The following is a 62,762-nucleotide window of genomic DNA, read 5'->3' on the forward strand; positions in this document are numbered from 1 at the left end:
CATTATGAGCCCACGAACAGATGCTGATATAAAACGGACAGCTTTTCTAACATACGCATTAGTTAATTGAAATAAGGAAACTACTTCAACTAACTTAGTTACTTAGGTATCTAACATGCTGCTATCTGAATATTTGAATTGAAAGCCTTTATCAGCTGATACAGATAAAGCTCTGCCACACACTATAAGATGAACTTCAAATGAGCAAATATGGCTTGTAGACTGTAGACCTCACAAGAGTGATGAGACTAAGTTTCATAGTTTGAACTGCTTCATCAACAATATGTCAGCCCTGAGAATGACAAGGCCAACGTGACGAAAAGACGTCCGCATCTAAGCATGGAGATGAGCTGGCCTTGTTGCTTGGGGGCTGCAGATTTTTGACTGTATGACAAGAATTTTGTATTCTTTGAAGTACAAGTGTGCTATTCCTTCTTTTACATTAAAGTGTGGTTTCCTTTCTTGTTCCTGGAATGTCCTTCAGTCATCAATTCAGGCCCCTAACTAGAAAATCTAAGATTTTCCACTTGAAAATCTGAGCTGGATTTCAATTTTCAAGCTTTGCATGATTTGCCTCCCGAATTCTGATCTCTTAGCTCTAATTATGCTTGAGATCACAGCTGCTAAGCAATCTGAGCTGCTGCGAAGATGTTGAAATTGGCATTCTTAACCCAGAAACTATTGTAAAAACAGACAAACTCATCAAGTTTCCTTTGCTGGTTGGTTTCAAGTTGTTTAAGAGCAATATAAAACAAGCAGTTGTTGGCAAATGTTGTTTGTATAGAGTGTCATGGAATAATGAATAATAATGAACTGATACAAACTGACAAATGCAACCATTTTATTGTAAAATTCCACAGCTATGTGCAGGTTCCTTATGAAAAGGACTTTTCTCATAACATTTATAATATATTTTATTGACTATCAGAAATGATTAGTGCCCCTTTTTATGCAATAATCAAATATACATACAGCAGATGGCAAACAACTAACATACTGTATGGATGAAAATCATATGAGATTTATTTTCTCTCAGATACCTTTTACTCAGCCCTGTATTTCCAGTGCTTCTTATTTTGTTGTCTGCAGTCTGACAAAATACATAACAATAGAAAATATCTACATGTGCTGTTTATGTACTGTATATATCTCATTTATGGGTCCCAAAACAAATAAAAACAATTCACACTGTCAAAAGTAAGAATTGCAAATGTTCATGTCAACGCAGGCAAAAGATTAGAGAAGATGAATGAGGCCCAATTCTTCAAAACATTTTTCCCTTTGTGTTTTTTCAGTTTTTTTTGAGAGAATAAACATTCAGCATGCACGCTACAGTACCCCCCGCACAGCTTTATACCTCTGCATTTACAGTAGAGTGCACAGACTGAACACAAATTTAAAAAATAATAAATAAACAAACAGATAAAATGACAGAAGAGATACAATTCCAGGGCATCCTCAAATACTTTATGCACTGTCAACTCCAAAGCAGCAGAGGAGGTTCACAAAATATATTTGATATTCTCTATTGCATGTGTGTCAGTTTGGCACATTTTAAGATGTAATCACCCTGTTACAGTTTTCAACTACTTAACACGGATTGTGACCAGTCTACATTGCTACTGACACTCTTACGCTCCTAAAGATGTTAGAAATAGCATATGTGTACACTGAAGACAGGTTCAGACTACAATGTGGCAGCTTTGGAACACAGCAGGACCACCATTAAATACAAACTGGAGAGAACTCTGGAAATAGGAGATCATCCGGTAAATGTATGTTTGTTTCTTCACTGATGCGTCATTCATGGTAAAAGTCAAGACCGAAGCAAACCCTTGTGGTCATGGGAAAAGTGAAAATAATTAATAGTCATCAGACACGTAAATGTTCTTCTTCTGGTGGCTTAGGAACCTTTTTTTTTGTGCATTTTCAAGAAATTCATTCACGTGAAGTCTTGTACTCAGAAGCTGCGCAACAGGTAATGTTGCAGGTCACTCAACATATGTAACAGTTTGACAGGCCTTTGTGAGAGTAGTGTACATTTATCACAACATAGAAAACACAAGATAAATATGCTTAAGTTTCACTGACATGTTAAATTAAGATGTATCTTTGATATAAATGACAACATTCTGTGGTTTTTTTCAGGGGCTATATGAGCTTAAAATGCATTTATTTTAATAAATTAAATAAATACCATCAACAGATAAATAAATAAATAAATAACCCATAACCCCCCCGAGTATTCTGCATGGTCAGTCCAGCATAATACGATAAGTATATTATAGTGTATATAATGATATACTGTAACAATGATAAGATTACAAAAAATATTTACCCTTTAAAAAAAAAATGCCAAGGGCTTGACAAGTGTTTTCTTCCATTTATAATTTCTGTACATAAACAATGTGTTTATCACCCATTCTTTGTGAGTTTACACATACTGCAGCACAGACAGTTGCATACTGGTGTCTATCAAAACTGATCTGTCAGAAGTTCTAATTCACGTGTATTACATGCTGTCATCTACAACATTTTCAGTTGAGATGAATTTGCTGTCCTCACACATTCAAGTAAAATTTAAAACAAGTATAGACAGACAGAACAACAACGGACCTCTGCAGAGCGTTGCAAATCAGTTTCCTCGCCCCTGCACGGGATGAGTTACATCCTCAATGTGATTCTTTTCAAAACGACAGGAGGTGAGACACTTGGTAATGTGGCTTATGCATCTGTTCTTGGCACAAGCAGATGCTTTTTCACATGATAATCTAAAATATATCTATTTTTGGTGAAACTGATTTGTTTTGCTTCTTGTTTAGAAGAACGAGATGTAGGATTAGCTCTGCTTAACTGCAGATACTTTTAAATACCTTTCAGCTATCTGTACTGGCATTTGCACTGACGTGTAGTGTGGCTTCACCTCCTCGATTAGAAAGTGAAGCTCAGCCTCTGGTTGTGCAGCTGCAATTATAAATTTGGTTCTGTAGTTTTCATAACACCTCATTTTTTCAGTCCAGTTTGCTTGTAAAAGCTTGCATAACCAAAATACAATAGCTATTTATTATTAGGTAAATGTGTGTTTTTAAGAGCAAATGGAGGCCATGAAGGGTCAGTACCTACTATGCTGTAAGCTAATGTTTGCGAGAAAACAATTTAATCAGTTGTCTGGCCTGAAATACTGTGAATCTCGCCCACCTGTGTACAAAGATGACTCCTCAACTTAAAAGGAAGTACTGGGCCCATTTTAACATTTAATTTTCCAGTTTTCCTAGAAAAAGTCTAATTAACACCTGAATGATAATCAAGAGTGCTTTTTTTTTAAATTAGTTTCCAGAGCCAACAGTAGAAGACCATAAAATATGTTGGTTTTTGGCCTGAAAGGTGCATGCAATAAATGTAAACCACAATGTAATAATAAAATATATACAGTGTCTGTACAGTTGAACGTTGCTCATAAACAGCATCATCATACTCTGACCTCACATGAAAAATGCAATGTGTAGTTGTACTAATACGCCCTGAAGAAACTGGAAATAAATGTCTATTGTCAAAATGAATGTCAGTATCATGATTTAAAGTCGCTCATTTAAAGTGCTTCAGATTTTGTGTTTTAGGAAGTGTAGAAGAAAATGTAACAATAAATAAATAAATATAGTTAATGCAGTTTAGATAATTAAGAGTTGAAAGTTACACTCTTTTTTAAAACTTCAGTTTAAAATGTATTTGTTCTCTCTGCTATGGTGGTTTATGTTTTTTAAGTTGAATCACATCCACTCATTTGTCACTGCTTTAACTTGATTTAAACACAATCATCAATCAGATGATGTCCTCATTCTATCTTTCAGTAAGTTGTTTGCATTGTGTTTGGGTTTTTGTTACTAATTGTACAACTACTTGACATGTTTGATAAGATCTAAATTACAACTTACTTTCATTCCTTATTGTTGAAAGATTGGGACTGATCTAAATATAAGTACAACAGGCAAAACTCTCTTTGAGAAGACTTCAGTTTCCTCTGAAAATTCCAAAATGACATAAAATTGAAACTTAGAAATATGTTCATCTCTCACACAATCAAGTTTTTTTTACAACACAACTATAAACCTCCTCACACCAGTTAAATGTAATGCTACAACATTTGCAGTGTTCATCAAAGTTATCTGAAAAAGTAACTAAAATTTAAAGGGATTTAAACAACAGAAACGTAAGAAAAGCAAATAAAATTTTTGGGTATTTCAGTGGGTCCCCTCCTTTGAAATGTCACTTGCTGGCGCAGAGCATATGTTGAATGTGATGGACTGTAGGATAAGGCTGAATATACACCTGCACCTAGAGATAGAGATAGGAGACCCAGTAGACCAGGTTGAAGAGACCAAATGCAGTGGGGAAGAAGATGCGTGCATACGAGTCTATCTTGGCGACGCGGATGTGCAACCTGCCATGCCGCCAGGCTCCAGAGCGGCAGTCTTCGAAACAGCAGAAGAAGCTGGTGCAGTCCTTGCCATCTAGACACTCATAACCGTACTCCTCGTCTCGCTCCTGCATGTGCGTGGCATTGTTCATCTGAATGGCGGTGGCTGAGCGGGGACGGATGTCCACTGTTGGTGTCTGCTTTTGACAGGATAACATGACACAGTCAGCCACAATAACACTGTAATGAAAACCTTACTGACTTAACAGTGGACCCAGTTTGAGCCACTACTTTTATCTCACATTTCATCTATAGTCATTAATCGACGGGATGTAATTTTGCAACATGAATTTGCCAGTGGACCCATTTTAACGTAAGAAAATTCAAGCAGACCCCTAGACTGTAATTAGTTAGGCTTATAAAAGGTCAATTCCTGTAAAACATTAGATGGAAATTATACCTTTTGGGTGGGGTATAGCTTGTAACTGAGATAATCATAATACTCTCATCACAAATTTCTTATTCTTATTCATCACAACAGCTTATTCTGCTTATTCTACATTCAGAAATGCCATGAAATGAAAAGGCCAGTGACTGAACAACATGTCCAGAATAATTTGAACCAGAATGGATATTTCTAAGTGACTTATCTGAATTTCACTTATAAGATAACGCTTATGATGCATCATAAAGCCAAGCTTAGGGAGGGGCGTGTGTTGACAGATGTGCAGCACACAGCTCAATACTTCTCCAGCCCACCATTTCTGTCCCTAAATGGGTTAAAGCTCTTTTTCAAGCTGCGCTCACCACTGGAGGGCACATGCCTTTCATTTGTGAAGATTCTTAAAATAGGACAGTGACATCAGTGACTCTGCAGCCCTGTCATTCTAAAGGGAGACAATTAGTATTCAAATAGACTGTTTTCATCAGCTTTTTATCTTGAAATGCCACCTTTGCACAAATTAGAATTCTGGCTGTTTTGCAGATTAAAAACCCCCTCCCCCCAAACTCCTTCCTCCCAAACTCTCCTTTTGGCATAAATGGATGGTTCTTTGACCTTGCTGATAAACTAGGTTGTCAAGCTCATCATTAAAAAAAGACGTTGAATGCACCCAAAGGACAAGGTCTAGAAAGTGCTAGTGATTAACATTCAGATCATTCCTTATGAATTTTTGGTCATAATGTAGAACTGTATTGGCGCTCAAACTATGATGTCCGACATGTAGTTGTACTTCATGTTGTGCGAATACACGTTACTTTAAGTTCTTGTTTGTAACAAACACCACAGAACAGAAGTTTGTTCATCCGCCTTCTGAATAGTTTGAAGATCATTTGTTCTATCTACATATAATAATAATAATAATAATTCAGAGAATAGGTCATTGCAGTTTTAGTTTGAAACATGTCATCTGCTGTAAGCATGCATCCTTAAACAAGCTTAAACTGCTGTTAAACATAATATTAATTCCCTTCAACTTCACATCTTACCCAGCACTAGTGCACAAACCTATTGTCCCTTTGAAAACGATACATAACCACAACAAAACAACATATGGGTTAGTTTGGGCATTTTTTTGTCCTTATTAACGGACCATATGTTAAGTTAATGAGGGGATGAGCAGAGCAGGTTATGCCTCAGTTCTCAAAGGGGATTGGTTGCACTAAAGGAAGCGCAGTGGAAGCTTAAGCTGAAGGAGCATTGACAGCATCCCACCGCATGGGCTAGTCAAGCTGGTGCTAGCAGAATGTAAATAAACAAAAACCAAAGAACCAGCACAGCGGCATTGGCAGCTTTAACTGGCTGAAAGTCGACAACTGCTCGTGGAAGAAAAAACAAGGATTTATTTAGGGTCATCAGTACCTATTTCTATAATCAAGGTGAATATCTGAAGTTTCCAAAAGTTGCCAAAATTATGGTGAATTCTGAACCATAAATCTGGATATATATCAAAGCTGAAAATTCAATATATAAGACTTCCTCTGAAATACTAATGTTGATCATCATATCAAAAGCAGATTTTGTGTTGGATAAATTTAGATCTTTGCTAGCTTTGACTCACTCTGTGCTTTTTTGCTTTTTATAGATTACAATGTCTTAATTATCTGGAAGGACCTCCAAATTCTATTAGATTTTACTCAGTGCATGGGTTGTCTGTTTCAGTCTGTTAAAGCTCTGCTGACTCTGTAGGAAGCGTCAGGTCAAGAAGCCCAACAAACACACGGGTATAGATTTACTGACACAAAAAGGAAAAGAGGAGGAAGCTGTTGTAGCGGCTGCTTGTTCACTGTGGTAACAACAACAAAGAGTGAAACAGGACAGAGGGAGCCAGAATGAGTCCACACTGGGCCTGGACTATTACATTCCTCTGGACATGGGATGTGTGGGATGCCTATTAGAATTTTAAAAAACTGCATAAGTATGTCTGGCTGGCTGCCTCCGCACTGTGCACTGCAGAGCGCCACGTTTAATGTAATCTCTGATAGCCATTTAGTAACTGAGGAGGAGTACAGTAAGAATGCAGGTAGATAATGAGGTAAAAGAGAGAAGCGTATCTGCTGTTGAGCAGAGAGAAAAGCAGTGAGGTGCTGGGGGCTCAGAGAGCCAAAATGCAGCAGACACATGCAGTCAGACACAGGCAATATACCTTTGAGGAAAAGAGCCGGAGGAGCTTTTGTCCAGACAGGAGAAAAAGAAAATGTGGAATTGAAAGAGAGTCACAAAACAAAAAACAAAGAACAGATGCAAACAAAGAAAGTTAAAATCAATTGTCAGAAAAACAAAGGACACAAAGATAATGTGTGTGAATTACAACCACTGTACTTTCTATGTCAAAATGGAAAGAGGAAATACACTGTAGAGAGACAAACATGTTACAAACGGACGCAGGGGAAATGCATGTTGGGATATGTCTATCTCACATGCTTCTTACGCCAGCATCACCTCAGGAAAAACATTACTGCAAAACTGGAAAGATTAAGTACAAACAGTCCAACTCAAAATCCACATCCTTCATGTATGTGTGACATAACATTTTTATTTGTGTTACTTATGCATCTTCAGCTAAGACTTACAGCGAATGGAACAATTCACAACAGTATTTTAAATGAAATTTAAATAAATTTAAGTCCAAAACCGTATTCCAAAGACATGTTTTACTTTTCTGTGACAGGCCTGTCTTGTTTGCATATACTTTCCTATCTCAACATTTTGGTCAACCTTTGCAGAGAACCTGGAAAAGCTCAATTGAAATGGCAAACTGGCATTTCACCCAGACCATTTATTTTTAATTTATCCACACGAGAGTTACATCTTGCTAAAACGTGTTTGCCTACTTTCCCCACCATGTTCCAGCTCAATACCCTTCTTCATCTAAACATTGGTTTTCTGTAACCTATACTTACCTACTTATTTATATCATACCTTTTCAACTGTTCTATAACTTGGTTTAATTATCTGAAGCCCGTTTTCACTAAGGAAATCACAGGTAGATCTGAGCTAATTTTAATTAAAAAAGGATTTCTAGAACCACAAGCTGATTAGATAGCAGCCACACTCTTGGTGAACAGGGTACGTAGTAAATGCGAGGATATTTGGTGAGAGCTCATGACCCTTAAACTGAGCTGCTATGATCTCTTGAGGGATTTAGGATTCATGTGAGTCCAACCCTTCTGTCATGTGAGGCTATTATAAAATACAACTGTAACAGATGTGTGATGGATGTAAAAAGGTTTGAGCTGTATGCCTCACTCATCTAGTAATTCCAGGTGCTGCCCCTTCAAAAGATGCTTCCTTGGGAATATTACTTGTAGATACTGCATAGCTTGTTTTTTCCACAGCTCAGTCCACATACCTCTGTAACACAATGGGGGATGGGAAGGAGCATTTGTGGGGATTATCACCCCTCAGCAAGAATATTCCTGGTTCGGATTCTGGCTGGATTCTTAAAATGTTTCTTAGGTTAAATGGTGATTCTGAACTTGACCTTAGGAGTGAGTGTGACTGAATAATAGTTTGTCTTGGTTGTCTCTGTGTTGGCATTGTGATGGACTGTCAACCCGTCCAGGGTGTACCCATTGGCAGCTGGTATAGGCTCCATCCTCCCTGTGACCCTGAATTGGATCAAGCAGGTATAGAAAATGGATGGATTGATGATTACTTTGTCATTAGATTCTTAAACTGAAGAAACCCTTTTTAGGAAAAATCTAAAACCTCAAACAATAATTAGGAACAATAAAAAATGTGTTTGTTTATGTGGGGGAGGGGACTCACCGGGTTTTTCTTCTTCTTGTCCTTTTTGGCACTGGGCTTCCTGTTGCTGACAAAGTAGTGCAGTGTGCCATACTCTATGAGTGCGGCGAAGACAAAGATGAAGCAGACAGACACAAACAGGTCCATGGCGGTCACATATGATACTTTTGGGAGAGATTTTCTGGCAATGGTACTCAGTGTGGTCATGGTCAGCACAGTAGTGATGCCTGGTAAAGAAATCAGAAAATGGGAAAAATTTAATTTGTATAAGAATAGGTTAAAAAAAAAAAACTTTTACCTGGACCTCCGTGGTCCATATTACCTGAACATTCTAAACTTTTATTGCTTCTGAAAAAGCTTTCAGTTGTTATATATTGGAAGAGTACGCTAATACTGTCTTACATACGTCCTTTTAACCTTATCGGCAAAACAAGGATGTCTGTGTTCTCATCTCCTATGTTATTCACTCATGCAAACGCCTCAGCTTCACAATTAGTGTGTGCTTAAATGCAGCAAGCTGGCGTTGCAGAATCAGTTGAGTTTCAACAGCACCGTTGGTAAGCATGGAGAGTTCTGTGATGTTGACTTGATGTGTTGAAGCACACAGTTACAAACTCCCCTCACCACCTCAGAGAAATATTAGTGGCAGATCAAATTTGATCCCCCATACTTGGCACATGACACCGATGCACAGCAAAGTTGCACCGGTCCTGGCTTGAAAGGCATGTGTGAGAAGGTTTATAGAGTCTAGTCCATTATAGTGTATTATAGCAGGGATAAAAAAAGATCATGTGTTGCAGTACCTAATATGTTGATAAATGTTTCATGGAATTAAACAGGATGTTAAAGAGTCTTGAGTAAAGTTTTGAAGAAATGATAATAAATAATTGCAATTGTTGCTGATAGTATATCTCTACACAGTCTCAGTTGCAAAAAATCAAAAAAGTTTAAAAACTGGCATAGAGCTTTTCAGTAATTTGCAGAGAATTTGTACTAGCTTCTCTTTTCGATTCTTTATGTATTTTCATATTTTTTACATTGTAATGAACATACTCATGTACATTTTTTAAAACTTTTACATCTTTTACAAACAGGAACACAAAAGCTGTTCAGATGACAAGGAAAAATAATCATTCTGCCACAGTTTGATAAGAGAAAAGGCACACAATACTTACCTGATATTATGATGCTACAAAGTGTTTACAAGAGGGAGAATGAAAATATGTGCATGTGGTGCATGAGTAAAGTTATAAATGTTGTAGGATTTACTTGAAATTTAATAGCTGAAACAAATCAGCTACAAAACAAAAAATCAAAACAGTTTAAAATCATGTCAACAACAAAACAAAGAAGTAATAAATAAGAGACATTTAATCTTTGTATCGTACTAACAGTATAGTGTCAGGGTACTTAGTTGCGTAACTGATACATTTTAATGAACTGATTTTTTTGGCTTTGGTTAATTGCAAACTCTTAACAGTTGGGTGGCCATGAGGGGATGGTGAGCAGCTGTTCTGCTGTCCCCTTCATCCACATATTTTACAGCTGAACTGCCATTGACCACAACACTGACATACTGCATTCTTATATCTACCATCTGGTAACCCTTTTTTGGAACAGTTTTTACTCACTCTGTTTGTCTCTAACAATAATGTAGATGGATGGAGACGGATGGCACATGACGAGTAAATGTGTAAGTACTAAAATACAGCAGATTACCAACAACAACATTACAACCCCCAAACACCAACAAAAACAAGCAAGACTGCCTTCCTCCTTTAAACGCACCATATGTTTAAGGAGACTCACTTTGTATGTTGTAGAAAAGTCATGTCAAAATATGTTAATTGAATGATATTAGTCTGTATCAAGATTACCGCTGTTGTACTGTAAGTGAAATGATATATGCCTAGATAGCACTGAAGGATTAAGAATTATGCAATATACAATAATCTGCTTCCTAACCACTAGACTGCAAATACTTCCTGTATCATATTTCAAAGAGGAAATTAAGACATTGACTCTTAGTACAATTTTAGCAGGGAATTAATAGTGTTATTACCGCGGCTGCAATCATGTTTGGCACTGCAGAGACTGAAGAAAATAAACAAGCTATTTTTAAAGAGATTAATGAAAGACAGTGTGATGATGGGGGCAAGGTAGGGTGAGGGTGTCTACTTGCAGGGACTGCTTGGCATGGAGTTATTCTCTCTAATAATCACAACACATGAACTTGAGGTCAGATTTTAGAGCCTCAAGAAACCAAAGGGAGTGCTGACAAAGGAAAGCATATGCAACTGAATGATGAAAGAACCTCTGAGAATTTCAAGGGCAAGTTTAAAAGCTGACAAATTTCCCTGAAATTCTCACTTTCCACCTCTTTTTTTCACCATGTGTCCCTTTTTTACATCCCGTGAAGAGGCCACCTGCATTAATATTGTGCTGAAGAAGCATCTCAGCACCTTCCCTGCTGTATTGCATAATTAATGTCTCATTAAGGCACGCATACAAACATATGTGCCAGGAAGCGCTCATCTCCTCAAGATGCACTAGATTCCTAAGCAGCTGCCCTGTCTCAGAGGGGAAAAGGGGGAGGAGAGAGAAGTTTGAAGAAGAGAAGGAAAGGAGAGAAAACAACAGGAATGAGGAAGCTAAAACAGGTTGCTTTATAATATGAGGTGGTGTACAAGTAATACAGGGCTCTTGATGTGCTTTATGGCCCGGTATGGCCTAAATGAACCTCACAACATCAACGGTGTGTTTGGATTGGAAAGAAACACATCAAAAAAGATTCAAGCCGAGATTTTGACAGAGCTAGGCGAGTTTTCACTGGATAGAAGTATCAGAGGCCTTGAAAAAAGTGAATACAAGTAAATTAATAAAAAAAATACTTTAAACTGATACCAGTATGTCTTAAAGTATCAGCTGTAGAATTAACTTGGTTTGATACCTAATGATGTCCTTGCAGGGACTGCATCCTTGTTGATCCAGAAAGAGACCCAAGAGAGAACAACAATAAGAGTGCATGGGATGTAGGTCTGAATGGTGAAGTAGCCCATCCTCCTGCTCAGGTCAAAGAAGACGGTCAGCACCACATAGTCACCTGGACAGAGACAAAGAGGAGAAAAAAAAGATGTGTGTGAGGGCGTGGAATGGATAATGACAAATCGGGGATATAAAGTACACATGTGACAGCAAATTCACTGTGTTATGTGTTGTAAAAAGTAGAGAAATGACTCTGAGATCAGTCTTAAAAGACCTTATTATCAGATTCTGAAACCATTTCACACGATCTGCTACGGTCAAAGATGGCTGTCAACAAAGAAACACCGAGCAGAGATAAAACAAACTGTTAAATCTTCAGTACATGACATTATGTAACCAGAATCCTTACTGCATGGTAGCCCAAGGCAACCTGAGATTTAAAATGAAAGCGAGTGATTCAGTGAGCTGGAGCTGAACTTGCTTGGATGCACACACAAACCCTTGTCTCCTGCCAGTAGTTAGCTGGAACATGAGCACAAGCAGCCAGCTGATGATGATCCATCCCTGCACTGGCTGGCTGACCCAAGCAGATGTTGGGTGTTAAGAGGTTGAGGTTAGCTCAGCCCAGTAAGACCTGACCCTGACAATATGGATCATTTGCCCCGCCTGTTTAAACTGCATCATAAGCACGAATGCCAAGCACACTGGCACCCTTAAATACACGCGTGTGCACTGTTGCACACATTTTTGTCAATGCATTTTTTTACATCTTGCAAGGAAAGTGAACTGAATTAAACAGAGAGACAGACGTGTTTAAAGGAAATAACCTTATCACACACTCACACTTCAGTGCTCTCATTGCCAGCTTGACAGTGTAACTGCTTGCCAATAGTTACTGTCCTTTTAAGCTGTCTACCGATGTACCTGTCTGTCTCAGTGTGCTTAGTGTCAGTTCACTGCTGGCCTGCAGCTAAGTCAGATGTCTGCTAATTGATTAACATCAGACAATTAACGGTGTCAGAAACCTCCCCTGGCCTCTCACTATGCCTCGTAACCTTCGGGCACAACAATTGTACCATCTCTCCTCTGTATGTTGAAATAGTTTCTGCAGTTGGGGTATGAGCATTTGGCCAAAACTTTTCCTCCAGGAAAACAGCACACAGATCTTATTGAAGAACAGCCACGTGTACTGTATGTGTGTATTTGTGTGGGAGACATAAAAACAGAAGACAGTGTTTGTTTTGTCAGAAATTATGCGCACACTGTGTAAGGCGTTCTTCGAAATGTCTGTGCCCGGTCCAAGTCTTTGTTATTCCTCCCAGCTTGCACCCCTTTTTCATTCACCACCAACAGCATCATAAACAAAAAAAAGAAAAAGAAAAACAGGTGTTCATATCAACATGTGCGTTTTCCGCTGATGCAGGCAGGTGCATGGGATATTACAGTGCACTGCCGTGTGTAGGAGCACAGCAGACACATGAAGGCTGCTCTCAGGAGTCCCGCAACCCACTATTTTGTTTTTATTAACACAACATTAGCTGAGGCCCAACACTGAGACCCCTGACACCTGAGAAACTGCATATGAATACACTAATTCCAGCTCGGTCAGCAGCACAAAGCCACCTTCACATTTCCTCAGACTCGTAACAATAATGGACTTTCCACCACAGGGGTGATGCCAGTTCGCGTAAGACTCGCCTGCCTACGTTTCTCTTCATCTATTTGCCAGTTCCATTGCAGGCCATTTTCCAAGAAGACACTTTGAGGGGATGTTATCAACTAATGCCCTCCATCCTGTCAGGAAAATGCATGTGTATCAGATTGCATGCCATTACAGCCCAGTTGTAATACATCAGTTTGTTAATGACTTCCTGATCCCACTCAAAACAAAATGGTTTCCTCGCTGGCTTAAATGTTTGGCAGAGATTTCACAACATGACCATTTGGGGAGCAAATTGGTTTGTGCTCCAGATAAACAGTCCCAACACAATTAGTAGACCGTGTGAACACATTAAATTACACAGATTTGCTTTATGTGGAGATGATTTTACAGAGTAAAGTGTACAACAACAGTGTGATTGGGCTAGCTGTAGATATAGCAGCGTGTCAGTGTGCATTACTATCACAGCAGTCAAATATTTCAAATCCCATACATAAATGCTTTAAATCATCATCATATCATATAATTTCATCTCCAGGCAATTCATAAAATTGTCCCAGTGTCACCATTTCTTACACAGATAATCTTACATGGGGTTTTTCCCTTGTTGACAAACTATGCCTTGTTGTAACCTGCAAACATGCACTCAAACTTTTTTACAACCATGAAGAGGTAAGGAACAAAACTTTGAACAAATCCAAGTAGAAATAAATAATATCATAGTAAATATTAACACAACTTACCAATGAAGAAGTCAAAAAACAAACAGCAATCAAATGCAGGAACAAATACAGAGAAAAGAACTGACTGAAACAACCTGACAACTGACAAGGAGAAGGACTCAGCTATAACTATCGTAGACAGGAGACTCCTCTGCTGTCTTTATTTTTGATCTCAGCAAAACATCTTAAAGGATATGTCTGTAGGAGTAAGGAGGGAAGGAGGTTGTCAGAGAAACTTTAAACCAGGACTCACAAGTGTACCTTTGTGGACATGTTTTTGGCATCTCTGATGTACAAAAGTGACATGATGCATTGTTTCATGCTTTATGCTGAATAAAAAGTAAATACGTTGTCATGAATAATGTTAACACTCATCCAAAAGAGATCATAGAATACAGCAGTAAGCTGTAACAAAAAAAAAAAAAACAGCGGATGATTCACCTGTATCACATGTCATGTTTAATTGACCTAGGGTTAACATGATGCCCCACAGGCAAGGATGTCTGTTTTTGTTAAATGCCTGTTGCCTGCTTGTCTCCTCCTTGCCTCCTCCACTTGCATCACAGGTAGTGGAGAAAGTGAGGAGGTGCAAACAATTTTACAAGTTGGAAAACACAAATAGGAATGTGGAAAAAATGAGGAGACAAAAGAACAAGAAAAAAAACTGGGGAGCCATGACACTGCTTTGAATTCAACTTACAATTTTTCCTGTTTTGACATTTAGACACTTTGTACATGTTCAACCTGCAGGCAATGCTCTTCGCTCTTTTACGCCTGTGAGAGTGAGACAAAAAGTCCTCAAGAGTGCAGCTGGGTTGTCAAGCATACAATTCTTTGTGCCCTTACTCGAGCCCTCAAAGCTTATCTTCAACTCATGTCTACAGGTAGTCAGTTTTAGTTTCTTTGTAATAATTCACATCACATGCTGATTTCACCAGTAACAAGAACCCACAGCTCTCTATAGAGGGAAGCTATGTGGCTGTTGGTGCGTTTCTTTATCTCAATTTATTAGAATGACAAAAACTTCCAATTTTGTCAATCTTATTGCCATAATTACTAAGCAATCAATTCAACCCAGTCCTTTCTTTCTATAATTCATGACAGAAGAATGCTGATGTTAGCTGTGTGAAAAATAAACTATGCGGACAACAACTGAAAACCATTGTTTGTATTAAGATACGGGTTGAAGCATTTTTATTAGGATCACACATTTTCTTGGCTAAAGTGATTTACTATGACTTGATGTAATCTACAGAAAGCAATAAAAACGCGGTGGACATGATCATCCATCAGAAAACAGTGTTGCATGACTATTTAAAGCTGCAGTGACAGCACATTAAAAAGAATAAGACACACACACAGCCAAAAGAAGGAGACAGAAAACATTCTTCCAGCAGGAGTCCTCTGCTGTTGTAACACTACACCAAACAGGTATATTTATGATCAGAATTATTAAAAAATTGTTATTGGAATGGCATTATGAGTGCTGAACCTGCAAGAAGGGCTGCTGATCTAAGTTTGGCTGTACAAAATGCAAAGTAGCCACACAGGAGTTCACAACTGGGAAACATGGAAACTCAGGAGTTCTGACCAGGAGACTAAAAGTCATATGAAAGTGTCATTCCGCTGGCAGCCAGGCTGAAAATTGCTGTGGATATGGATGGGCAGGGGAGACCTGGGGCACATGCTGGCCATCCAGTGAAGGTAGACAAGCTAGATACATTGCAGAGCTGCTGACAGGCTGTCTTACTGAGCTCCTCTCCCGTCTGGGATCATGTATATGAGAGGCGACAGTGGCTGTTATTGTGTATATATTTGTGTGTGTGTGTGTTTTTTTGTGACCAAAAAAAAAAAAAAAGATTTGCTAACAGCTTGTTTTCAGGGTCAACAACACTAACAGAATATAACTCACCACTTTCTCTGGCGTTACCACAGGCTGTGTGTGAGTGATTAACCAGTCGCCAGTGCTTTATATTTTGCCCCCACAGGCTATTGCAGCTATTCCTACCAAATGGTGGTTGACAAGATGACATCACAGGGAAAAAAAAAGAAAAGAGGAGCAGAATTGTCACGGTGAGTAACTGCGGCAACCCAGCAGCATGATTAAAAACCAAACAGCAGTCTACAGAGTTTGATTGCCTTGTTGTTAACATTGTGTTTTCTGTGACGGGGACAGATGATTATCCTTCTTTCTGAAAGACTAATAGCTGTCACACTACTGAGAGCAAGGCTGTTTGTAGGGTTATGACAGTAAGAAGGTGAACAAACAGTGTATAGCAATATTTCTAAGCTGGGACACTACAATGGCAGGGCTTCTTTTTCTATTTTATAAATGATTAATCTAAACACAAAGTAATTAAGATTATATACCTAAATTCAAAGAAGGACCTCTTTATAACAAAAACAAGCCCCTCAAGCTGGATGAAAATGCAGTTGCAACATTGTAGGCCTGTTTCAATTATGCTTTTTTCTAACATGTTAACACACTTATTTATAATTAATCAAATCCCCACAAAGTAATTACCACACAATCACTGGAGGAGCTGCCTGTCCTGCCCACATGTATTTTTTTTGAAAAAAAAATATTGCATCTGCCCACCTCAAAAATCTTGATTAATTTCTATCTTCACCTAAATTGTCTAATTTCTCTCTAAAGTAACCAGAATTTTAGTAGAAAGTTTATTTCCACCTTGTGCAACTGAAAACACGACCAAGACATTCACAAACCACTTCTCTCTTAGTTTCCCTTTCTTTTTTTCCTTCCAGCTTACATTGTCTACAAAAGCTTCATTATTTCTTATTCACACACAGAGAAGAGATGCGGTTCATACCCATTAGATGAGCTAGAAGTTCTAAAATTAAACCACCGCGCTTCTCTCTTCCCATGTTTAATATATCCCCTCTTTTTATCCCGGGTCTTATCTCCTGCTGTAATCGTTTGGCCAGGTGACAGGACTAATCCTCACTATACAGCGACAACACTGATGACTTGACTTATTCGTCCCATTTGTGCTTCTTCGAAACAATGAGATAAGCTGCAATTCAATATAAACCCAAGTAATCTGGGGAAAGTGTGATGTCGTAGCACAGATGTTTTTCTATTTATTTCTGCCTTATAGATTATGAGTTACAGCAGAAACAACAATGCTGGTGACAAAAGTAAAAATATAGAGGAGTTTAACTTTTGAATTAGGCTATTAAGAGTACATCCAGGTAAATAGGTTTTCATTCATAAAACACAGAACGTTTCCTCTTTGTTCTTTGCATCTGCACTACTTGTTTTGAGTACTCAGATACTGCATTTTACCCTAATTGGGCAAAAAAAAGACACTTTGGAAACAAGGATGTTGACTTGGTAGGCATCATTCCCTGATTCCTCATGTCCCTATTATGTGACCCTTTTCCTGAGGAAAATAGAGACAGCAATGACAACGAGAAGTACAGTGAACATTAAATAAATACTGCTTTTTTAAAACTCTGCCACTGCCTAAATTTAGCAAATGCTAAAGTTATTCTGATTTACAAAAGCATAGGCACAGTTTGTTAAAATTCCTCTCTTAAAGCAAACTAAAACATGTCATGATATCTGATTCCTAATAGACATAAAGCTATAGGTGAAAGGAAAGCTAAAGATGACACGTTTCTTTTAACGTTTCAAACAAAGCTTCAGTTACATCTCTTATAGACTGAAAAAGGAGGAAAAGAAAGGAGGTTTGTATTAGCAACCTCCATTTTGGGATATATAACCTTGTAAACATTTATTGTCACCACTCTCCTCTAGCAAAAACTTTTATTTCAGTGGCAATCCTGACATTTCTTGTGTGCAGTATTACACACAGAATTACATTACGAATTTGAGGAGTCTTTAGAAATGAAAATCTTTTGCAAAGTCATTCTCTTCCAATCATTTTTTTTACATACAGTAACCTTGCTTCTTGAATTAATTTGCATTTAATTTTATCTTTAGTATATTTTTCAGTGAAAATGGTCCACTCTGGCACTTGATGAAACACAAATCAAAATAATATGATGTTACAATCGAAGGTTGCAGAGATGTTAACTTCCTGAAATTCTGCAGCCTTTATTTCACCAAACATTTTTGTTAATTGTGTCGACCACTGAATCTTCATGTAGGTTTTTTTTCTCATTTTCATTTTGATTCATGCTAACTCTTCAACAGTCCTATGAGCATTTGTCTCTACAACCGTTTTTTGCGAGTCCGTATCTCAACTGGACTTCCACCATTTCAGATGACTGATATTTTTTACATCGTTTAATCATTTTGGAAACTGAAAATGCCTAGCTTTTTATGGCTCTTTCCTGCATCGTGATATAAGTTATTTTAATCTTCAGAATGCTAAGCAGCAGCTTAAAGGAGCCCATGGGTCCAGCTGAATTGTATACTTTGCTTCGGAGGATTTCCTAATTGAATGACATGACCTGGAAGTATCCATGGTAAGTGCTGTTTGAATTCTCTAAATGCTAAGGAAAGGAGCTTCTGTTATTACCCACAAACACAGTAAACACTGGAGAATCATTTATAAAAGAACAGAGATCATTCGGTCCCACACTTCCAAAAGGGCGCTCGATTGTATTTTCATCCAGTTGTTAAACCTTGGATTTTTCTGGATAAATATGAGGACAGAAGGGTGAATGGGAAGCCTGTGGCAACACTATATTTCACTTTTGCACCTTTTTCTTTCCTTTTATAATTACTGATCTTAAATGTTAAGTCATATTCTATGTTATTATACCAGTAGGATTTGAATGACATAAGAATATGGAATAAGTTGATAAAATTGCATTAGAAGAGGTTTCACTTTGTGGAATATTTATTGAAAATCTGTAGCTGCTATGCTGCAGACCCACATCACAGCTTAGTTTAAGTGTGGTTCGATTTTATTTACATCACAAAAGGTCTAATTCTACGTCTTTACAAATTGACACCTTCTTTTTTTCCAATATTAGTAAAAGATGGTGGAAGGAAATTCTTTTGACAATTCAACCACAGCCCATGGCTGCTGATGGTTGGGAAGTGGAGTATTTATAAAGCCAGACTGCCTGGCCTTTACAGTCAGTCACTTTAAACAAACATAACCTTATCCCTAATAAGCTAAAATGTATGTGAACATTTTTGCATAGTGCATCTCCATTATTTATTATCCTCCCCTTGTAAAATGAATGAGCCAAAAACCTTTACCTCAGAAAACAAACTTAGCCTATACTTTATACGTAATCTCATATAACTGTAAAGGAACATCGAAAAAGGCTTTGCTGTTCAGGAAAAAACAAAAACAAAAAAATTGTGAAAGTTTACTTGTCTTTTGTTGTTAAGACAAATCGGATCTAAATCGGATCGACAAACTCAGCCAAACAGTTTCCGACGAGTTCCCATTTAATTGCCTAATGGCTTTGTGCCATTACAGACTTTGAATGGCTGGTTCTAAGCATTGAAATTTAATTAATTCTATTCAATATGCTGACTGTATTGCTAAAAAATGATTGTGATTATAAAGCATTTTAAAGTCTTTTATTAGTAAGTGAAGTATGTCTTATTAACAAATACGCACAGGTTCATACAGCACATGATTACAGTTATCTAGCATGTATATCAAGAATGCTTCCTCTCACACATATTAATCGAAGGTTACACATTTGGGTGAAGGAAGGTTAATCCTCTTAGTAAACAGAGTCTATGCTTCAGTAAAATGAAATGCCCCATGATAAACCTTTGATGCATTAGACTATCTATTAGACTATCTATGACAGTATTAGCGTCATATGTACAGATGACAAATGGTGTACTATATTCAAGGCTGTTCTAATAATAATATATTATGTCAACTATTACATGAAAACATTGGTGTAGAAGAGTTACTGTGGCATCAGAGAAGAGGCTAAATAGTAAGTCCTTCTGTAGAATATAGTAATGTCCTATGATAATACTTCATGGTAGAATATTTATTCTGTTTTCATTGGATTTCTGATTTTCATCCCCTCATGATATTCATTACCCAACCAGACATGTAGTAGTCCACAAAAACTCTTTCCTTATGCCTAATTACCCTGAACGCTGAGTTGCAGGCTAATAAGCTGACTGCTATGAATATCCATGGCTCTAGCATGAGCCTTCATAAAAGTTTATTGAGAAATGAGGGCTTGGCTTGGAGCAATTGCTCCACAGAGTAGCATCAACTGTTAAGTGCTTTACGGTTCTATACCAGCTCTGTTCATCTCAACGGGTGGCAAGATAAGCCCATGAAACTTTTTAATAGTAGCGCATGCACATCTACCAATACATAAACAAGTTTTGTTTTTCTAACTGCATGAACAGTGCTACTAGACTTATATTATGTTGTTTTTAATGGTGGGATGTAGACTAAATCGATTTACAAGATTTCAAATGAAAACAGGCACAGTGTGGGAAATACTGCTCCAAAACTGATGAATTAGCTATGTACCACAAATGCAATACTACTATAAGTAATGGCATTCAAAGAAAATATAATTATAAACCAGTCCCAATTTCAAATGTGGGGAAAGAATTAGTAATAGTAACAACAGGAACAGTAAAGCCAGTTGTATTTTCAGCAGAAGAAACACATTGCTGAAAGCATAAGAAAAAAACAACTGCAACCTAGAAGCATTTCATTAGAAAAACAGGAACTTACAAAGTCACTAATTTATACCTACTTGACTTTTTCCTGCAAGATTACTTTAATTTTGTTGTCCATGCATTCGGGTGTCCTAGTTACCACTATGAGCATCATGTTGCAACCGAAGATGTACTTTGGAAAACTGTCACTAAAGGAGCTTAAAAAGAAGAACCAGTAACTGTTATATCAAAAAAACAAAAGTATAAGTAGGGTGATGTGAAGCACTTATCAGTACTCATGAGACCTGCAGTAGACAGAGGCCTCAGTACTCTTACTTTGGAGAATCAGAAAGAATTTATGATGGTTGCATAAAGCTAACCTTTGTTCAGACCACGACCAACAGAGGAGTATTCACCACACATGGACCATGTCATGCAATGTTACAAAATGGGCCACATTACACACATTGCAACTAATGTGGGGTAAAAATCCCCAATATAGCAGCAGAGGTTTGAGTTATTTCTAGATTGTGAACCTTTGCGTTACTGGTGTCCCCAGATCTGAGTACCTGTTTGCTTTGCTCGCTCATCAGCATCCTCCTCGCTTCTTTTCGCTTTGTGAGCACGGTCAGTCCAAGCTAAGAAACTAACTTAACCCTACTTAAGAAATAAAAAGATTGAAAATCAGAATATTTCTTTCCTTTAAGTTATTAGGTTATGATTTCAGTAAGTTGCAGATAATCTGGTTTCACGGTTTGTCCTTGTAAAGGAGATAACAGAATACCAAGTAGACTGACAAGCTAGCATATCTCAAAATATTCACGTTCTCTAAATTTGCTCCCGATAGATACACAACAAAAACAATCTCATATAAAAGGCCTATCAGCATTCCCTGGTTTCAGGTGTTAATTACTATGTTAATAGACTGAAAAATAATGGTGTGTGCGTGTGTTGGGGGGGGGGGGGATATGTGAATATTTTTAGTATGTACGTGGCAGGTTAAGGTATACATGTCTATGGAAAGGGGAAATGGAGAAGAGTGCAAATTGGTATTTAAGTGCGCCAAAGAAAGATTTTGCCTGAGTCAGAGCATTTTGCCTCCCACTAATGCCCATCACAGCTATAACCCAGAAGCTATGGGATACCTTGCTGAGAGCTAGAGAGGGAGATTAGAGAAAACATCTATTACACCAGTAGAATCACACCATGGCTAATGGATTGTTTCAGCACTTCTTCACCTTTAAGAAGTGCTAAACCTCTAAGGTGGGGTGACAGTCATCTCATAAAAACCTGCATCATATTTTTACTGTGGTTAAATTACTGTTTTTATGTATGGTTTAAAGTCAAGAGTAGTTTTTAGTGAGTTATTAACTTAAAAAAATAGAAATTCCTTATTTTCTGTCATGTTCGCTTAAATACTTTGTTATGTAGGTATTTGAAGGGAAATTAGAGAACTAAATACTATAGAAGAAAGTAGGTAAATTAAAATGTATTTTGACTGAATATTACTGTTTTAGCTATATTAAAATGATAATAGGGGAAGTAAAGAAAAAGAGTGTTATCCTAAAAGGTTATATCAGTTGTATATTGACTATATCATAATATTAAGTTGCAAAAATCACATATTCAGCCATTTAAAATCAGAACAAGCGTAGAGATGAAACGAAATGTAGAGATGAAACTCATAGATAAAGATGCTAATGTATCCAGGCAAAAGCTGGACAGCCTTTTATCCCCCCTAACTCAAATGTACATGTAACCATGCTAATTGTTGCACATGAACATGTTAAAATATTCTTAACACGTTCATAAGTAGCGTTCATATTCTTTTAAAATTCTGAAGAGAACAAAGCTGTTTTCAGCCGGCGAACATGAAGTGAGCACAGCTGTCTCTCTCACCACTGAAGGATGTTCCTGTTGACAATGAATGGGTCATGCTAATTCGTGCACGTTCCGCGAGAGCTTGCTCTGGTGGAAGCCATAGTCCTCGCAATAATTTTTGCACCAGTCACAGTTATAAATAGTGTATATTCCACTAATCCAACAGCATTAGGATAATTACAGACTTGTTTAGTTATAAAAACATGCAAAACTACAGTGCACAGCAACATTCCCACAGAAGACAGCAGAAACTTTAAAAACAAAAATGAACAAATAATGAAGGTTTCAGAAGAGAGATAAAAATTATTGAAAAAAGAGGAATGCCAGCTGAATCCAAATAATGGAATAGATGACTTTGCATGACAGAGAGCCACAGGGGAGTACCTGTAATGTAAGTTAAGTTGAACTTTTGTTTTGGCCTTAGTGCAAACAGCTGCACATTCACTGCCTCTCACCCGTGTCCTGCACTGTTTATGTTTATGTTTATGTATTTAGCAGACGCTTTTATCCAAAGTGACTTACAAATGAAGGTATAATAGCTATATAAAAAGCTAACAATAAAAGTGATTTACAAATGAAGATAGAAGGAACCCACTAGTCCGACTCTGTCAGAGGGGACAGAGTAGAGATAGGGTGCAGGCATAGAAGGAAGTGCAGAAAGATAAAGTGCAAAGATAGAGGGGGTAGGGAAATGCAGGGTAAGTGCTAGGATAGGAGGTGCTCTCTGAAGAGCTGGGTTTTCAAGAGTTTCTTGAAGATAGACAGGGACGCCCCTGTTCTGGTAGCGCTCGGTAGGTCATACCACCATCGTGGGACGACACATGAAAAGAGTTTGGATTGTCTTAGGCGTGGTGTAGGAGCTGCTAGACGACAATCCTGTGACGAACGGAGGGACCGAGTTGTGACATAAGAGCATTCAAGTAGATGGGAGCCGTTCCATTAAGCACTTTGTAGGCTAACATCAGTGACTTGAATTTGATGCGGGCGGCTAAGGGTAGCCAGTGGAGTTCAATGAACAGAGAGGTGACGTGTGCTCTTTTAGGCTGATCGAAGACCAGACGCGCCGCCGCGTTCTGGACCATCTGCAGAGGTGCACTGCCACTAAGCGGGATTTTATCTGACGTTGTGCTCCTACTGCTGAAGTTACCTTAAGTAAGTATGATGTTCATTGTGACACTGAAGCGTTTGTCACTGGGCCTCTGTTTGATCATTTTCACACATGACTGAAATCATGTTAGTCAGCAAAGTAGGCTATGCACTAAAAACAATCCTTCACTTTTTATCACTGTTTGCCTTTGAGTAGCTTGATGGTTATGAATGAAATGGATAAATGCAGAACTATGCCTGAATCTGCTCAGATGACTGTGGGGCCATCTACATGCACTCCATAGCACTCCATGACACTAAGTACTGTCCATATAAGGAGGAGGCCATAAAAATGAGACACAGACGTGAACTACATCACTTTGGAAATGTAAACAATGTAAAATTTTCATAATTTTAAATGGTCAACTGTATACATTAACTTGTTCAGTTTTATTCAATCTGAACTGAACTTTGATGTAATTCTTGTCAAATGTGAACTTGCACAACATTGATGCAAATTGTTTGCAGCTGTATTAAGATTGATATTGTATATCTAACCATTACTGATCTGCTATCAATACCATTAAACAATTATTAGTAGAGCAACTGACAACCTGACTACTACCACAAAAAAAAAAAAGTTGCTCAACAAAAGCTAAATTCACGGGCTAAGCTTAGTCAGCTGACCTTCAAATAAGTGTGAAGTAAGTGTTGATTTTTTTTGGGGGGGAAATAACAAAGAAAATTAAATAGCCAAGGATTTATTTTTATTAGTTCAGATGCAGCCTAAACTGATGGGAATTAGTCCTTTCTGGGGATGCATTTGCTCTGATGTGAACTTTTTCTTTGTTTTTTGTTTTTCTTCTTCTATAATTCACCCTGTAACAGAGGCAAAGTAAAACTACCAAAAATTAACATAACTAAAGGTAACTGACTGGAATTAAAATTGCTTTGTTTCAGTAACAAGAGTGAATATCATATGTAACTTCTATCCTTGTCAGTTAGACTGGCATTTTCAACACTACCCTGTAAGAAAATGTAACACAAGCATAATCATGTCACTTTTCATGACATAAACCTCACAGCAAACATTTGTATTTACATTTACATATTATTTGATCTCATAGTGCTGGCTCTCACTTTTTGTAAATCATTCTGAGGATTAAGTTAATTTATGCATTGGAAAGTAAAATAACTTCACACAATATGCTGGAGCTCACAAATGTTATTTGATCAGGGATTCAGTATCTCAGTAACAATAAAAAATAAATATATCATTTGCGTTTTGGTTATTGCTTTTGTCTCCTTCTATCTTACCAAGCAGTGACAAACACTCCTCTCTCTGTGGCATCATTTACTGGAAGGGAATTTGATAACGTGTTCCCATTAATTTGCTTTGGATTCGTGTTGTTTAACTTGGATGTGGCATGACCATTACCATATCACCACTGGGAGATTTTACACCCCTTCTGTCCCCAAGATGATATTGCCAAATTTTTATCCTGTCTCTATTCTAAGTGGATTACACTCAAAAAATGTTGGGTTTTTTTTGTTTGGCAGGAACAAAAGGACTAACAGGAACCACACATACAGCCTTGAAACCAAGCTAAACGTTATGTACTCCTGACAGATAATTCAGATTCTTTCTTAAGATTCTGTGACAAATATCTTCTACAACCAAAAAGCCTTTACACGATATATGACCATGAAAAAAAAGGAAAAAAAAATCTGCGTAGGAAATGAATGCACAATGCTTTTGTGAGAGCACCATATTCAGGACTGAATTGTTGTTTTGCATCAGAACTGCATCAGTATTAGCTTTTCTAGTTGTCTCGTGTGTGTGTGAGCATGTTAGTATATTTGAAAAAGTATTGTTGAGATCCTTATTTGCTGCACTACCAAATATAGAACAACGGTGCACTTTGCAATGCTATATGGAGGAAATTGTAGTATATCACAGGATGACTGTGCTTACTTGAGTCCATTTATAGACATATACTGTGTGCATGCTTGTTTTTTCAGCCGCAGTGCCTCCAGATTTGCCCCATCAAAGAATCATGTAGAGACACAGCAGCTCAGTAAACGGCCACTGATGTGTCCCTGGGCTTTCTCTTCTCAGTTGAATCACATAGGCAGCTGCACACAGACAACAGGACTGCATGGCACGGCTTTTGGAAGGTCACTCTAAGAATAGCTTCCAATACAGAAAAACAGTCTCATATCCAGTGGAATGCACACACTGAAATGTGCATGCACGCAAATGGACATTAAAACATGCAATAATTCATGGACACAGGCAGAGTCCGGAGCACTCATACTGTCAACCACACACACAGATAGGCTGGCAGATGCACAGAGGGTACATTTGTGCTCAGTTAAAAGGACAGATTATTAACTACCTCGTGTCCAAACCATTCCATAGTTCACTGCTTAGGAAACTGATACTGGTTGGGAAGCAAAGAGAGAAAGACAGCAAATGGTATTGATTCCCGATTTATGCTTAGAGGGAAAAGCCTCTTGTTCATTTAAGTGATGCTTTTTTGTGCTAATTCATCCCACTAATGTAGAAGACCACAGTTAATGTCTATGCACCATTCTGACTACATCACTCAGTGGAAGAGAACAAACACTTTCATAGATAACAACAAATCCTGGTTCTCCCATCATAGTACATCTTCCTTTAACTCCATTCTTTCTATTAAGCTCCTGTATCTGTAATGTCTTAATGCATCCACACTGTTGTTGTTGGATGTTAATTGGTCACCCAAAATGCATAATCTATTGTAATGGCGCAAATAGTTTAGTCAACTTCTGTGTATGTAAAAAGTCACCACACAGACCTGATCACATGGCCTTTTTAGTGGAGCTATATCAACGCTCTAAAATGTCATATGTTTAGAATAGGCTGAATAGCTTACACAATGTTTTTTTGTTTTTGTTACAGAGCTATAAGTCCCTGAAAAAATTCCAAATCTTTCACTCACCCCTCCACACTACATCTGACCTTCATAGATATGCATATCATGGATTCTATTTCATCCTTTTTCTCCCTGCTCTCACTTGTGTTTCCTCCTTCTGCAGCTTTCCCTCACATTACGTTTGTCTACATTATAATGTTTCTAATCATCCCTGGCAGACGGGTGAGAGCATATAGCTTAACCCAGTAACCGAGGGGTTTATTTTTTGTGTTTAACATCATCAGCTGCATATCTAGTGCCTCAGATGTCCAACATTCAAATCCTCTTTAACTCTTCGCTTTTCTATATACTGACTACTTTTGTCCTTGCTTGTAATTTTTTGGGAGTAATTCTAGGCTTGCAAGTGTGTGTTTGTATATGTACAGATGATTGTTTCTGTGTTTGTAAATCGCAGGTATAGGCTTGCAGGCAGTCCAGCTCGCCCTGATGTGAAATGACATGTTTAGACACAAAGCCTTTGGATACTAAGGTAGGGAAGAGAAACCAAATAAAAACAGACATAGCCTTTATAAAAAGCTTTGACAAATAAATATATATTTTTTCTATAATGATGCACCACATATGATTATCTTTTTTTCTGTTATTTGAAACATAAGAAGTTTAGCCTTGGACAAATTGTCTTGTCTAAGAAAATGTCTTTGGTTATTTTTTTCAGTCAACCATCAGCAAATGGATCAGACAATCATTCCCCCATCTTACCTATTTTAACTAAATTTAAAAGATTCAGCATATTACTCTAAATCAAATATGAAGAATGTTTTAGAAAGAGCAACTGAAACTGACAACAGTATAAACTGCCAGGAAAAAAACATCCAGTTTCTGGCACCACTTTGTGAAAAGGATCTCTGCACTCAGAATATCAACCAATAAATGAGGAGCCGCATCCATAAAATCTCTTTGAAAGACAGCCCACTTCATTTGCATACTAAAGCAGAAATGCGTACAGAAATTCACAACGAAGACGTAAAAGGGAAACATAGATCGATGGGCTAAATGGGAAATGCACAGGAGAGAAGATGCAAAGGAGAAATGTTAGAGAAACACATGTCAATAACTAAATAAAAGGAAAATGATTAAAGACGTGCAAAGTCAAAGTCATAATCTCCATAAGTCATTGTACAATTTTTGAGCCTTCACTGTAAGGCTGCATAATATTAGGAAAACATGCGAAAGTATTGTCAGATATTGTGATGACAATATAAGTTGTGACATATATATAAATACTTTAAGAAATTACGTGAATCTTGAAGAACTGACTCTTGGTCTCACTCTTCTTTAATGATTCTTACCTTTATCTAACCCTAGTGTATGGTTCACTACCAAACAGACCTTAACCCTTAAAATCTACCCCACTTATTTGTATAAGTGTAACAGTAACGACTCCAGACCATTCAATTCCAATTATTTCCAAGACTTTAACCTTTTCCTAGGGGCAGGCTGGGACCAGGGGTCATTGGAAAGGGACTCTGCACCAGATCTCCACAGGCACACTGACATAAAGTCTGTTGAGCCCTCAGACTTGAACAGAGGGATTAGAACAAAAGGATTAGAATGGTGCTTTGACCACAGGGAGTTCCTCTCACGATGGCAACAGTCATAGGTAAGGAACAGCCTGCTGTGGTGGATGTGGACATGGTGAAGAGGAACGGGTCATTTTCCAATGCATGTAGGAGACGGCCATGCATCTTGAGAGACCCTTTACTGAAGCCCCAGGGAGACAGATGGAGGGTGGGTGGTTGGAGCTAAGAGACTAACAAGCAGCAAAGAGCAGGGTGGGATAGATTCTCAGCATGTTACATCCAGCGTCCAGCCAGCAAGCTCTGTTGCTTCATGTCCAATGTCAAGATTTAATACTATTGATTTTATTTAGCATATATTCAACATTCAGAACATATGCATTGAATCGTGAAAAAATAAATTAAATGAACATTTCAGCGGAGACGGATGCTTGCCATCCAGTTCAGTTGGTCTATCCACGCCACAAACATTGTAACACATTTACCAGTTACTGTGACAACCCTAACAGTGATAAAACATAAGTAACATAGTCCTACAATTCCAGAAGCATTCCTCAACGCATAGTGAGTACTTAAGATGACATCGTAATTGTGATGCCCTGACTGACTGTTCTTTGAGACAGATGTTGTGTTCACAAATCTTGAAGCAGGTCACCTCCCAAACTGACTGCAAAATGAGACAAGAGGTCTCACAGCCACCAGTTGAGGTTCTCTGCTCTGACAAGAGAGCAGATGGCGGTTTGTGGAAATAACAAACCAGATCAAAGGGAGATAGAATCTGAGGACCCTGCAAATTCTCCACTACTGCTCATCCTCTTACACAAATTCCCTTTTCATGTTATCACTTGAAAATTGTTCTGACCAAACCGACAAAATAAAAATTGCAAGTAGTTTTACTTTTATAATCCACCTGCAGCACTGCGATTCAAGCAATTGCTGTTGCAACGCCCATGACCCATACACAGCAAAATAATCTGTCTCTTTGTTTGCATGCGAGTGTGTACATGTCTCATTGCACTGACTTTCTGTTTAGTTGTTTCAAATAACAGAATGGCTGGATGAATGGGGTTCTTTCATTTGATGCTCAATATGATTGCATGCGATTTCCTGCATAGTTCTTATGGATAAAAACAAAAATCATTGTCATTGATGTAACTATGGAACTTAATAAGAGCTGTAAAGTCATTAGAAAAAACAACAAAGATCTGTTGGTTATTGGTGTTTTGTCACAGTTTTATCTGTCATTAGAAAAATGTATAAATAAAAAACACTATTACACCCGCAGAAAACACTCCCAAGCAATACAAAAAAACTTCAACGTTGAAATTAACTTTATATCAGAAAAAAGAGAGTTCCAACATCATGTGGCAGTTAAACTGATTTATTGTTGGCAGTAAATTTATGGTCACACCCATACAGGATAAGTTTCCTGCAATGTAGTAGTGTAGTGTAATAGTGTGGGTTTTTGGTACACAGGTGATTCAAAGTGCAGTAATGTGCTTTATAAAGAGACGATAGAAGACATAGTGATCTCCAAACAGTGGCACAAATGAGGACCCTAATGATTTGATAGCTGAAAATAGGGACTTGAACTGACTTTCATAACAAAAAGGACTGAGCTAAGGTTTAAAAGAAAACACTTTCACCTTGATGTTAGTGGGAAGCATTTTTACAAGTATATTTCCAAAGTTGAAATCTATGGCAAATAAATTCTGATGTTGACTTGTTTCTTGCTAAGCAGTCATTAGACACTTAGTGTGTGTGGCTGAAAGAAAATGAATCTCTATGACCAAAGTTAACGTTTGCAACAGGCGTTTTTGGATTCACACCAGGGACGCGCATAAAGAACGCAGACATCTCCTCAAAAATACCTTATATACCTCACCGACTTAAAAAGACCACAAACACAAATAGACACATGCATGCCGGAGAAGTTTTCACCATTCTCTACAACATCAGCACTGTTCTGGGAAGGGTGCCATTTTCTTTCCAGCAAACATCCATATTCTTGCTTCTTATCTGAATACAATCCAGTCAGTACACCATAAAAAACACTGCATTGTTGTACATTTTCCTTTGTAGTGTGAGTTAATATTGAAATCTGAAAAATTCATCCACCCGTGTCAGTGGAGAATGCAGGAATAACCGTGGACTCCGGAAAGAGATGTAGGCGAGAAAAGACAAGGCAGTGGGAGCTAAAAGTGAATAAGAAACAAAATGGATCATGTCTCTGTTTCTAAATCTTCTGTAACCCGTAGCAACAGGTACAAACCAGATTAGTCTAAGGTTCAGCAGTAAAGGAAGATGCGTGGCAGTTTTGATGGAGTCAGACAGGAAGAGTCTTAATATATTTAGTGTTTGGTATAGATTAGCATGCAGGGTTGGGCATAAGAATCACAGTGAGATCTATCTGCATGCTGATGCAAGAGAGTAAATATATCAAGCTCAACATGGAAGTTGTGTCAGGCAGCAGGAATAGCGATCCCTTTGTTGTTCAACCCCATGGTGTAGACATTGCAACAGTTCAATGTCAAAGCGGTGTAGCTGGCAAAGATATAACAAATTCATTCAACGCTTGCTGAATAAAGACAATGTCTTCTTTTTGATGGGAAAAAGAATAGGCTGCTGTCTTACCTGAGACGGTTCGAACTATCTCTGAGGTGTTCCTCAGGCCCACAAAGGAGAACTGGTAGAGCCTCCATGAGCGGATGTCCCCAACCTCTACTGAGCTCCTTTTCCACTTGTACACAATCTCCTCCCTGGGGTAGCCATCTGAATGAAGAGAGAACAGTAATATTCTCATGGAGGAGCAACAAAAAGACAATGTTTTTAAAGACTGTAACATATATCCCATTGGGGGCCACACTGTTCAAAATAAGGTTCAGTGCGTTTGATTTTAGACAAAATCATAACCACAAAGTCAGCTAACATGCAAATAAACCATTTCATGAAGGAATCATTTTATGATAAACTCCTGCTTATGATGAGTAAATATCAACTCCAGCTTCTTTCTCGCTAAAATACTAAGCTGGTTTTGAAGCAAAAAATCATATCATTGACAACAAAAAAGTGGGGTTTCAGTCATTTCATCACTTCCCCTTCATGCTCTCTGGTTGTAAGAATCACACAAGTAATCTTGCTTTCCTAAAACTGATTTGTTTAGATCAGCCATTGCATCATTGTAAGGCAAGGCAAGGCAAGGCAAGTTTATTTGTATAGCACAATTCAACGGCAAGGTGATTCAAAGTGCTTTACAGAGACATTAAAACAGAAGAAATAAAAAGCATGATTTAAAATTTAAACAAAAGAAAGAAATAAGAACAATAGATAAAATCAGAAAAAATTATATATATGAAAGATAAAATCAATAGTTACAATATGATTCCGTTTTGAAACTCAAGCTTATTCAAATGCAGCTGAAAATAGATGTGTCTTCAACCTGGACTCAAATACACTGAGTGTTTCAGCTGATCTGAGGCTTTCTGGGAGTTTGTTCCAGACATGTGGAGCATAGAAGCTGAATGCAGCTTCTCCATGTCTGGTTCTGACTCTGGGAACTGATAAAAAAACGGATCCAGATGACCTGAGGGGTCTGGAAGGTTCATAGTGGGTCAGGAGGTCACTGATGTATTTTGGTCCTTGACCATTGAGAGCTTTATAGACCAGCATCAGAACTTTAAAGTCTATCCTCTGATGGACAGGCAGCCAGTGTAAAGACTTCAGAGCCGGACTGATGTGCTCCACTTTTTTGGTCTTAGTGAGGACTCGAGCAGCTAAGTTCTGGATGAGCTGCAGTTGTCTAACTGACTTTTTAGGTAGACCCGTAAAGATGCTGTTACAATAATCAAGCCTACTAAAGATGAATGCATCTTTAGTATCTTTAGTAGAATCAAATCATGTTGGGAAGTATCACATTTCTGTGTGGTATCCAGAAAAGCTAAAGACATGATAATCATCTTTTCAGGTAGCTAAACAATCCCCTGCACAGGTTTAATAGTCTTACTCTAAGGTTCTCAAAATGCAGTATACCACAGTCTTCCGTCTGGAGGTGAGCTGTGGCTTGAATAATGCACCTGAACTTCTTTCGAGCAAACTTTAAATGATTTTATCACTTAAGTGGTTTCAGACATCCAGTAATACTGGGTCCATAGTATCAGGACATGAAAGGGTCTGCCCGCTTCCCCACATTATAGCCATCCGAGCAGGCAGTTTGCTACCTTCATCTCTTACACATCCAGGAGGAATTACTCTTTGTCCTTCTGAGCAGCCAGAACAAGAGCGCTCCCTAAAGATCAATGCCATGAATTCCCTTTTCTGTCAAAGCTGTTTTAATGATAAATACTAAAAATGCAATTTTGTGCCACTGAAGCAAACTGTGTCATGTGTGACTGTAAATTCTAAACTAAATTGTGGGGTCTGATCTTGTTCAACTACAAACAAAACCGCTGCAGAAGAGGCTGCACTCACCGCGCTATGTTGTTTTGGTGGCACGTGCTGAGATAATTTGCCGCGTGATAAGTAGCTGCACGCTGCTCTGCCTGCAACTTCTGAGACTGAGCTCATGCGTTGTACATCAAGCAATTTTCAAAGTTCTGAAAACATCCAGAGCTCTCATCAAATTTAAATGAATGCTTCTGTTCCATTTTTAGGCTTGCTAACACCCTCGGTGTCTCTTTCTTGTGCACTGGAGCTATTTGGGAAGCATGCCATTCTCCCTGGAGAACATCTCATGATGCATCTCTCTGTACATCCATAGCAGCCTCATTAGCATTTCTTAACCCCCGTACTCTCCTTTCAGGGAAGGACTGACTAATCTGGACTGTCACTTTTGAAATATATTTTTGAACTGTATTGATAATTCCAGAATAGCAATTAGCAGTGCCTTTGACTGATTTGGCAATTAAAAACATGCTAGATTTGTTTAGTGGGCATCAGTCATACTAATAATGAATTACCAATCTGATAAATTGCCATATATATGACATTTATATAGATATTTGCAGATTTGATCTAGTATTACAGAGCTCCCTAAATACCTAAACAGTCTAGTAACAGGGCAGTTGTCTGGTAAAGAATGTCATCCATTGACTCTCTGGGGTTGCTTTCTATCAGTATTAGGCATTATTTTAACTGATAAATCAATAAAAACACATGTGCAGTGCATATATATGACTTATCTGCTTTCCAGGTGTTTAGAAAATCTCTGTTGCAGCTTGAATTACTGTATTGCTCTGCTGCATAGTTATTCCATAAATAAGATCTTTGCTCATATGCTACATGTTTGTGAGTACAATGTGTGCATTTGAAATGAGTAAGAAATGGACAGGGAGGGGTAAAGCAGCAGGGTAACAGCGTATAGCCAAACTTACAGCTTGAGAACTCCAGGGGACAGGAGTGCTCATCCATTGGGAAGTTGTTCAGTTTAAGCTGGCACTCGGCATCAATGGTCAACCTGCAGAGACACAAAATTTGCATCCACTGGAATAAAGATTGCATACATGCATACCTAATCTATCCTCATCAGTGATGCCAAAAAAAAAAAATAAACTGATGTTTTTCACTGTTATTCACAGAAGCACACTTGTCTCTTTTATTTTTTACACTTGAGAAAGTTTGAAGGCAAAGTCATTAAACTTCTTCTTAATGAGAGAATGACCTTAAATGACTTCACCCAGCCATGCTCTCACTATTGTCATGTATCATTGTATTCACATTCACAGCGGCCATCCTAATTAACCAGCGCTTAAGTTCTGAGTTCCTCAACAAATTAATGAAGTGGAGGGGTAGAGTTCTGCTCAGGAGAACATCCATCACGGCTTGATGGAGTTCAGAAGACTTCACTCGCTCTCTCTCTATCTCTCTATTATCATTGGTGATGTATTGTGGTGTCACTGCAAATGTCCACTGTATTTATGATGCTGGACAAACATAATAATAAGCTCACTTAATATTTCCCCTTAATTTTGACCCGTTTGGCACGTCACACGTTTCTTTCTTCAAGAAATATGATATTTTAAGTTATGTCCTCAGTGTTGTCATCAGGCATCCAGTCATTTCACAGATGATATATCATTAATACTCCTTAATAATATTATCTTTCGTATATCAGGCACTAAAAATATCAAACCATAAACTCTAAGCCAGAGCACCCCATCAGTTTAGGGAAATGTAGTTCATGTTCTTTTGGCATTAAACAATTTATAGACTTATTATTCTGTGAAGACTGATTTTCTACACATGAATTATTACAACACTTATAATGCTTAGTGTTACATTTTCTCAGGGCCTGTTCAAAATAATCAGTACAATGAAGAGTTACGTAGAGCTGGTTTGGCTCCTCAGAATGCTTTTTATAGCACATATGTGGTTTGTTGCTACCTATGGAGTCAGAGCAGAGCAGGCAGCACCCTAGTAGCTACAAAATAAAGTCAAACTAATATTAGCAATAAAGACATAGTCACAAGTGGCGATGATCAGGGTCAGCACATCTTTAAATCCACAAAATGTTTTGTTGTTGGCAAGCAGAGATAATCCAGCAAGGAGTTTAAACCTTTGCAGTTGTACAGAGTGTGACTTTCTGATGAGGCACCGTGGGACATGATGTTCTACAGACCACCTGTAGAGCATTAGAAGCATCTTCATTTTGTGAGTTTATATATCATTAAACATTTTAGTGTGTACCTGTCCAGGGTGTACTCCGCCTTTCGCCCGATGACTGCTGGGATAGGCTCCAGCCCACCCGCTACCCGATTAACGGATCGACGGTATAGAAAATGGATGGATGGATTTTAGTGTGTTTTGATGAGACAGATACACAATGACTGTGTCACCATGAACTCACCATCATATATGAACACCTTCTGAAACATGTGATATCAATAATTCAAAGTATACCTGTATTGATTTTGGTACCGTCTGAATGGCAAGGTTTCCACTCACTAGCAAAGCGGACCTGAAGAGAATTTTTTTAAATCCACAAAATATGAATATAAATTAGACACGTCTCTGTTGACTGGCTTGAAGGGAATGAAGTGGGCTGCAAACGGTGGCAATACTGGTGATGTTACTCTTGATTCTAATGGAAAAACTGGTTTAGACATAAACAACAACAGGAGGAAAAACTGCAGTAAACGAAATGGAGAGACCTCTTCTTCAAGAATTTCTTTAATTTCCAGGAATGTAATCCACCCCCCCATGGAAATCAAGTATTCTTCAACATAGCCAATAAACATTGATCAAGTGCAAAAAACAATAGTTTTGCTCATTAGATGACTTTCACCATTTCCAATAACCTTATTGTTACTATACATGTGGGTCCAACTGCAGACTCAAACTAAAGAGACAGGTAAAGAAGAAAATAAATAGATTTTATTTCACTAAATAAATGGAGCTGCACTAGCAGGGAGTCAAGAAACATAGATCCAAAGTCTGAATCAAAATGTGGCAGGAACCAAGCTAAACTTGTCTAAAGCAATGCAAGACTGGTAATTAGAAACCAGGATCAGGTATGTGGGGAGAGCAGAAACTATGAAGCAAAACAAGAACATGAAAACAAAAGCAAAGAGCTATAAAACCAGAGGCATCCCAACAGAGGAACCACAGACCATAACACGTTTCTTAATTCACGTCTTTTAAATGCAAATCAAAAACAGCAAACCTGGCTGAAGAAAACTTAGATAGAGATGCTGATAAAGCTCAGGTCCTCTGCAGCTCACCACCCAGACACCTAATGATGCTATAACTGAAACCACATCTATGTTCAAGTGCTCCGACAAAGAAAAAAAAGTCAAATAAAAAAAAAAGTATCGTTTTTATACCTGACCTCAGGCAACCCTGACATATTACCTGAGGGTGTAGAGTATTCTTCCATCGTTCCAGATTCTAAGCATACGATTGGGTGTGGTGATCCAGTGGGCGTCAGCCTTCTTTGAGTTGCGAAAGAAAGTGTCTGGGATCCAGATCTTTCCCACCATGTTGCTGTTGAGGCGAAGAACCTTCATCGTGCTGTTGAATTTTAACCTTCTGTCATACCAGGTCTGAGCGAAAAAGATGTCGATGGTGTATTCCTGACAACATAAAACACAATGTTTTTCAACCTTAATTGTCATGTTTAACTACAGTTTATAGCTGGACTGCTTGCATCTTGTCCTGTCAGGAATGTGCTTTCCCAGCTTTAGGATAAGAACAAATCAAAAAGTGCTCAAAAAGCGCTTGTCTCTTCTCTGTGTGAGAGGAACTTAAGACAATGCTGGAACATATTTTCAAGCCCTTTTGCTTTAATAAGATGGTGTCTGTTCAAGCCAAGATGCCCTTTAGTCCTCAAAAGAGCACGACTGAAAAATACCATCTTGACGCCTTCAACCTGAAAATTAAATGTTCAGTGGGGCAATTAATATCTCTCATTGTTTGACTGAAGCATTACCAGACCTCATAACCTGCTTCTTTGGCAGTACTTTGTCCCAAGCTTAGTCTCCTATTGAGTCATTGTGAAAGCTGTGTTGGAACATACACAGTGGGCCCGTGGGAGACACAGGCACAGGAAGAGTTGGAGAGCTGAGACAAAAATGTGAGATGTGGTCTAATATGAGAGGGAATAGAGAGGCAGTGAAACAGTGGGAGCTTTGTTACATATTTTGTTATTTGGACTGGTTGAGCTCTGTGGTTCAAAGGGAAATACAGCATAAGGAAAAGAAAGAAAAACCTGAGGATTTGTGTGCAAGAGGGCATAGAGGTATTAACTTCCTGACAAAGCTTAGCACAACAATGAAGTCTAAATCCATGCCAAAGAGTTCCAAACGAGATTTGAAAAATATTTTCACAAGGCAAAATTCCCATATTTTTCTTTCACATGGGACAGACTGACAGTTCAAATCCAGTGATAGGAGAAAGCTTGAATTCCAGGATCTCCATGTGGACCCCTGTGAGCAGGTTAAACATCTACGTTTTTCTTTAATCTACTGTATATATATATATCTATATATATATAGATATATATATAGATATATATCTATATATATATAGATATAGATATAGATATAGATATATATAGATATATATAGATATATATATCTATATATATGCTCTGAGGTGATTCAAGGATAACGCTTCTTTCAATTCAAACTGTTGCTCATATCTGCGAGCAGCTAGAAAAGCTCAGCTCTGATGGCGACAAAGCATAAATGTATCATTCTTTTTCTTCATCAAACATTGACTGCCTTCTCTCTGTTAGTCTGCAACACTCGCGACTTGTAACATTGTAATCTCTCAAAGATTCCTAATTCATAATTAAGAAATAAAAATTGCATTCATACTTACTGGAGATGCACACCCCCACACCATCCGTCTACTCTCTTCTCCTCAGGAAAATTACCAGCCTCACCACATTTGTCATGTCATAGTGTGAATGCACTTTCCCAACCACACACATTACATATGGATGTGAAGCCATCAGTCAACCTTTCATGTCAGCAGAATGCCCCGTCACACACACACTCGCTGCCATAAATGTGCACTGGCTCCCTAATGTGAGCACAAACACGCATTTTCTAACTGATCCCATCAATGCTTCTGACTGCTGTGACTGAGAGAGTGGGTGTTTTAGCTAAGACTAAGTGAAATGGAACATCATCACCATGTAGAGATGGACGCTCTGCAGAAAAACAACAGACGCTGGTTCTCAGCAAGAGTCTGCAAAATAAATAAATAAAGCGGATTTTCAAATTCCGTTCTTTTTCTAACTCTATCCTTCTAATTCCGCCATTATTTTTTCATCACCTCTCCATTATGCTGTTGCATACAGAATTTTTATCACCCTACATTACCAATGGTAATCAGATGGAAACATGGAAAGAGGTTGTTTTGCACGTATCAGCGAAAATGGAGCTTTTTCATTGCTAAAATTTTGACTTGCTAATTGGAGTACGTTGAAAGAGTTTTTGGAATATGATACGAACCAGCACTTCTCCCACACAGATTGGCTGAAAGGAATGTGCAATTGTGTAAGATGTAAGACGCTGGATAAACTTGGCATGGCAAGTATCAAAGTGGTTAAAAAAAAACATAATTTGAGTCTCATTATTCTACATTGTCATGTTCAGAGAGAGCTCAATTTAAAAATAATCACTAGAACTACCAAATCTTCTCTATAACAAGTATTGAGAAAAACTGCTTGCTTCTTACTGAAATAGTTATAATAGAAAATATATAAAAACTATATTTTGCTCCGACAATGACAACAGGCACATTTTCAAAACCCTGAAAATCTGGTCTAGAGCTCCTCCTCTGAACATTGTGGAAGGAGGCCAATCACAAATCCCCCCCGCCCTTCTTAGTAACAAATGCAGGCTCAGGCAGATTTCTGATGACACATTCATGTAATATACCAGTATCACTTACCATATTGATGGCATTTACTGGGCCGATGCTATTGACAAACATGTCTGTGTGGATCACTGTTGGCTTGACTGCAAAGAAACACAGAAAAAGAGACTTGTGAATGTCTTTATACTTATCATTAGTGAGGAACAGGGTAAGTGAACTCGTGAACAGAAAGCTGCTGGGAAACTTTGTCAAGCATCCTCTTTTTGTTTCAGTCACTAGATGTGGAACACCCAACAGTTGATATAAAGTTAAATACTCTATTACTGAAAAGCTAGATTATAAAATTAATGCATATGAAAATGGAATGAGATCAATGTGTGAGACAAAATTAGGGAGATGTTCATATTAAGGTGATAAGAAACATTCCAATTTTCTTATAATATTTTAGAGATTTTCTAATGAAGGCAGAGTCAATCACAGTTAAAGAAAAAGAAAAAGTAAATTAGGTTTGAAAATTTCATCATAAACATGCAGTTTCTTTCAATTTAAACTTGTACAGCAACTTACTTAAATCGAATCCCAACTTACATTTGGTGTGGTAACGAAACCAAACCTAAGCTCAGAAATGTAGTTTGTCTGTGAAAAGACGATGTTAGTGCAAAACTAAGAATTCAGTCTATCTTTAATGCTGTAAACTCTAAACTTTTTACCACATTACCATGTGTCCTCCACAGCAATTCATCTACTGACAGTTCCTTCGACAGGCCAAATGTTGTGATGATGTTAAGTTAAGTGGTGCGTCTGCTTAGGCTTTTACTATATGAGCTGAGAAAAATAGTGTTTGAGGGATATCTTCAGTATGCAATGATATGTAAATTAGTCATGGTTTAATGAAATATCAAATGTGTAGTAACAAGAGAAAAATATTGGCATTAATCTGGGGAATTGTTACAGCATGTATAGTTATTGTTAATGGTAATCAGGTCACCAACAGCAGACATAAGACATGGCAAGCATTGATGTCAATGATGAAGCTGTGCCAGCCAATCAAAGTGAAACAATGCAGTTCCAGAAAAATAAATAATAACATGAATGAATAAATTAATAAAAAAATAAATCCCCCCCAGTTTTTAAAGATATAACCTCAGACACTGGATGTCACGCTGAAGCAGCAGAAGCATTCTTTAACAAACTGAGCAAAAGCCTAAATTAGAGCCCAACAATTCATGTCACAATTCCCATTATCTAGGTAAACAAACAACAATAAACTCACTAATGCAGGCTCAGATTATATTTCCCTCTTTGTGCATTTCTGCGTGACGAAAAGCAAGAATTTTGCTCCTCTTGAAAGAGACTTTTGTACAAAAAAAAACAAAAATAACTTAAGAGCAGTAGATATAAGGCACAGAGACTGTGGGCTTTGGAAATACCATCAGTATTCTGCTGTGTCTTCAAATACCACGTGTAGTAGGCGTTTGCTGCTGTATTCAGGTTTAAAATGTTGCATATTGGAACTTTTTTTTCAATTTCTTTTTTCTTGAATCTTTCTTGCTCATCATCTGTCAGACATCACATTCAACTATTTCATATGCAAATGTCTTGCAATCCATTTTAATATGATTGAGTCTGCTTTTTGGACCTGTGAACCTTACGTCCACCACTACATATCTTGGTTTCTGGTGCCTATGCTAGCTTAATGAGATAGACAGACAGACAGGCCAGTATTCAGACAAAGTATCGCAGAGGAAATTGGCCAGGCTGGTCTCAAATGGACATTCGTGCAATGTCTCTACACTTTGCAGTTAAACGCTTATGGATGACTGAGCGTCAAGATTGTGAGGAGAGTCAGGGCAAGACTCAGCCAGCTCCATGTAGGAGCTACAGTGGCTGTCTGAGACAAACTGAGGGAGTTTGTGCAGGTATGCTTTTTTTCACATCACTCACAAGTCAACATATAACTTAATTGTGCTTATGGCTCCCAGACATCACTTGCCGAAGCATGGACAAATGCACACTTAACAAATAACAAATATACAAAGCTTGTCATGGGTTAGACTCGATCTCAGACATTTTTTTTAGCATAAATGAATTCATCTGGGTTTTTGACCAGATATGTCTATACATTTAGAGCTTTTTTCATTTTTCTTTTCTTTTCTTTATTAACAAAAGTATTAAGTTTTGATCTTACAGTAGCATAAATACACACAATTAACACATAGAAGTAAAATGTATTCTATTTTCTACAGCCAGATGGAAAATGGGCCAATTTCTTGAAAATAGAAATATGTATCATATTAAAAAAAGGATGCCAGTGAACATTAAATGACTATGCTAGAGTCTCAAACTTGCCGCCAGAGACATTGCAAAACATGCCAAGACTCCCACCACATCGTGATAAAAAGCTGATTGATTTTGCTCACAGACTCTGACCATCACCATTCTTCCATCTAATGCTGCTGCAATGCACATTTGCTAATCTTCATCTTCCAAAGTAAAAGTGATCTTGGATCAATGCCATGGATACATTACAGATTAATTATTCTTCTTTTTTGTCTCTCTGTCCAGTCTGCTTCAGTTTTCACATATACGGCACGCTCCAGGGGTGTTAAAATGAAGTGAGCATCACAATGGACTTCAAAGAGAACCAGTGGCACAATCTGTGATTTATCTAAATCCACAGCACTCTGCGGAGTGGAGGAAAAACGTCATTCTGCCAGGCCTTGGTTGGTTGGTTACTGGAACAGATGACAGTATAACCAGCTAATTATATCCCCTGTGAGGATCTGTAACTTGGTAGCAACTGGAAGACCAACGTTGAGAGAGCCAGATCTTAGCACATTTGAAGACTGCGGCAGCCAGCCGCCCAGCTATGTAATGGCTCACTTGGTTGAAGCTGCACCACAAAGCAGATCTTAGCTGCTAATCTGCTCATAGCACAGGCCCTCTTCTTCAAAGGTTCAAGAATAAAATTATTGCCTTTCAAGAAATGTACCACAAAATACACAACAGTGTATAGTACAGTATGTAGACTGGTGTGAATGATTCATGATATACAGCAGTGTTACGCAGCAGCTGTCGTTTCATAGCTGATCCACCCATCACGTTTCAAAGATTTAGCATCACATTGAATCGTGATAATATCTCTCAGTTTGCACAGATTGCCTCAATTTCAGTGGGGAGACAATGACGGGTTGTGTTCTTTTTCTTGAACTGTTTTATTTTTTAACTCCTTTAAAGAAATGGATGGAATCTGGGAAGGAGAACTTTGAGGAAACCATTACAAAAAGGGGAAAAAAAGACAGAAAACTACAAAAAGAAAAAAAAATAATTCAGCTCACGGCACAAGTCAGTAGACCTCATCTGGTATGAATGTTACAGCACAGGGGCATGCAGTTCACAGATAGCATATGAATTGGCACAGCTTTATACTTTTGTGACAGTATGTGACAGCTCCTGACTTTAGCCGGTGTTCCCGGGAATACTGACCCATGAATCAAGTATTCAAGGGTACTGAGCATCTCCCTGTTCTGCTCTTCCAGATGGACGTGATGGGCTCATGCAGACAAGGGAGTCCTGCTCAGCTGTCTGTCAAAGTGAAGGGAGCAAGCTAGTTGTCTGCAGGTTTACAGGACCGTGACAGACATCTTCCCTGACCATAAAGCATGCATCTACATAAACACAGGCAGACACAGTATAAATTGCCTCTCTGCCTGTCAACGTATAACACACACAGAAATTCTGCACGTCTCATCATGATGGGATAATGATCATCTTAAGTCTTTCACGTTTTTAGTATCTTACAGTTTGAATACAACAAGATCCATCATATCTGGTAGGCAACAATTTTATTTCTGAATACCTTCACAAGTGATTTGGGGAAAAAAAGGGCCATTAAAGAATGACAGATTTGTTTCAGATATTTAAAATAATTGGAAAACTTACTGCTAAAGCTGTTTCACAGACAAATGTGACCTGTTTAATAATTTTCTAGTGGTTTTTTGCTCATGGGTGTATCTATTTGTCTATATTGTCCTCTGTGGTTCTAAATGGATCATGTGCAAAAATTCAGTGCCTACCTCCGATGTCAGGTCTGAGTTTGTTGTCATATCCATCTAGTAGACTGTTGAGGATGTGCGTGACGTCACTCTCATACACTTTGGGAGTCAGCACCCACGTCTTGTTGGACACCTCATCATCATCATCATTCTGGAGGGAGCTACAGGGAGGAGAAAGGAAAAACAAAAAACATCCAATTAATAATTTCTTAAAAATCTTTTGTTTTTTTGCTCTGTGTTTGTTTTGAAAAAGGAATAAGATATAAAAGACACAGAGAAAGAAAAGTCTGTTGAAGGTGCCTTGCCTTCCGTCTTGTTTGTGTTATGATTTTGGAACAAAGTCGTGGCATCAGTGAGAGAAAGAAAGAAAAAAAAACATTCAATGCCACAACTGTAATCTGTCTCACGGTCTACATTAATGCTGCGAGGCATTTTGTTATGCCAAATTGTAATTTGCAAAAAGGCATCTCTTTAGAACGTAACATCTGTGTTTTCTTCATAAACCCCTGAATGTTTATTTGATGTGTGCCTTTTGGACGAGATTGCAGATGAGCAGAGAATCTGCATATTTCAGGTCATAGGATATGGACATACGAGAGCCACTTCAGTTTACACTATGCAACACAAGACTTTAATCATCATTAAGTTTAGCCTCCTGTAAGCTTTGCACTCCTTTTTTCTCCTGTCATCAAGTGATGCTGATGTGTAAAGTCACGTGGTTACACAATTAGAAATCAGACAGCTGTAAATTAAATATAACCGCCACTGGATCAGATCTGTGCTATATTTTCATGTTGGTGACTTTCACTGATTTAAATGAGGTGATGTTGAAAATCTTTTATTCGATCCAGATGGTCAGCTTCCCCCCAAAAAATCTTCATGATATACTTTAGCTTTTCAAGGGAGAGAGACAATCTTTGGGGTAGTTTGACAAAATGCCCAGTCCATCAAGTCACTCAAAGGAACCTCCTTTAAGCCTTGTTTAAAGCAAATGGTTACACAGACACATATTCAAATATTCGTTTAAAATCTAATGTCAAACCTTCTGTTGATTTCAAAGGAATCACCTAGCACCAACTATAAGTAAAGACAAAGTAAGAGGCAGTCATGTGCTGAGGGACAAAATAAATGACAACAAGGATAAAAAGTACTATCAATCTATGAAATTAAACTTATTTTACTACTCAACCTACAGCCTTCTTCCACATATAATTTAGGTGAGTTTAAGCAGATTTGAACATTGCAAGTAATCTCTCTGATTTTCAGTTTGAAATACAACCTTATGACTTCAGTTCAGTGACAGCAAAATATTATGATGATAAGATTAAGAAATAAGATTATGCTTTAATTATCAGCTCAAAGACAGCAGTTAAGAAGCTTGATATTTGCTGTATCAGGGCCCCTAAACTTCTGTTAGTGTGAAGTTTACGTCCATGTGGAGACATCTCTGACATTAAAAATACTGATAGTTCTTAATAATGAAAAAAAAACTTAAACACCACAACATCAAAGGTGTAGTTGATTACCTGCTCTCTCACACAGGTATAATACCTGTAAGTTCTATGTCTAAAATATGACAGCTTAGTCACTGTCATAGTGAATAGTTTTTGGGTTTGAGGTCTGAATAGCAGATGGATGCATTTATTACACAAAAATACAGTCACTTAGTTATGTCCCCTTTGCATCATACTGCAATACATTCGATACAGGTTAGGTTTTTTTTCCTTAAATGTGCAAGGTAAACAGTGATACGATTTTTTAAAACCAAAAAATCAAAAAACCTGAATCCAACATAAACTTCATGTCTGCACCCAACCAAACAGTACATCAGAGCTAATCAGCTAATTTCAGTGTACAGCTGTGGAAATCAGAATGGGATAGCTGACAACATTATGCCACACAGTATGACTTAGCCAAAAGTAGCACTATTTAACGCTGTGTGCAATATTAAGTTTATTCTGCCAGTGGCCAGTGAGAATGATATGTATGCACGTAAGTGTATGGTGGAAAGAGAATAACAAACAGACTGTGGGGACTTTTGAACATAAAGCGCATCTTGAATTTCTGCAGTTTTTTTCATTCAATTTGTGTCACAAAACAGATTCTCTATGCTTTGAGTGTGGCATTCTCAAAGATAGATTTTCATTATGCAGTCAGTGCTACAGAATGTCTGTCAATATAGTATTGAGTGGCTGAGGCTCAAAACCTGTTTGTTATAGTATTTTATTAAATTAAATTGGCACATTTTCAGTCTTTGGCGCTTCAGACATACCCAGGTATGTCTTTGGACAGCCAGGAGTGAGAGCACGCAGAGAGCTGTAATCTTTTTGTTTTCAAATCTTCTTCCAGTGACAACAGTAACTGACTGTAAATTGAAGACATTGTCTCAAAATGCCAGGGAATTATCATTTTCATATGAATAAAAATGGAAGAGCATTGCTAATATGCCTCCTTCATACTTATTTTCTTCAAATCCTTATTTTGAATTGACACAAGGCCTTCTTTACTATTTCCATTCATGTTTTGCCTGAAAAACATTTTGGAAAGAAAGACAAATTTGTATAGCTACATAATACAGCATGAGAAACAAACCAGATCCAAAAGAAGGCTATACAAGTACATGATCAGATCAATAGAAAGAAAGATATTTCATCAATGAAAGTGTGATTCTAATGTGTTTTATCCTTAAGCCATGGCAGATGAGGATCACAAGAACTCCTCTAACCACTGGATCAGATCAAGTAGACAGCCAACAACACCTAATAGCAACCTTGAAATAGTTGTGCACTTTCAGCAAGGTTTTAAAGCAATGAGAGCCAAAGAGACTTCAAGATGAAAAAATAAAGAATCAGAAATGTTGAGAAAAGAATGTTTAAATGGTAAAACACAAAGATAGAGGCCCTGATGGCTTTCTCGTGTTCTTAGGCTGTGTTTGACAGATAATGTGTTGACCTGAAGTCTTCCTTAGACTGCATTAAAAGCTATTAAGTGCCATCCATCTCAACCATAACATGAGTGCCTAAGCCTTTAAATTTTTATAACTTTACTCAGATAAGTACACACAGTCTGACAGATAGAGGAGACAGAGAAGGTTGCGAGAAGTAAAAAACCTGCAGTTTTTCAGGTTACTGCAATTTTATCATCTCTATTCATCTCACAGAGTGCCTCTGCATATATATGGAAATGTTCCCAACATGAGTCGATCAAAGATTGTGTTGGGAACGAGGGGAACTAAGGGTTTGACTACTAATTCAGTACCTGAAGGTCCACAGAGGAGCACCATGGAATCTGACTGCACACTGTGCTGTACGTGTGCGTTTGTGTTTATATTCATGCGTATGTAAGTCAGTGACTGTGTATGCATTGATAATGATAATGATTGTGTTAGAGCTGGATCACAATTACAATTTAATACAGCACAAAACTACCCTGATGTTTGAAGTTTCACCTTTTCATAGGAGGGTCAAAAGAGGTTAACATCAGCCAAAAGAATTGAAAAAAAAAGGCCTCACATTCCTTTCAGCTATAGCTAATTAAAAAACAAATTTAATGAACATGCTCGGTATTACTACACGTGGAATTCGTCTTGCACCTTTGGCAACAATATAACAAAACACTTTTGCACACTGAGGTGTAGCTGCAATTCTTCTTTAACTAGCTCTACCTTAATTTTTCAGTTAATCTTTTATTAATAAATATCTACATTTTTAATAAGACCCCCGCCACCCCCTTTATAGAGACTGGAAAAAATCATTCAAAAACAAACATACAAAAACAAATAAACTTTGAACTGGACCTAAAGTGTGTCTCTGCTTTATCAGTAAGATTGTCAGTATGCAATAATTAACATCTGCAGCCATGAAATTCACATACAGGACTATTAACAACCAATTACCATAATTTTGTCTCTCTGCTCTACTTAACTGACTTCTGGCTCAAAGATAGAGTCTATTTGCAGGCTCAACTCATTCCAGTGTAAACCAGATCAGATAGATTAACTTACATCAGCAAGCAAGGCTGACTTCTTTCTGTCAGCAATTAAGTACAATGTGACTTAATGCCAGTCTCTAATTGTGCCAGCGCTGTGCCTAAAGTTAAATGCTCAATTATTGTTGAGTGTTGGACAAATTAAAATAAAGTTTACAACTGTGAAATGCTTGCCTTATGCATGTAAACAAACCCTTAACAGGAGTATAAATTCTCTATGAATTGTCAGTTTTTACAAGTTATTTGGTAAGTTAAAACTGTATATAAACTGCAGTTTTAAAGAGATAATCAGGGTGGAAGGATGGTTGAAATGTCTTTAATCATGGTTCAGAAACAGAGGTTAAATATCATCTGCGAGGTGGTTTTAAAAACAGATTGAAATGGATGTAATTATCAAAAACAGAAATGTAAGATCACTATCTCATGATGTGACTGCTGCCTCAACCTATAGTATACCTTCTACCTAGCCAAGGAGAATGCAGGATGTAATGGGCACTAGTCAACACCATATTGGTATCATTATGAAACACCCAAACTGAACTAGGTAAACATACTAAACTGTATGTTTTGGATGCCATACATAACAGAATGTTGTTAACTTTTATAAGGAGAAACCTGGTTTGCCTGGTGTGTCCTTCAGCTGTTGTCATGACCGTGCAAAGAAAGACAAACACCAGTGAAACTGTAGCTGTGCATCACAGCACAAGATTCTGTCAGTTTAATCAGTAGGTAGAAGAATTACATTTCACCCAAGTTTCTTAAATGCTCGAAAGACAGTGTGTCCTGCAATGAACTAATCTTAAAAAGCACAGCAGTACACTCTGTGTTAAAACTTCAACAGTGACATCTACTTTTCATTTGAATCAAACAACAATCAAACAACAATGCAACTCTGAATATTAGTGACAAGCTGTTCCATTCATACAAAAGCATTTCGTACAGAAAGTAAACTGGAAAAAGGCTGGACAGATCCACTGGGGCTGAGACAGCAAGGATAGCTATAAGATTAAAGATGGAGCACTTAGCTATCGATAACAATCATGTAATATCCCTGTTGTCATGACTTCTTGAGGCTTATTGTGATACTTATTTGGCTGAGTAAATTTAAATAATAATTTAGTTTAACATAAACCCATCTCAAACTGAAATAGTAATACTGACACATTTACAATCAATAGGGTGCTAGAAGCTTTTTCTGTCATCTATTTTACCATAGGCAACTGAGGGCTGACATCTGGATTTTTTAAAGTGCATTTGAGAAACCTTGACACACACACACACACTTGTGCAGACACAGAAGATCCTTATCATTGCATACATGACAGCTGGTGAAACATCCCAACCTTTTCCAGTTGAAAAGAACCAGATATTCTGTGACAGTTTGATTGAGTCCAGTTCACATTTAAAGGGATTCCATTTCAAAGACCACCTCCGGTGGAAAACAAGTTTTTAAACTAATATGTCCACATTATGTTTTTATGTTCCAGAAGCTCATTTCCACCTTGGAACTGCAGCATACCAATGACCATTTCAAAATTTCGCCTTCAGACAACCAACACTTTATATACATACAAATTCTAGGTAAACAAATCAGTTTATCAGAGCTGGTGACTGGTAACCAGATTTGTCTGACACTAGCACATTATAAGCTGTTTGCTGATGTACTCAAAGTGAAGAATGAAGAGTGTCTGAATGAGGTCTGGTGAAAGCACCCGCAACCAGATAAGCTACTGACAACAAGGTGGGGCAAATTTGCATATTCATACATTTGTGCATGTCAAATGAAAAAAAAAAGGTGTTGTTTTATATTGGAAAGAATAGAGATTATATTCTCAGGGAGAAATGCCTTAATATGCAGTTTTAATGAACAGGTATGTGTTTTTAGGAATTTGATAAATGTCTGCAAGATGAGTTTAACTACACATGTAAACACTGGCAAGTTGATGAGAGGTAGTAAAGAATGGGGGTAACTGGAATGCAGCAAAGGCAGGTTAGTCAGGGTGAACTCATAAAACTGACAGAAAACATAGCATCTTATGGCATGCATATGAAATCACACACATTTACAGCTAAAGCACCACAACCCCAGTTGTTTATCATGTGCCCCTTTTTCTTAAGATATACTTCTAATCGGATTTGGGATACAGTAATTTTGATTATTTACTGTATGCAGATGTTTTAAAACTCTATCCCAGTGGCTGATAATTGTTTAGGTGTACATGCTCTTGGCAAGGTATCATGCCTCTTTGTGAGGTGTTTAGCAAAAGGATTTTCAGATTTACAGTAGCTGCTGTAGGGTATCTCTTCTGAGCCGAAACTAAATGCAGCATTTTGTTATTCTCTAAATAATGCATAGTTGTAGGATACGCAAATGTTTTACTCAACACTGAAATTATATTAATTTTTTTAGAATATCTGAACAAGACTTTAAACAACTTTGAATAATGTGAAGAGCATATAAGAGCATAATTTACTAGATATATAGATATATAGATATATATATATATATAACACTACTGTATCATATTGATGGACCATCCTGCTGCAACAACAAAATACTTCGCAGTTTTATTTTAATGATACTGTTATGGAGTTTGATTTTAAAAAATTTATGATTCGTTGGCGGACATTGCAAGAATTATTTTATTTCTTTATGGTATCAGGGGTTTCAGTGACATCAGTGAAACATAGTGTGGGTTGTTGAAAAACATGTACTTTGTTAGGGTGAATGCTACCAGTCATTTACTTTGATTCAAACCTTCTGAATTCTATGTGAAATGTATGACCTTAGTACCACTGGTGGTGAATATGAAAGTGAAAGGCACCAGTTCGCACAAGGTTAGAAAGCTAAAAATGAAAAGAAAATTATTTAATAATTAGTGTTATATAATGAACCACCTGAGACACTTGAGATGAGTTTGCAAAACAAGCAAACATCACATGGGATAATGGAAAATCTGAGCACCACCAGATCTGGTTTGTTGTGACATCCCTTCTTCCTGTCAAGGCCTTGTTTCCATAATCCATGACTTCAAACTCCTCCAGTGAAGCCTGGGCCTTTCTCTGAAGTTAAACTTTTTTTGACTGATGAAACTGAAGGAATAACCATTCGCAGAAACATTTTGGGACTATTTATTTTTAGAGTGTGCAACGAGTCTGGGCTGCAGCATCCAGGCTTCCAAATCACTAATTGAGTGTGTACTGTGGTTAATGTATCGTGATACAGTTTGCCATCACTTCACACAGTGCTGTAGATGTTAGTCACAAAGCAGCATAGATCACTGAAAGCATGCAAAGACCTTGAAACATCACTTGTGTAAGAGTTTCCATACATGAATCATAATTTCCTTCCAGAGCACCTGCTTACAAATAAACAGCTACAATCTAATCATGAAGCAAAGCCTGCATATATACTGTTAGAAAAGAGAAACATACAACACGTTGTTCCTTTGAGCTAAGTTGCCAAAAGAGTACCCACATGTGTACCTACAAGAGGTACATATTGCCATTCCATGACTATCTAAGATAAATCAGAATACCACTTATTTTGATCCGTCTCAGTTCCCAGTATTTTGTGATTAAATTACTCATACCCATTGTGTCAACTGCATCAATACGTGTCAGATCTGAATGGAAAGGGTGTATTGTTTACTCCAGTGTATTATGAACACTTGTTGTGCATACAATTAGAAATACACAAGCCTGACAGTGCAAGGCTGGGCAAGGAGCCCCGAGGTTGTGATCTGCATGACGGTGACTGAACGTCAGCTGATTTATCTGCCTCCATTTTTCACCCTCCACAAACACACGAAGAAAACGATGCGAAGAGCCCAACCATCCGCTTCCTCTCAGCTTCCATCAGAGCATGAAGCCCTCACAGGGAGATAGTGCTTCTTTAAACAAACTCACACCTGCACCGCGGTTAAAACAGACACGACAGTCCTTTGAAAGTGTGTGCACGTCAAGGATCACTCCGTGTATGTTGTCCTTGCCCTTATTGTGCCTCACACTTGTGTTCTCTCTTTGTGATTGTCTGCCATTTTGAAATGCTTTTTTTTTCCTTTCAAAAACGTGGGACGAAGCGATCTCTCAATGATAATCAAGTTGTCTTAAATACAAGGCACCGTTTTCTCACAAAAAAGGACTATTTTCCAGCGCGGCCTCTTTCGACACATGCGATCATTACAGAGGATTTGACTCTTGGAATAGACTTGATCCTTGAAGACGGCTTAGCAGAGACTGTGTAGCCTTAGCTTAACTCAACTTAGCCTGACACTATGCTATTTCTTATAGGGGACAGACTGAGAGAGAAACTGAAGAAATCTACTAATAATATTCACCTACTACCCAGAGCTAAGCATTATGGCGGTGTGAAGCTGTTTGTCGCTTTCGTTTCTTCTAAAATATATATCAGTTGAGTGACAACACACGAGTGATGCACGGAATCTTGCTCGAACGCGATGCATGTGTCAGTGATTTTTTGAAAATAATATCCTATCTTAATATCGAGCCAAAGCTGTAATGTATACACATTGAGCAGCCAGATTTTATATTAAAACTCCCTCCTTATCAACCTCCCAATCGTCCAGAATGGCATTACTCAGGAAGCACCGCGTTAATACATGTTAAAATAAGACATCTCCACGGTGCCAACACCGAGTCATTCCATATAGAGGAAAATTCGCATTAATATCTTACCTTGTAGAGAGATTAATGACAATAAACACCCAGAGTAGCGGCTTCAGTTGGAGTGAAGGCTTCGCCATTGCTATCGAGCATCTGAAGGCTGATTTTGGAGAAGCCGTCATCACCATCTTCCTTTCCTCTTTCCTGCAGATGGACGTGTCCGTCTATTCACTGTGTTCCCTCTTTACGATACATTACGCACGTTAGCAGAAGCGGTTCTGCAAATCTACACCCGAGACGGACGTGCGTTGGAGTGAAATTGGGCAAAACTAAATCGATGCCAGTCGAAAGCTTGATTTCGTCTAAACACGTCTTTTTTGCGTGTCTGTTGCCGATTTTACAGCCTAGCAGGGGCCTACAAAACTGCCACAAACAGCGAAGCCCCAAGTCATAAGCTTCTCCGATATCGAGCAGCTGAGAAAACCATTGGAGCCTCAGCCTGAATGCAGATTAACACTGGGGTCAGAGAGGAACTGATGCACGTTGCTGCAGCACGGATCAACACATGCGCGGTTTCACTCAGCGGAAGCACCTAAATATAAGATGATATATATATACTGTATATGTATTGTGTATGTGTATTTTAGATGTTACAGTGTGTAATTATTTATTTGAGGATTTATTTTTCTCAAAAAATAAGAAAAAAAGATAAACTTGAAAAGAAAATGCCGGCTTTTCCCAACATAAGCAACAGAACTGAAACATATTTAAAAAGAAGCTTTCTAATCTCTGTGTTATATTACATTTAAAACCTTTATAGGCCACACACAGGCAAGAGTCCAGGCCAGTCACTCTTTCAGCACCTCGGACAGCTACATTACTTTCCCCTACGTTAAAACCAACGGTCAGTCCCAAAGACAGCTCCATCTCGGAATTTGCTACTCAATCGAGAAGAATAGTGGCTCCGATGGCCAACTTTATTTAGCAAATAAATAAATAAATACTGCAATTTGCAAAATGGACTCTAAAAATCTGATTACTATACTATGCAGTTTATATTGTGCATTGATTGCTTATTGTTTGAGTGAATGATGTGATATAGGAATGCCAGAGGATTTATTTAGGCAGTGTGCACAACTGTTCAATGATGTATGTTGTTTTCCAAGATTTTTGTCATATTTTGAAACCAATTCAGACCGTATCCTGTAGTTTTTGTTGCCATTGCTAAAGTGCTCCATTGTTCAATATCCTTATATAAGTATGCTAATGTGCCTATCTTGGGAGGGTGTAACTTCTTCTCAAGGACTCCTTGAGAACAAGTTTGAAGGGAAATTGTGTTTAGAATATGACATAGAAAATCGTGGCTTCTCTCAAAATGGATCTTACACTAAGTTGGTAGTCATGTTGCACTTAACAATATCCCTCCCTATGTCAGACTGTTGGCATCTGATTGCACATACACATTTTCTGAAAATAAAAAGTCTTCCTTCTTCTTGAAGTGCTAAGAAAAAAGAACAGCAAGTTTTACCTCCATGTTTCTTATCTCTTTGGGACATCTTTACCAATTTTTGATATTATAGGTGTACATCAGATATAGTTCAATCAAACAAATTTGATTATGCAAAAGAAACACAGCAGTTTCATCAGCAATATGCCCTTACATTTCTCTTTCCTCTGCTCTGTAGAAAAGTGACATACTAATATCTTCTTTTCTGTCTTTTCTGCTTTGCTCTGTGAGAAGGTAGCATATGTTTTGCCTCTCATATTTATATATATGTTTTATCCATTGTAAATTCTCAAATTATTTTCACTCACAACTTGAAAAATCATTATAAGAATATATACAATTTTTATATAAGAAAGTTATTCTTATTACATTGTTTTCCTCCTGTAAATACAGATAATAAAACCACGTGTGTGTATATTATTCCGTGTATTATTTATCTTGCAGTCCAGTATATTGTTGTTTTCACTGAAAGACAGACAGTAGCACTTTGGGCTATTGTAATGCTAAACAGTTTTTTATTTTTCCTTTTCTTGCTGAATGTGCAGTATTTTCTGATGATTCTATTTCCATTTACAAAAACATGAATAATTCCATTTAATATTAAAAGCCTGTGGCTTAGCAGTTGAATGACTAAATGATAATACAGCAACAAAGACAATAGCAGGTACAGTGGAAACAAGCATGAGTTCCAGCATCATTGTCTAGTCACAGTGCATTAGTATAAATTTAATTTTAAGTTTAATCTACAGGAATACCATCGTTTAATATGCTGAACTATCACCTTAACAATTCTATGACTTTATAGCCATGTGCCTTTGGTTGTTGCCTATAAAGTTAAATGTTCAGAATGAATCAAAGACTGAAACATCGGTTGTCTGGTTCCAGGTTTTAAACACTGGTTATTAAAATCTGACAGTCAGCACTGATCACTGCTGGAACCACCTACACGTGACACAGGTTTAGAAAGAGATGTCCGATTTGAAAACACCATCTTTAGTTTGTCTGTTTCAAGGGGGCCCTAACCAAGGTTGATTAACCCCAACTGCCTATTTCAGCGGTTGTGGTTTAACACTTGTAGTATTGTCACCTGTGTGTGGTATGTCCTATTAAAATTGACCACATATGCTTTTTCGGAATATCTTCAATTGTCAACATTTTTCCTTAATCCCCTCATATTGGAAATTAAACAGGTTTAAACACAAATACACCCTCACACACATTTGCACACATTCAGCACTCACATCATTTGACCGTCAGAGACAGATATCCCCCTCTGCCCTGTAGCCATGCCACTGCAGCTGTAGGAGACTGACCATGCAGCTCCATCCCTAAACGGCAGCAGCAGAGATACTGGTGAGCAGTTTAGTAGGTATTGACCTAGCTGAGATTGAAAAGGTAATTAAGATCAATGTTAATATACCTTATGACCACTAAAGTTTAACATTTGATTAACACCGAGGCATGTGGATACGTTTTACTCACAGAAGATTTTCACACTCGATTGATAATTAGATTAATGATGATATGGCAAAGGAACAAAACAGTGGACTGTTTATTCATTTTTTAAATTTATTTTTGGTTTCTCTCACAAAATGTGTATTTTAATTTAATAATAATAATATGCGACTTATGTTTTTTTTTATACGACACACAGCAATCAGTTAGTATCCCAGTTTCTCATTTTCATACTGTCTCTCAAACAGACAGAGATGTCAGTTTCAATTGACTTGATTCAGTAGTCACAGCAGAAATGTGCACCAATTTGGCACATCCCAAAATCTCGGGTGCACCTGAGCTCTCATCCACTGACCGACCTCCAAAAACCTATTCATCACTGTGTGTTTATACAAATATGAATTTGCACACAGGTAGTTCTACTATCGATATCAAATTATAATTCTTATATTGCTGGGCCCTTGACTGATATGTGAAGTCAGTGCTCAGCCACGTAGTATAACACAAAACTTGTGGTTGGATTATAGTAAATTGAACTGAGAATCTCACTTTAGTTTCAAGTGAATTGTATGAAGTATAGTTCCGGCACAGGAATATAAATAGAAGCCTGTTTAAAAGCATTCAGGGTTTTAATTTGTATAATCAGACAGATTCAATTATCGAAAGTGACAAAATTTTTGTCAGAAAGCTTAGTTTAGGGACAAAATTTCCATAATGACCTCATCTGCACTGCCACTCATTTTCTCTGTGAGTGATATGTGCAAGTCTGGCTGTGATAATGTGTTGTGTCATCTTTAGATAAGAGCTGGGGGAGGTAAGGCCTTCTATAATGGCAACATCAAACGCACAGATGCCCAGTTCCACTATCATTCCAGTTTTACAACCCACACATATGCCGTCACAGCCCCACTCGGTTAGCATCATGCTGTGGGAGCAGAATGATCTCCTGTAAGCACTATTGGATATGAGAAACAGTCTGGCGTTAAGTCAAAGTCATGTAACCACAGACGCATTTTTTTTTTAAAAAACAAAAGAAAAACAGATAACACAATTTGGGACTGATTTCATGTGATCTTATCCCTATTATAACAAAAACACAACAACAACAAAAAAGAAACTGTAAAGGACAGATAAAGTATTAAGCAGTCTGAGTTTGGAATTAAAAAAAGCTTACTCTGTTTTAAAGGGTTTTTAAACATCTAGAATACAGCATGACTGCAAATGAGCTTGTTCTTACATATTTAAGTCAGTCTAACTCACTTTTTTTTTGCTTTATCTTGCAGTTTTCTTTAAATTGTGTTTTTTTTTATCTCAAGAATTTTACATTCCATTGTATTGTGCTCTTTTCTTATTTGATAAGGCTGCCACTAACTGTGATGTCTATGCATCTCTTTCTTTGCTTTTCATGCTGACAATAATTTAGAAACATAACGGTCTGATGGTTTTCTTTGATACTACTGCCTCACCAACACAAGAAAATATCTCACCCTCTTAAATTCTTACGCCAAACCTGGCATGTGCATTATACAGTGCTCAGTATAAATGACTACACCCTCTTTGAAAAGTAAGATTTTAATCAATATCCGTTAAACCATTCATTGTGTATGGAATCAACCAATCAACCGATCAAAGGGAATATTTAGAAATTTTGTCATAAATGCATAACTTAGTCATCTGCTTTCTCTGAGGCTTTCACAAATGTTCCTGACCAGATGTTTGCGAGGTGCCTGTTAGCTTTTAACCTCTCCATTGTGATTATAGGAGGAAATTTAGTTGGCTGATTTTGTAGCCGCTGTGATGATATTTGGCCTCTTTGACGTTAAGCAGGTATAATCTCCACTCCCAAAGGTAGATCACATGGAGTTTCTGCTTTCAGCTCTGGCATTACTGTATATCGGATGTTTTAATGGTCTTTTCAGAGTCACAGTTGTATAGAAACACAAACCACAAGTGAGCCGAAAGCCACTGATGTAGATACTGTGGAATGCAAATGGGGAAAAAAAAAAAATCCGTTATGGATGAGGGGTACAAATTCCAGGCAGAACACTACTAACTCAGAGGGATACTGGAATAATGTATGTGGATTGTTTTTAGAAAATTTCCATGTTTGGCCCTTAGGAATTTGTCTAGATTGTTTTCCAAAGCCTCTTTTTGTGGGAAAAAAAAAAACAACAAAACACACCGATAAGTGAGAAAAGCTCTCACACACATGCACAGTGCAGGTAAAATGGCAGAATATTTATTTGCTTTGAGATGTGCTTACAGTTCAACATGGTGTTTTTTTCTCTCAAATGAAAATCTCCTGTTATTACACAGTAGTTCCCATCAAGACTAGCTGTTCCCCTGGCAGAATACTAATGTCCTGAGAATTCCAGCAACGCTTTTACTGCTTAAGAACTTTTTTGTAAAAAAACTAACACTTTTTGGCTCACAACCTTCCTCACAGCTCAATGATTCTACAATGAAATTGTTTGCCACATCACTTTCAGTGTTTTTACATTCAAGCTGGCCTTACTTTTTCCATTTACTTAATTTGATGTTGAGGATGAGCCAGAGCTCCTCTTTGTTATCCCAGTAACACAAATATTTACCATCCCCAATTCATCAGCCTAGTTCTAGAAACCACATCATCTTGTCAGTCTATTTTTTGTTGAGATTAAAACAGCCATAACGACACATATTTATTTAATCTCAGATATAAAATAAAGCCTTTATATGTGTTGGAGAGGGAAAACTTGTTCTCATTAAATGGACAGTCCCCTAGGATCACTTCACTTATTTCTTCAGCCGTAAATCCTTTTTCTGTGTTAATGGCATCCAAGGACCAAAATCAGAGAAAGAGCCACTTTATCCATTTACTTTTTTGTTTCCTCTTTACATGCAACACCTGCCACCTAAAGCATTAAGAAAGCTGCAGGAGGACTGATTCAAGAAAATCTTTTTGTATCTTACCTTAATAACACTGTGTGTTAGCCAGAAGTTGTGACTCAAACTACTAATGAAAAATGTAAGAAACATATATTTAGTTTTATCCACTCTGACTGTGGTGTAACAGTGGAAAAATAGTGCATGGATAAAAAAATTGAAAAGACAATTCTATCAAAAGTAAGATTTCAACCAACAAAAATGTTTTATCTCACAGCAGGCCTACTTAACACATACTGTGATGACTAATTGTATGACCTGCCTGGAATGAACATGGATAAGTAGGTAAGTATGGCTTTGATGAGAATCACTGTTTTCACTGTGTTGAACAATAAGTATTACTTTACAATGACATTCAAAAGACTGAAATAGACAAGAGTCTCTGAATTTCAGACTAATCATGTGACTTTATAAATATAGGGCACACCTCGCCTTATCAGTGCAGCTCATTGTCACTTACCTCAGTGATTTTGATTTAAATTCAATGCGTAGGGGAAGGCTTTATTGAATGCTCATCACCCTTCACTGTATCTCCATTGGGATGCTTATATAACATCATGCTCAACCGAAGGCCATAGCACTCTCTCCCATTGTGCATACCTGGCACATTGGTTATTCACACCAACAGTTGGTAATTTACTCAGCGCTGTGCTCACAGTGGAGGAGACTTTGCATTTTTTCCTACTACCTATAGCTTGCCAACTACAAACTGCAACTTTACTGCTAACAACTAGGTTATTTATAGATTTCATAAATTCAGGAATAACCAAAACGGGCTCTGTCAAACCGAACTGAAAAAAAACAAAACCTTTGATTAAGACATAATAATTAAGACATAAATTATGTAAATGTATTTGCAAACACAGCATTACTGGCACTTCCAGTTTTAACTCACTTTATTCACTCGCCTTCTAACTCTGCTTTGATATCCACCAGCTCTAGAGGTCAACATTTGGCTTTTTTAGCTTTTACACAGTTCTTTATGTTCATCTGGGGTTTGTTCCAAAATTTTAACAATAAAACAGCTTCAGCTGTTTCTCTTCAATCCATTCACTCATGCAAGACTTCTGATTTGATATATACTTGTATGTCCTCTATATGTACAGTATTGTTTTGGTCTATATTCACACATTGGTTGCAAAGTCTTGCCCATGGAAACACATCCTTCCCACTGAACCATGGCTCCCTAGTGCTGTTTGGTGGATGACATTGACTTGGTTAATCCAGTTTGTTTTACAGGAAATAGCTATCTTCTGGAGCTTGCAAACATTATTTTCTTATCAAAGTTCTGCTCCAGCTGTTCCTGATTGCCTAACAACTGATCTGTCTCTGAAAGTTTAGAAAGTTTCATTTAAGGGTTTTGCCATGTAAAAAAATGCCCGTAATACTGCATGGGGCATGACTGTCAAACTTATGCCACAATCAGTATGTGGGGATTTATAAATATACCATGAGTTCCACCCTGATCTCCAGCTCTCAGACCTTCATCAAAGTCTCCTAAAACCCTACAAGACTCATTCTGCTACCTTCATATTGTAAAGAACAGACAACAAAAAAAAAATATCAGAGCTGCTTAAACTTATTTATTAAGCTAGAATCATAGGTCTATCATGACATGCAACAACCACTTAGTTCATGTTTTGGCTTCAGCTGCATGGTCTCAATTATTTCATTTTTTGCTGATTGGGGCTGGGCTGCTAATTGTGCTGCTTTTGGCAAATGAGAATGGGACAGAAATAAAACACACTGGAAAAAAATAACAAACTTGATGGCTTGGCCTCTTACACTTGCAGTTTCTCTTGATAAATGCCTGGAATGGCATCAGTTTTCATAGTGTGTTGAGTGGGACACCCAGCTGTTATTTGGGTCAAATTTTGGGTCAAAGATAGGGGGAAAAAGGAGTTACTGCCTGCAAGAGAACTGTCTCTCAGAAGAAGACTCTACTCGGCCTCCCTTTGCTCCAGTGAGGTAGAACTAGTGGTCGCAGAGGAGAACCTCTTTTAGTGGAGGACTTTCTGCACAAACGTCTTGTAAGAAAACACATGGAAAAGCATGCACGTATTGAACGTCCCTCTTCGTATTCAGTTTCTTTCCGATAAACGGTTGGAATATCATTACACTTTATAGTTAGTTTAGTTGCAAACCCCTACTCTTTATGGATTAAATTGTGAATCTACTGTCCTGTATCTATGATGGGACACTGCAATGTCTCCAAATAAACTTAATCCACTTCTGCTGTAACCCTCATAACCCTCACTGGAGTTAGACTGACCTACAACTTGCCAGAGCCCCACCCAGCATGTAATCAGGTTTGGACATTGAACATCTGGGTTATCTGACCTCACCTTTCTGAGGCAGTGATATACAAATTCAAAACAGAAATCTTCAGTCATAGTGTTGACAGCTGATTTTGCTTGTGGTATATCTTAGAACACATAAGGATCATTTTCAACAAAGGGGGACTGAAAAAAAACAATCTACTAGAAGACCATAATGCTCTCTGGTGCTGAGGTATATCCTCAGTCTTAATCTTGTTTGTGGCTCTTCCTTCAACACAATGGAACACAAAATAGCACTTGAATTGTTATTCGACTCCCATTAGTGTTTTGCTTATAAGCCTCTCCTGTCTTCATACTTCATGCAGAATAAGCTCCGAGATTCACCAACTGTTTTTTTTATACCCGCCTGAATTTCTGTAACCTGGCTTGAGATTTAATGGACTTAACTACATGTTGTCTACCTGAGCAGTTGGGACTACGTGGATACTCATCCCTTGGTGCTCCTCTGCTCAGCAGTCTATAAACCCTTGGCGGTAGCCAAAATCCACCCATGCTTGCTATATGAACTTGGATTGCATGTTGTTTGTCTCTTTGGGTTCAAATTCTTGAGTTCCTCATAAAGAAAAAAACACCAATACACTCAACAGAAAGCGGTGTCACTCCGGAAATTTGTTTGGGGACGCATCCAATATTTGGTTTAGGGCAGTGTTTTTTAATATATGAGAGCCAGTAATTCTTTCTCAAAACACAGGGGAAAAAAACAAGGGGTAATAGGAGACATCCACAGAAAAGCATATATTCAAATCAAGCAAAGGCCTTTTCTTGCGTTGTGGCTCCTCAGACATATCACAGTTTACTGAAAGTGTATTTCACAAAGCAATTCCTAAAGAATTGTTACATACATTGTGTGTAATTTTGAAAGAGTAGATAATAAACTGCCTTTGGCAAAAAGAGACACATTTAGTTAAGATGTGCAAGATGCAGCTTTGGGAGTGTGCTTGGGTTCACGGTAATACCCGGGGTTATTGTTTTCATTTATTTATCTTTTTATTGCAGCCTTTGTATGAGCTACTGGAGTCAGAAGGCTTGTAACATTTGCAGTTAATTTGACAATATTTCCGATTCACTTAGAAGTTTAAAAGCAGTTTGAAAAAAGCTTAAAATGTGAATGTGACAGGAAAATTATGTGTGCATGAACACGAAGAAACAAAATACAATTTGGACAGCTCTGACTATGGAACAAGGGAGGGGAGTGACTCTGTAGAAAAACCGTCAGTCTTTTACACGCAGATGGGCTTTGATTCATTAAAGTGTGTCGCCCTCTGAACCAAAAGATGTGCCCATATCCCCAGAAAATAGCCCGAAGCTCTGTCACACTCCTCACAAAGCTGCCCCCTCCAAAGCAATGGAGCAGCTCCAGGGGGTAACACTTTACAACATCAAAGATTTGATGTGACTTTCTTCTATGTGACTTTCAGAGAGTTTGTATTTCAGGTTTTTCAGAGGGAGATTAACTAATTGAACTAAAGGTATAGCGATAAGTTAACTTAAACAACATTTGTTTCTAATCCATGGAAGCTTTTTTTAGGCCTAACTCCCAATATTATTATCGGGAAATGAATAAAAGGTAAGATTTTGTGGAGAAGATGGAGGCATTTAGGTTGTTACAGTAGAAGTCATTATGAAAAATCTTTACGGAATTTTGCAAAAAATTATCATTGATATTCTATAATTACTTCCAGCAAGGAGGCTTGGTAGGTGAAGGGTGTGTGCATGTGTGAGTGTGCGTGAGCTGGGAGGCAATTTGAATTATAATGTCAGGCAAGAAAACAGACCTATCAAAAGAAAGAACTAAACTCAGAACACAGTAATGCAAGTCTACTACTGTTGATGTTCTACTTTAAAAGTTGATGAGATTTGGTGTCCATTTATATGTCAAAGATTTTCAATTATGCAGCGTACCGTTTGATAGGCCCCATGTTAAGGTCAATTTGGCTTCTACACATTGATGGTGTGAGTAATTCATTTGCTGTGGCACAGTCATTTTTCTTACTTGCAGCAGAACGAATGAGGACTTATGTGGTCTGCCTGGAGTATGTTGTAAATTCTGATTTGTGTGGCATTGTGTTAAACACGTTCCTAAATGATGTATTAGGTCATATTACTAAACTTATTTTTTCAGATTAAATCGGAAACATATTTAGAAGATGAATTCTTAATCGTGTGACCAAAGTCACATGTAATGAATACTTTATACAGTACTAATACAACTTATAATACAATACGATATTTTTTTTATTACCTTGTAATACCTTGATTTGTAGTGTCATGGTCTTTTTTGTTGTCATGATATGGGCAAATTCCTTTTAACTGTACCAGAACCATTTCCTAATGAAAAAGGATCAACTGACCTTTGATCCTCACCTTTTCTCACCCATACATACCCCAGGATATGAATGGGTATCATTTGCCTTTTATCGACAGCAGTCTTGGTTTTCCCCCTGACCCGACATCTGCAACCTCAGAGAGCACAACCAGTCTAACTAATCAGTCAAGAATTAATGAGGTGGCATCAACTTTGTGTTCCAACTCTGAGAGATGGAAGAGAATCATCAAATCTGTGGCAGCTTTTAGAGATCCATATGGTTTGGTTGTAGAAAACCCAGAGGTTCACGAGCTGCTGAAGTTGGAGAAGCAATGTTAGCAGAGTATCTCCTACAAAAATAGCTCTATCTGCTCTCTACAACCCAAATTAAGTTGAAATTTAGGATTCAGATAAAGCTAGTCGAGCAGCCATTACATGAGATCTGAGGACTTCAGAGGCGACCGACTCATAGATAAAGTACAGTAGGTTCACACTGGCAGCTACTGACACTGATAAGGTTTATCATTTTAAACTAAATAAAAAGGGAATTTACACTAACCTGACTGCTTATATTCATTAATAAAAACTGCACAACAAAACTGTAGCTTTGTGCAGTCATGTGGTGATTTACAGATGCAAAACACAGCGATTTCTCATCAAAAAAGTCACATGGGTTTTTGAAGTATCCATAGAAATTATGTAATCTACACTGCTGAAACACAGATTAGTGAATCATGCCTAAAGACAGGTAGTCATGTCATCATCAGCACCACTGCCAACTCTGTTGTCATTTGTATTGTTGCCTCTGCTTTATTATACTTAAGCTCATCCCATCAAAACAAAACTGCCAACTCCCTCCTCTTAGTTTGTGTTGAATCATCAACATTATAACACCAATCATCTGCTTCATACTTCTTCCCGAGCCTCTCTCTGTGGAGCCATCTTCTCTTTCAGACAGATGGGGCAGGGTGAATGAGCGTTCTGGGGGTTGGAAGTAGGATGTAGTTTTTCTACTGCGCTAACAATTACCTGGATATATGATTTGATTTAGAACTGAGGCGCTGCTGCATCCTGTGAGGCATTATAGATTTATCTAAGTAACTTCTTAATGCCTTTTCTGGAGAGCATTCAAAACCTCTACTGTATTTATCACTCT

At 37.8% G+C, this 62,762-nt stretch overlaps 1 protein-coding gene across 4 annotated transcripts; it reads right to left on the bottom strand.

Annotated features, from left to right (window-relative positions):
• Positions 1 to 824: 824 nt before the first annotated feature.
• On the bottom strand, positions 825 to 51,593 carry gabrg2 (gamma-aminobutyric acid type A receptor subunit gamma2). 4 transcript variants are annotated; one of them, XM_072375084.1, is made up of 10 exons: positions 51,148 to 51,593; positions 42,484 to 42,623; positions 38,483 to 38,550; positions 35,933 to 36,153; positions 33,457 to 33,539; positions 30,722 to 30,859; positions 11,614 to 11,766; positions 8,685 to 8,890; positions 7,060 to 7,083; positions 825 to 4,611 (listed from the first exon to the last, which is right to left on the bottom strand). In XM_072375084.1, the coding sequence occupies exons 1-10, from the start codon at positions 51,261 to 51,263 to the stop codon at positions 4,333 to 4,335; spliced, it is 1,428 nt and encodes a 475-aa protein (XP_072231185.1). In that variant the 5' UTR covers positions 51,264 to 51,593; the 3' UTR covers positions 825 to 4,332. The 4 variants fall into 4 exon arrangements, with proteins under 4 accessions (XP_072231185.1, XP_072231184.1, XP_072231187.1 ...); XM_072375083.1 differs by having other exon boundaries at positions 825 to 4,614; XM_072375086.1 differs by lacking the exon at positions 7,060 to 7,083.
• Between the last annotated feature and the right edge of the window lie 11,169 nt (positions 51,594 to 62,762).

The sequence above is a fragment of the Leuresthes tenuis genome, unplaced genomic scaffold, assembly GCF_036924035.1.
Source record: "Leuresthes tenuis unplaced genomic scaffold, fLeuTen1.0.hap1 SCAF_21, whole genome shotgun sequence".
Taxonomy (NCBI): domain Eukaryota; kingdom Metazoa; phylum Chordata; class Actinopteri; order Atheriniformes; family Atherinopsidae; genus Leuresthes; species Leuresthes tenuis.

What these genes read in the sequence shown, in the direction of transcription:
- gabrg2 (XM_072375083.1), bottom strand. Translation starts at nt 51,263, where the DNA reads ATGGTGATGACGGCTTCTCCAAAATCAGCCTTCAGATGCTCGATAGCA. An exon ending in ACTCAGACCTGACATCGGAG is followed by an intron (nt 38,551 to 42,483) that starts GTAGGCACTGAA and finishes GTTTCTTTGCAG; the next exon opens with TCAAGCCAACAGTGATCCAC. An exon ending in GATAGTTCGAACCGTCTCAG is followed by an intron (nt 11,767 to 30,721) that starts GTAAGACAGCAG and finishes GTCTCTGTCCAG; the next exon opens with GTGACTATGTGGTGCTGACC.